This window comes from Camellia sinensis, chromosome 9 (assembly GCF_055761805.1).
Source record: "Camellia sinensis isolate YWXY chromosome 9, ASM5576180v1, whole genome shotgun sequence".
In the NCBI taxonomy this organism is placed as follows: Eukaryota; Viridiplantae; Streptophyta; class Magnoliopsida; order Ericales; family Theaceae; genus Camellia; species Camellia sinensis.
The window spans coordinates 70,179,957-70,252,045 of record NC_138969.1 but is presented as its reverse complement, the minus strand read 5'-3'; the positions used below and the strand labels follow the sequence as shown (position 1 = coordinate 70,252,045).

At 37.9% G+C, this 72,089-nt stretch overlaps 4 protein-coding genes and 1 pseudogene across 4 annotated transcripts; 2 read left to right on the top strand and 3 right to left on the bottom strand.

Annotated features, from left to right (window-relative positions):
• The first annotated feature begins 22,778 nt into the window (after positions 1-22,778).
• Positions 22,779-31,341, top strand: LOC114263988 (uncharacterized; annotated as a pseudogene).
• A 2,199-nt stretch (positions 31,342-33,540) lies between these two features.
• Positions 33,541-34,316, bottom strand: LOC114263989 (uncharacterized). Its single transcript, XM_028204576.2, has one exon. The coding sequence runs from the start codon at positions 34,282-34,284 to the stop codon at positions 33,724-33,726; it is 561 nt and encodes a 186-aa protein (XP_028060377.2). The 5' UTR covers positions 34,285-34,316; the 3' UTR covers positions 33,541-33,723.
• Positions 34,317-43,056: 8,740 nt separating this feature from the next.
• Positions 43,057-60,157, bottom strand: LOC114263979 (uncharacterized). The gene is made up of 4 exons (XM_028204566.2): positions 59,604-60,157; positions 57,195-57,340; positions 56,994-57,104; positions 43,057-43,850 (listed from the first exon to the last, which is right to left on the bottom strand). Exons 1-4 carry the CDS (start codon positions 60,085-60,087, stop codon positions 43,266-43,268), a joined length of 1,326 nt encoding a protein of 441 aa, XP_028060367.2. The 5' UTR covers positions 60,088-60,157; the 3' UTR covers positions 43,057-43,265.
• Positions 52,772-54,295, bottom strand: LOC145798649 (uncharacterized). The gene is made up of 2 exons (XM_082887052.1): positions 53,603-54,295; positions 52,772-53,508 (listed from the first exon to the last, which is right to left on the bottom strand). Exons 1-2 carry the CDS (start codon positions 54,038-54,040, stop codon positions 52,885-52,887), a joined length of 1,062 nt encoding a protein of 353 aa, XP_082743178.1. The 5' UTR covers positions 54,041-54,295; the 3' UTR covers positions 52,772-52,884.
• Positions 60,158-63,272: 3,115 nt separating the features above from the next.
• On the top strand, positions 63,273-66,578 carry LOC114256250 (protein FAR-RED IMPAIRED RESPONSE 1-like). Its single transcript, XM_082888664.1, has 2 exons — positions 63,273-66,312; positions 66,411-66,578. Exons 1-2 carry the CDS (start codon positions 64,069-64,071, stop codon positions 66,495-66,497), a joined length of 2,331 nt encoding a protein of 776 aa, XP_082744790.1. The 5' UTR covers positions 63,273-64,068; the 3' UTR covers positions 66,498-66,578.
• The last annotated feature ends 5,511 nt before the right edge of the window (positions 66,579-72,089 follow it).

Below are 72,089 nucleotides of genomic sequence, written 5' to 3'. Positions count from 1 at the left end.
TCATGGCCTGGATTGGGTTCTGTTACGATGCCGCAAACAAAGTCCCAAAGTTCTCTGTGAGTAATGATCATGTTCTGGCTCATCAAGTGTGACTAGTAGGCATAATTTGAACCATCTCGCTTGATCATGACTAGGTCATTGACATCCGTGATCAAGAACAAACACACTAGAAGAAAGATGGGATCAAAGTGTTGAATTGAACGAAAGATGACCAAATAAAATAAACATAGAGATGGAATGGAAGTATTAGTAGTAGTGGTGGTGTGGTGGGGTTAGAATTACAAAGTGAAACATCAAAGGATTGAATACCTATCCTTGCTTGCCAATTACAAGTCAAAATGTTATTATAAATTGTCAAATCACTTTTTTTTTATCAATCTTCTCGTAAAAAGTTAAAAAATTATTAAAATAATTTATTCCCAAATGAGATCGATAAAAAATGAATAAATTAAATAGGATGGAGAAGTTATTTGGTATTTATGGGATATGATCACGTGATGCTCAAGATGTGTTAAGATTGGTGACAGAGTAGTATCTATAATTTTGTATTCAATAATAAGATACAACATGAAATATGGTGATTGGTGATTAATGAACAACATCGTCAAGTGACATCTTTTTCTTTTCCTTTTTTCTTGTGTGAATAGAAAAAAAAAAATGAAATTTCGTGAGAGTATCACAGTTTTTGCTGGCCCTAGTTCTAAAATAACTAATTGGCAACCAGATTTAATCTAACCCAAAATAAGAGACCCCGTCGGGATAATAGTGGGTTCCAGACCCACTCCATAACAATGGTTGTAAAATTTTTGTGACAAAAGTACAATACGCATTGTCCAAAAATTTGTACATCCCTCAAATGTCATGTTGAAAAATAATGATTTTTTGGTGACTTTAATGCAATATTAAAATAGGCTTATATCCTCTATTGGGGTAGGTTAAAGTGGGTTTAGATTCTTTGTAATGAGATCTTCATACCACAAAAAGAATGACTAAAAACCATTAAGATTTAAATGAGAAATTGACCCATTAAATTGGCCTCATGAAAGAGGTGTTCGGTAAGGTGTGTAACCTTCTATCCCACATTGATTGTAGAAAAAAGTATTGATAGGTATTTAAACCTCAAGATTTTGATAAGGGCATGAGCCTTTAGAGCATCCAAATTTTTCGAAGGAAGGGAGTTATGGATACTTCAAGGATGGGCTTAGACCAAAACTATAGTCCAAGTTGATTATGCAAAAAATTGACAAACACCTGTGCGCGCGTACGCCACCCACTCAAGCCTGGTCCGGGTCCGTGATCCGTGGATCTTAGATCTTGAGGAATGGGTTAGGTTTGGGCTGAGTTGGTGGTCCACTAACCTAATCTTTTTGGGCCAAGTCTGTTGATGGTGATTTACACCATCAGTTTTCTTGCATTATTTCTTCAATTTTGCAGAAATTGAATTCTACATTTGTTGTAGAAGAGCTCTTCCTCTCTCACTCCATGTGCATAAAAGGAGACCCCTCTCTTTTAGTTTTCTACCCAGAAATTTTTGCTCTCTTTGTGTTCCAAAGTTTTCTCCAGTTCTTATATTCTTCCTAATGTGAGAGAGTGTTTCCTTAGTTCTGTTCATCGAAACTACTCAGTAGGTGCATTGTTGTAGCTAGTCTAACCATTGTATCCTAGGAGACAGACATCAAAGAACCTCCAGTATCCAATTGGTGAGGCGGCGAATATGTTTTGAGGAAACTGTCTAGTGCAAGTTTCGGTTTGCTTTCTTTTACTATTTTGTTTTATTATGTATCTTTGTTCAATCTAGTTGTAATTTCCAACATGTTTTCTTATTCTGAAATTTAAATCATTAAATATGAATCTATTTATTTTATTTAATTACACAATTTTTACAACAATCTTAAAACAGATTCTATGTTTATCATGGAATTAGATAATTAGATTCATATGTAATTTGTATGAATTTGATTTCTCTGTGCATGCGTTATCTGTAGGAAATAGTACACTGTGTATTTAAATTATTATATGCATGCTACTGTTTTTTTCCCCAACAACCAAACCACTTGTAGCCTAGACCACTACATAAAGCTATGACTTAGATTCATGATTGGAAATTCACTTTTTAAATAGATTTCGATGGTGTTTGGTTTTTTGTGTGTTAATATACATATTAGTTATTTTATAATTTCGCTACCATGATTTCCATGCAGTTTTTTATTAGAGATTCAATTTATTTATATGAATAGGCTACTGTTCCAAGTTATATATGCAGATTGCCATGTATTAGCTTCTAGTATAAGGTTATAATTTTATGGGCAAGTTACATGTTACATGTTTACTTCTAGTTTTTTACCATGATGTGCATGCTCATGAGTCTCTAGTTTTCATGTTAAATTATACATGCTCATTATATTAGAGATTCTAACTTAATTTGCATGGTTATTAATTCCTAGATTTTTAGGATAATTTGTATGTTCTTTATTTTCTAAATTTAGTTCATATCGCATGTTTTTTATTTTCTAGAATTCTAGGATTATTTACATGCTAATTGCTTCTAGTCTTGTAGAATTATTTGTATGTTAATTACCAGAGTTATTTACATGTTTATTGCTTTGTAGTGATTTCATATAACTCTTGTCTATTAAATTTTCATTTAATTTTTTAGAGTTATAAGGCTTTTGTAACTTGTCTAGCTTTATTTGGGAGTTATAAGTTTATTGTGTAGCTTGTAAAGGGTTTTAATTCTTACTTTATTTTGCTATTAAGTAGATTGCTAGGAGGTTTAAAATAAATTTATTACTTTTGCAGTTTCTTTCAATTATTTATTTTGTGTTTTCTCGTGTTTGTGCTAGCTTTCTTTACAGAAATTCCTATGTAGAAGGGAATAGAAAAAATACAAATCTAAATGAATAGAATTTGGGATTGTATTAAAATAAAAATGAAAAAAAAAAAAAAATTGAACTACTAATTTTTTTGTTGAACAGAAATACCTAGGTGTGGAAAGCAATTTTTGGACTAATTTTGAAGCAATTTCTGCTTGAGTTTTAGTTGTGGTTAATTTACCAATATGTTGAAACATTTTATTTGCTTATCATTGTTGTAGTAGTTTTAATTGCTTGTAATTTGGTTAGCAATTTTTAAATTGCTTGTAAGTTTTTGGAACTTGGTTTGTTTTAACCTAATTTATCATCTGGAAAACTTAATTTTAAAAATTATTTCTCATGGATTAGGAGTCAATATGCTCTTGAAATTGGTGTCTAAGGTTAACTGGGTTTTAAGTGGGACACACTAGAAAATCGGTGTGACACCAGTGTGACCTGTGACACCAGTTAACCTTAGACACCGGTTAACCTTAGACACCGGTGTGACCTCTCCAGTCTTTATAGAAACTTTCCTAATCATGTTCGATTCTAGAGTAACCGATGAGACTAGTTTTGAATTAAATTTCTGACTCCAGGATTTTCCAGTATTAAGTTTAATTTCTGGAAACACAGAATAGTGAAATTCTGTTGTAATTTTCAAAAATGGCAATTGTCACTGATGCTACTATTGCTGCTACTAATGTTGGTGGGAATCAAAACCCTAGGACAACTGGCTTACCAACCCCTACTGTCACCTCTGTGGTTAATCCAGTTGTTGTGACCTCTGTGGACAACCCTATTGTTACTCTGCTATTCCAGGAAGACCGCTCAATCATCATGAGCACCCAGAGAAGTTCACGGGAGTGAATTTCAAGAGGTGGCAACGAAAGATGTTGTTTTATCTGACTACTCTTAGCCTTACGAGGTTTTTGAGTGAGGATTTACTAGCTATGGAAGAGAATGAGCAAGACAAGTAGAAGCTCATGGCTCTAGATGCTTGGAAGTAGTTAAACTTCCTTTGTTGGAACTATGTTCTGAATGGCTTGGCAAATCGACTATTTAACGTGTTTTACGCCAAGAAGTCGGCAAAGGAGCTATAGGATGCTTTGGACAAAAAGTACAAGACCAAGGATGATGGGGCAAAGAAATTTGTCGTTGGCCGGTTTCTGGACTTCAAAATAGTGGACTCAAAAACCGTCATTAGTCAAGTCCAAGATTTCCAAGTAATTCTACATGAGATTCATGCAAAAGGATTGTTTCTGAGTGAATCATTCCAAGTAGCTGCTTTGATTGAGAAGTTGTCTAACGGCTAGAAAGACTTCAGGAACCATTTGAAGCATAAGTGAAAGGAGATGATAGTCAAAGAATTAGTTGTTAGGCTCTGAATTGAGGAAAACAACAGGAAGAAATGAGAGAGTACCTCCGCTGTGAAAGCAAATATGGTTAAGCACGGCCAGTCCTCGGGGGTGAAGAAGAAGTCACTGACAAGTAGGGATGGCCACAAGGCGGGTTTACCATTCCCTGCTCCTGCCCTACCCCCGCTACGGGTGGGATTTTCAACCCCACCCCTGCCCCCACGGATATTTGCGGATATCCAACCACATTTCAAATAGTCAAAAAAATTAAGAATCATTTAAATTCTTAGCACACTAAATAATTTTTTTTTATTTTCATATATATAAACAGTGAGACTTTTAAGATTATTATTTATTTATATTTAAACAAAATCATAGGCTTTTAATACTATTTTCTTATATCTAATTATATATTATATGTATACATATATTATTTATTTATATATTATTAATTATATCGGGTTGCGTTTGGATTGGGGGAAGCGATATCCTCCCCTGCCCCACACCCTTTGCGGGTGATTAAAACATAATCCACCACTACCCCACATAAGTGTTGGGACGGGTAAAATCTACCCCATTTGGGTTGGTATGGGCGGGCCCTCGCGGATCGGTTTAAAATGGCCACCCCTACCAACAGGCAAAAGCTCGAAGCTGGTGGCTAGAGGTGGAGTCTTCAAAAGGCTGGTCTACAAGCTGCAGGAACCTACTTTTAGGTTCAATGGAAAGTGCTTCAATTGTGGAAGTGATGGGCATCGAGCGATTGATTACCGCAAGAAGAAGAAGCCTTACAAAAAGAACCCTCCATAGAACAAAAGTCGGCTCACATGGCTGAAATGGAGGATTTGTCACAAGATGTGAACGACATGCATCTGTTAGTTGTCGTCTCTAAAGTGAACATAGTGGGGTCAAACTTGAAGGAATGGTAGGCGGACACAAGAGCTGAAAAGAAAATGTTCACAACTTTCGAACCGATTTCAAACGGTGAAAAGTTGTTCATAGAGAATTCTATGACCTCAACTGTTGAGGGTAAAGGCAAGGTGGTCCTAAAGATGACTTTAGAAAAAGTGTTAACTCTGAACGATGTCCTTTATGTGCTGGACATTCGTAAGAACCTTGTCTCGGGGTCTCTTTTAAGCAAGCATGGCTTCCGCATGGTATTTGAGTCTGATAAGATCATGTTGACCAAGAGCGGAGTCTATGTGGGGAAGCGGTATATATCAAGTGGTATGTTTAAGCTCAATGTAATGATAATTATACCTAAGATTAATGAGAAACCTTCTTCTTCTGCTTATATGCTTGAGTCCCCTAATTTATGACATGGTTTGTGAATTTTGACTCTTTGCATAGATTAATCAAGTTAGATCGCATACCATCTTTCAAGATTCATCCAAATCACAAGTATAAAACGTGTGTGGAAGCAAAATTGACAAGGACTTCTTTTTATTTTGTTGGAAGAAGTACCGAGCCTTTAAATTTAGTGCATAGTGATGTGTGTGACTTGAAAGTTGTATAATCGCGTGGTGGTAACAAATAGTTCATCACTTTTGTTGATGATTACACTAAATATTGTTATGTGTATTTTCTTAAAAGCAAAGATAAGGCGATTGATAAATTTATTTTTTTCAAGAATGAAGTTGAGAATTAACTAAGCCGAAAGATCAAAAGTTTTAAGAAGTGATCGTGGTGGTGAGTATGAATCCCCATTTGCTGAGATTTGTGTTTAATTTTGGATTATTCACCAAACCAAAATGCCTTAGTCCCCTCAGTCAAATGGTGTTGTTAAGCGGAAGAATAAAACATTAAAAGAAATGATGAATGCAATGTTAATAAATTCTGGGTTGCCACAGAACTTGTGGGGGGAAGCAATGCTCTCCGCGAATTACATTCTTAATAGAATACTTCAAAAGAAAATGGACAAGACTCCATATGAGTTATTAAAAGGATTTTTATATATACTTACGAATGTGGGGTTGTATTGCGAAAGTGGCGATACCTACACCCAATCGGGTTCTGATAGGCTCAAAGTTGGTGGATTGTATATTCATTGGCTATGCACATAATAGTAGTGCATATCGATTTCTTGTGTATAAGTCTGCTATTCCAGATATACACAAGAATATTATCATGGAATCAAGAAATGCATTTTTCTTTGAAGATTTATTTTCTTGTCGTCTCTAAGAAGGGGTTCTCAGTTCTATGAAAGAGTTGAAGATGTTGAAAGTGACAATGATCACTTAGATGATCATGCAGGTGATCACATAGATGATCAAGCTGAGGAAGTAAATGAGCCAAGACGAAGTAAAAGGGCTAGGACCTCAAAGTCCTTTGATCCGGACTTCTTGACTTATATGTTAGAGGGAGAATCTCGAATTTTCCATGAAGTTATGAATTCACCTGAAAGTCCTTTGTGGAAAGAAGTAATTAAGAGTGAGATTGACTCCATCTTATAAAACCATACCTAAGAGTTGGTTGATTTACCCTCAAGCAGTAAAGCCTTGGGGAGTAAGTGGATCTTTAAGAGAAAGATGAAGGCTGATGGGTCCATTGATAACTATAAAGTTAGGCTAGTTATCAAAGGATACATGCAATGAGAAGGCTTGGATTATTTTGATACGTCTTCACCTATGACAAGGATTACATCCATTCGTATGGTGATTGCGATAGTAGCTTTACGTGGTCTAGAGATACATCAGATGGATATGAGGACAACTTTCTTAAATGGAGATTTAGATTAAGAAATCTACATGGAGCAACCCAAGGGATTTTCAGCTCCATGACAAAAAAAAGAAAGTCTGCAAGCTTGTTAAATTATTGTATAGGTTGAAGCAAGCTCCTAAACAATGGCATGAAAAGTTTGACAACGCTATGTTGTCGAATGGGATCAGAATCAATGAGTGTGACAAATGCGTATATATCAAGGACACTGGCAAAGGTTATGTCATTTTGTGTCTATACATTGATGACATACTCATTGTTGGTAGTAATGATGAGATGATTAGAACTATCAAAAGATTGTTAAACTCTAAGTTTGACAGAAAAGATATGAGTCTTGCAAATGTAATTCTAGATGTTAAGATTACCAGAACATCTAGTGGTATTGTACTTTCTCAATCTCACTATGTTGAGAAAATACTTGAGAAATTTGGTAAATCAAATACAAGTGTGTCTAGGACACCGATAGACTTGAGTCTACACTTGACCAAGAATAATAGTGAGAGTGTCTTTCAGCTACAATATTCTCGGGTCATTGGTAGTTTGATGTATTTGATGAGTTGTACAAGGCCGAATATAGCCTACTATGTTAGTAGACTCAATAGATACACGAGCAATCCCGATGCCACTCACTGGAAGGGTATCGTTCGGGTGTTAAGGTATCTCCATTTCACCTACGTTATGGGCTGCATTACACCAAATATCTAGCAGCAATATAAGGCTATAGTGATGCAAATTGGATATTTGATGTTAGGGATTCGAAATCCACTAGTGGTTATGTGTTCACCCTTGGAGGGGCAACCATGTCTTGGAAATCTTCTAAGCAAACGTATATCTCACGATCAACGATGGAATCAGAGTTTATAGCGTTGGATAAAGCAACAGAAGAGGCAGAATGGCTTCGCCATTTCATTGAAGATATTTCATGTTGGTCGAAACCTGTGCCAGCCATCTGTATTCATTATGACAGTCAATCTGCTATTGGACGGGCACGGAGTAATATGTATAATGGAAAGTTTAGACATATTTGTTGTAGACATAATTTCATACCGACAACTACTCTCTAACGAAGTTGTCACTTTAGACTATGTGAAGTCTAAGGACAACATTGCAGATCTACTAACCAGAGGTTTAAATCGATTGCTAATAGAGAAATCGTTAGAGGGAATGGGTTTAAGGCCTTTAGTGTTAGGTGTTACCGAAATGGAAACCCAACCTAGTTGAGTGGAGATCCCAAGATCTAGGTTCAATGGGACAACCTAATTGCATGTAACGGTGGTATGTCACTGAGGAGATAAAACCTCCAGCTATCCTTTTATCAATGATACCTACAAGTATGAAGGTTAAGTTAAGCTTTCAATTACTTTGGTGTGTTGAGCTGTTGAGCTCAATATAGCAGGATACTCAAGTAAAGTCACATACGTGAGTGTGAAGTGGGGCCGCTTCTATAAAAATTGATAAGGCCGAATTTTTTAAACCACTCACTGAACTAGACTAGTGTTCCAGGGCTAAATCGGACACAACAGTGAAAACAGAACGATGGTTGGAGTAATACCGATGTGAGGTCTATAGTCTTGGTTTACATAAATGGCACAACAGTTCAAGACTTCATGTTCATTGCGCAGCTAATAAATTTGATAGACTTCACTAGGAGGGGTTCAAAGCCAAAGCTACCTTTTCCAATGCATGGATTATTCCGTTGCACTTTCTCTCCGAGTCTTTGTTATTAGGCGTTGTCCGTTTGTTGCTATTCAGTCAATTTTTATTCATGTGGGGGTTGTTGGAAAATAATGATTTTTTTGGTGACTTTAATGCGATATTAAAGTGGGTTTCAATCCTCTATTGAGGTGGATTAAAGTGGGTTTAGATTCTTTGTAATGAGATCTTCATACCACAAAAAGAATGACCAAAAACCATTAAGATTTGAATGAGAAATTGACTCATTAAGTTGGCTTCATGAAAGAGGTGTTCGGTAAGGTGTGTAACCTTCTATCCCACATTGATTATAGAAGAAAGCATTGATGCATATTTAAACCTCAAGATTTTGATAAGAGCATGAGCCTTTAGAGCATCCAAATTTTCCAAAGGAATGGAGTTATGGATGCTTCAAGGATGGGCTTAGACCAAAACTATGGTCCAAGTTGATTATGCAAAAATTGACAAACGCACGCGCACACGTGCGCCGCCCGCCCAAGCCGAGCTAGGTCCAAGTCCGTGATTTGTGGATCTTAGGCTTGAGTTTAGGCTGAGCTGAGTTGGTAGTCTACCAACCTAATCTTTTTTGGCCGACTCTGTTAAATGGATGCTGATATATATACACACGTCTATATTGTGTGTAACTTCTACACTTAAGATGGTGATTACACCATCAGTTTTCCTGCATTACTTCTTCAGTTTTGCAGAAATTGAATTCTTCATTTGTTGTAGAAGAGCTCTTCCTCTCTCTCTCCAAGTGTATAAAAGGAGACCCCTCTTCTTCAGTGTTCTATCCAGAAATTTTTGCTCTTTGTGTTTCAAAGTTTTCTTCAGTTCTTATATTTTTCCTAGTGTGAGAGAGTGTTGTCTTAGTTCTGTTCGCTGAAGCTACTCAGTAGATGCATTGTTATAGCTGGTCTAACCGTCATATCTTGGGAAACAGACATCAAAGAACCTCCTATACTCAATCGGTGAGGCGGCGAATCTGTTTTGAAGGAAGTTGTCTAGTGCAGGTTTCAGTTTGCTTTCTTTTGCCATTTTGTTTATTATGAATCGCTGTTCAATCTCGCTATAATTTCCAGCATGTTTTTTATTTTGAAATTTAAATTATTAAATATGAATCTATTTATTTTATTTAATTATACAATTTTTACAACATGTCAAACCCAAACAACTTGCGTGGGGAGGGACCGAAATACCACTGGACCAGCATCCCGGTGGTGCCAAGTGACACGTTGAACCACCAAATAGTTTTCAAATAGGTTGGTCCTTTGTTACCGGAGACTTGACTTGTAAACAGAGACTTGACATTGAAAATCAGAAAATGGGGTCATTTGGTGGAAAAGATGATGTTTTGTTATTTGGACAGCTCTAAATAAGAACGATACGAAGGCATCTTTTGCAAACATATTTTTTTAATAATTTTTTAATTTTTAATTAAAATATAAAGAAAAAAATTTAATAATATATTTGAAAATAATTTTTTGATATTTTATAAAAAAAAATTATGGAAAAAGTATAGTGAAAAAAAAATGACTTTTTTGTATGAGTTAAGTTTGTTAATTTTTTAATATTTTTAAATTTTTTAACTATTTTGTATTGCCAAATGAGGCTTAAAAACTCAAAAACTAATTAGAATAGTCAATCAATACATTACATTTATTTATTGTTGATGTGATGTACATTTATCTAAATTTAAATTCGGACAGTTACACTCACACTGTGCCAGTGAAAATTAATTATTAATATTTATAATATTTTTTATATTTTTGTAATTAATTGTTCCTGACATCACCATCATGTTATTTCCCCATTTAAATTTGAGTCATACAATCACTTTTTAAAATAAAATTCAGAATACATTTTCATGATCAATAGTATTTTCGTTTAGCTAAAGGTAGAAATAGGACTATCAACAGCTGAGTTGAGTAGTATGTTTTTTAAATTTAATTTGAACACTTCATGAGTTTTTAAATTTGAAGATGAATCAAGCTCGAGTAACTTATTAATTTTTTTTTTTTTTGTAGAGCATGTAAATTTATCGAGTCGAGTAATAGGTTGTTCATTCTTATTAATTTAAAAACTTGACAAGATTAAAATTGTGTTCAAACTTGTATTTCAGTTGAATCAGTTCAATGGAATCGTTGTTGAAAATATATATATATATATATATATATACTGGGAAATTTTATGGTACACATCCCCTATGCACCTTTATTTATGACTTATGTGTCTTTGGTGATGACTTATTATGTTGTTAGTTATGACACACTGTAATATTAATTTTTTTTATTATTTTTATCAGCACATTATAATATTAGTTACGATATTATTTTGATTGTAATTCAAAAATTGTTTGATTATACATTTGGTTATAACTCTTTCTTTTTTTCTTTTTTCTTTTTTAATTATGACTCTCATAATATTAAATTATATCATTTCTGATTTTGTGATAATCAAACTTACAAATAAAATAACTTACCTATGGTATATCATTACCCACATATACTTCTAAAATTAGTAACAATTACATTTCGCATAAAGAAATTAATTAGATGAGAAGTCAAGTATAAAATATTTATTAGGAAACTGTTAGATTGCATTAGAATGTCCACCACGACCTCTAAGGTAAGACAATAGTTAGTGACATTTAATTGGATTATATCCTGCTATGGACAGACTACTACTTTCAATGGCCGAGTAAAATTGTTTGCAGCGAAAATGATCGGCCAATGAGGGCATGTCACATGTGTATGTGGTGATGAAAGATGAGTGATTTTAACAAAATTGTTTGGTCACTACAAGAAAAGTGGACTTAAAAGAAGGAAGCATTTGCAACGGCACACTCGCCGTATCAAAAAGTGATTTTTTGTGACGGCACAACTTGCTATGGCAAAAAATGTGAGTTTTTGCGATGGTACAATTTGCTGTCACGGAAAATAGAGTATTTGCAACAACAGAAAATGCTGTCGCGACAAAGGAGAGTATGTTGCAAAAAAATAGAGTTTTTCCGACGGCATCAACTGTTGTCACAAAAAAAAAAAAAAAAGTAAAAAAAAATATTGTGGCTTTGAGATGGCTTCATATATATACAGTCACAAAATGGTTTGAATCAATGCAACGGTATTTTTCTATTGCAAAAAAATTAAAAAAAACAACGTCGTCTTACTCTTTTGATATAACATGTCTCTTTTGACCAATTTTTTCATCTTCGTGTCTCTTTCTCTCTCTTATTCATCCCTCTTTCTCTCTCTCTCGCACATCTCTTTTCTCTCTATCTCTCTCATCCATCTTCTCACTCATCTCTTTTCTCTCTATCTCTCTCATTTATCTCTCTTCTCTCGCTCATCTCTTTTCTCTCTATTTTTCTCTCATCTTGTTTCTCCCGATCTCTTTCGCTTATTTATCCTCTTTGTATCCCTCTCTGTCTCTCTTGCTCATCTCTTTTCTCTTTTAGTCTCTTTCTTTTTCTATGTCCCTCTCTCGTTCACCTCTTTTCGCTCTTTTTGTCTATATCTCGCTCATCTCTTCTCTCTCTCTCTCTGTCTCTCTCTCTCTCCCAGTGTTTGCCTTGCTCACTCTCACTCTCTCCATCCCCTCTTCTCTACTTGCCGAGCTCCCTTTCGATTTATCGATCTACTACAAGAAAATGCACTTTTAGAGACTACTTTGTCTCTCTCTCGCTCATCACTATCTCTGTCTCTCTCTCTCACCACCCATCTCCTTTACCACCTTCACCACTACTGCAAATGCCATTCCACTACCACCACTACTACCATTGTTGCAACTCCACCTCTACGACTACCATTATAACCACCATCGCCACCACTCTACTACTACTACCACCACTACTGCCACTACTACTACCATTACTGTGATATCCCAGTTCCATAATATGTTAATTGGCCCTTAATATGAGTATGATTACGTGTTTAAAATGTCTTTGTGTGCCATTACGTGAAAATATGTGGTTTTGAATTTCTATCTGTTCACCGTAGGAATATCTGTTTGATTATCTTCTTTGGGAATCAAATTGAAGGCCTTATCGGCCACTGAAACCAAAATTGATTGCGCCATTGTAATTGGCATAATTTTTAGAGCCTATGGTGAAATTTAATTGAAAAATTGATTCAGACCAGATTAAGTTGATTAAATTGGCGAATTAGTGCCCAATTATTTCTTATTATTATTATTATGACTAGTGGGACTTTAAGAGAGGCACTACACCCTCAACTCTTCTCCCTTGTTACATGTTGGGCTAATTTCAACTCTAAGAAAGAGAGAGGGGTCGGCTTGAGAGAGAGAGAGAGAGAGAGAAGCAATTGGAGATTTGAGTGAGGAACTTGAGAAACTTGGAGATTCAACTAGAAATTGTGAAGAATTGAACCCCTAGGTAAGCACTTGACCCTGAATTCATAAGTTTGAAATTGTGATCTTGTAAGTTCAAGGGTTGTTTGTGATCAAGAGCATGTATTGAGTTGGTTTTGTTGAATTGGAAGACTATATATGCGTGCATGTATATAATTGTCTTGAATTTGCATATTTGAGCTTGAATTGCATGATTCATGTTGAATTTTGGTTGGAATCCATGTATTTGACCATCTTTTCATCATATGGGATGAGAATGAGGGTTATATGTCACATGCATATACAATTCATGGGAGTAGAAGCTTTGAATGCATGAAGTTGTTATGTTAGTAATGAATTTGGTAGAAAATGAGCCATGCATGGGTTTGATTTATGAAATTGAGCTTTGAAATGTTGTTATTTAGTGTTTGTACCATGTTAGTACACATATATATGAAGTTTGAGTCAAAATCATGCATTTGGAGCCTTTGAATTTGAAGTTGAAGCTCAAGAACACGTTCTGGATTTTCCATAAATTTGATGTCTGCTCGAGCGGGGAAACCGCCGCTCGAGCGTGAATTTCGTGCTCCCAGTATTTTTGTGCAGGCATGATGTCCACTCGAGCGGGAAAGTCCATGCTCGAGCGGGGAGCTATGTAGGATGGACTTCCACTCGAGTGCCAGAATGCACGCTTGAGCATAAAAATGACATAAGCAATACTTTTGCAGGCCTCATGGGTCCGCTCGAGCGGGGAAGTCCACGCTCGAGCGGGGATCCTGTTTTCTGAAATTTTGCTTATGCATTCTGAGTTTCGTTCTCCGTCCTCTTTCACTTCTAAATACTCTTAGGCATGCATTAAGCATTGTAATTGAGTTAAAGAGATAAGAATAAAGCCTAAAGAGGAAAATGTGAATTTAAGAACGAATTGAATTGTTGGTGACCCTTTTGTGTTCATGGACTGTGTAGGGTCGAGCTCCAGGGCAAACCAACCAACCGATCACTGTGAGTAATATCAATATTTGGAAGCTTGTCATTTGTCCAATTGCTTATTTTCTTATAAGCCTTATGTCTCATGATTTGCTAGTTTGAATTGTGGACAAATGTCTGACATGAATGAATGGGCCAGAGGCCGTTTTGACAAGAAAGAATGAATGGGCCAGAGGTCGTTTTGACATGAATGGATGGGTAGAGGCCGTTTTGACATGAATGGATGGGTCGAAGGCCGTTTTGACATGAATGGATGGGCCAAAGGCTGTTTTGACACGAATGGATGGTCCAGAGACCGTTTTGACATAAATGAGTGGGCTAGAGGCCGTTTTGACAGGAATGAAAGATAAATGGGCCAAAGGCCAGTATGTTTGAAACCACAGTCACTTGACTTAAATTGTGTATATAAATGCTAAATAAAAATGTGAAATTGGGCCCAAGGCCGTTCGGAGTATGTTGTTCTACATATCGTTTGCATCTTCTTATTTGATATTATTCACTGGGCTATCGCTCACGCTCATTCATGTGTTTTGTAGATGAGCCCAGAGAAGTCCAAACCCAGCCCCAGTGAAGTCTACGTGGAACAACAAAAGTTTTTGAAAGAGTCAGCCCTTGTGTCTCACGCACGAGACCCGTCTTCGCCCTTTTGTTATGTAATTATATTTTGTCCTGTTGGCGAAGACTTTGTATATGTTGTACATAGTTTTGATGGGTTGACTTAGACTTATGTGATCCTGTTTGTACTGAACCTTATGACGTACATATTTCGATGTGAGTTATTAATGTTCATAGGTATGGTTTGTTATGATGTGCCATGTAAGCACAACTCTATGGACAAAGTTTTAAATTGCTTCCGTTTGGCCCCCATTAACTCTGTTAAAATACGTTTGGTTTGGTTTGAGGTCGTAGGTAATCTCATGATTACTGGCCGGTTATGTCCTTAACCCACGGGGGCGGGTTCGGGTCATGACAGAGTGGTATCAGAGCACGAGTTAATAACTCACACACTTGTCCAAAAGAGCGATGAGCGTCTAGAAAAGATCTAGAATGCATTCATATGATAAGTATGAATCTGAAAGCATCAAGAATGCGCTTAACTATTAAATGTGAACAACTATGTGCTATAAGTTTGTGAACTGCTTGCATTTCAAATTATTCGATTATGTATGCTCATTAGTATATTCAGACCTATGTACCTTTTGTATAAAGTATAATGCAAGTTTAATCAGATGGTGAGAACAAGAGGTGATGAGATAGAGGAATCTTCTACTGCCAGACTGGATAGAATGAAAAGACAAATTCAGGAAATGGCAGAGACATTGAGGCAACAACAGGAATGGCAACAACAGTGGCAGCAGCCACATCCTCCACCTCTGCCTCTGGCACCTCCTGTGCCAGATAATCAAAATGATGACCAAATCATAGCTCTCACCAAAGAATTCAAGAAAATGAAACCACCACAGTTCCACGGGGGATTGGATCCTTTGAAAGCTAAAGCATGGGTACTTGGTATCGAAAAATTGTTCGAAGTATTCCCTTGCTTGGAGACCCAAAAAGTGCTTCTAGCCACTTTTATGCTAGAAGACGAGGCAAGAAGATGGTGGATGTTAATGCGAAAAAACCACAGGGATGTTGATTGGGCGAAATTTTTAGAATTTTCTATGACAAGTACTTTCCACAGTGTGTTCGGGATAGGAAAGTGGCAGAGTTCATGGAACTAAGGCAAGACAGTATGACTGTAGCCGAGTATGAGGCCAAATTCACTAAATTGGCCAGGTTTGCACCTCATGTGATTGATACCGATTACAAGAAAGCGAGGCATTTTGAAGGTGGGCTTCGAAGTGACATTTTAGAGAAGATAAATGCCTTGAAGCTGGAGACCTACATTGGGGTGCTAGATAGGGCTATCATATCAGAGGCTAACATAGCTAGACAGACCAAGTCAACAAATGACTGGAAAAGTCACAAAAGGCAAGGCTTCTTTTCGAAGAAGAAATTTTCGAAAAAACAAAATACGGGCTCCTCAAATACTTCAAATTCTTCCCGAGACACAGCTCCCATGTGCAATATTTGTAGCAGAAAGCACCGTGGAGTTTGTTACCGTGTGTCAGGAGCCTGTTTCAAATGTGGGAAACAAGGGCATATGGCCCGAGATTGTAATCAGAATGGAGGAAAAATAGCTGCTAGTTCCACTACATCGATCCCGAAACCGAGAAATACTTTGAGATCCGCTACCACCGGGGATACCGTGAGACAGGGGAGAGTTTTTGCGCTTATTCCGGGCGATACACGAAATGCCAACGCAGTCGTCCCAGGTACTATTTCTATATGTAATCAGAATGCTTTTGTATTAATTGATTCCGGATCCATACACTCTTTTGTGACATATGCATTTGCATCTAGACTGAATAGACCTTTAAAATTACTGCCATATCTGCTATGTGTGTCGGCTCCATCTGGGGAATCTGTATTGTGTGAATCTATATATTGGTTTTGTGATATGTGTGTTGAGGATGCTATCCTATATGTAGATTTGCTGCCCTTGAACTTTAAGTATTTTGATGTAATTTTGGGCATGGACTGGTTAACCAAGTATTGTGCCACCATTGATTGTGTGACAAAACGAGTTGTATTTAAACCACCAGAACATAAAGAGATTATGTTGTGGGTAATGAGGTAGTGCCTCCACCTTATTTGATATCTGTAATGAAAGCATGTAAATTGATCAGGAAAGGGTGCCAGGGTTATTTGTGCTATGCGTTGTCTGAACAATCTGTGAATGTTGAATTGAATGATATCCCTATTCTTAGAGAATTTCTGGATGTGTTTCCAAATGAATTACTAGGGGAAATAGTAGACAGGGAGATAGAGTTCACTATTGAGACTGTGCCAGGCACCCAGCCTATTTCTAAAACTCCCTACAGAATGGCTACTGCTGAAATGACGGAACTGAAAGAACAGTTGCAAGACCTACCTGACAAAGGGTTTATCCGACCTAGCACTTCACCTTGGGGTGCACCGGTACTGTTTGTGAAAAAGAAAGATGGAACCCTACGCATGTGCTTCGATTATCGGGAATTGAACAAGGTAACAATAAAGAACAAATATCCCCTACCCCGTATTGATGACTTATTTGACCAGTTGCAGGGATCACAAGTGTTTTCTAAGATCGATTTGAGATCCGGGTATCATCAGCTGAAAGTTAAGGCAGAGGATGTTGAGAAAACTGCATTCAGAACGAGGTATGGACATTTTGAGTTTCTTGTTATGCCATTTGGAGTGACTAATGCTCCGGCAGCATTTATGGACCTGATGAACCGAATTTTTAAAACCTACCTTGACGAATTTGTTGTGGTTTTTATTGATGATATTTTGATATATTCTAAAGATAGACTTGAACATGAACATCATTTGAGAACAGTCTTACAAATACTGCGGGAAAGGAAATTATTTGCTAAATTAAAGAAATGTGAGTTTTGGTTGGATGAAGTTGTTTTCTTAGGGCATGTGATCAACAAGGAGGGAATTTCAGTAGACCCGCAGAAAATAGAGGCGATTGTGAATTGGCCTACACTGACAAATGTAACAGAGGTCCGCAGTTTCATGGGCTTAGCCGGGTACTACAGGAGGTTTGTGAAAACTTTTCCAAGATAGCTGTACCTCTTACCCAGCTGACTCGCAAGGGGCAATTATTTGAATGGAATAACGAAAGAGAAGCTGCCTTTCATGAATCAAAAACGAGATTGACCACTGCACCAGTGTTGACACTACCATCAGGTACGAAAAATTTTGTAATTTTCAGTGATGCATCTTATAAAGGTTTAGGTTGTGTGCTAATGCAGAACGAAAAGGTTATTGCTTATGCCTTCTGACAGTTGAGACTACATGAGAAAAACTACCTAACACATGACTTAGAATTGGCCGCAGTCATTTTTGCTTTGAAAATCTGGCGGCATTATCTGTATGGGGCAAAGTGTGAAGTCTACACGGATCACAAAAGTCTGAAATACTTCTTTACGCAGAAGGAGTTAAATATGCGACAGAGGGGATGGCTCGAATTGATAAAGGATTATGATTTAGAGATTCAGTATCACCCCGGGAAAGCTAACACAGTTGCTAATGCCTTGAACAGAAAATCAACGGGGAGTATGGCTTGTTTGCTCACTGAACAGAGAGAGATCTTGCAAGATTTTGAGAAATCTAAAATTGAAGTGGTAATGTGTGAACGGGATGGATTGATAGCCGCTATTACAGCCGAGCCGACAATCATTGATGAAATTAAGTAAAAACAGAAAGAGGATAAATTCCTCAAGAAAGTGATTGACGAATTCGAGACAAGTCCGAAAGCAGAGTTCAGTATTGTAAATGAAGTGTTGAGATTTCGGAACAGAATGTGTGTCCCAGATATTCCGGAGCTAAAGAAGAGGGTTTTAGATGAAGCCCACAGATCCGTATTTGCTATGCATCCAGGTAACAATAAAATGTATCGAGATTTGAAACAAACCTATTGGTGGCCTAAAATGAAGAAGAGATTGCAGAATATGTGTCCAAGTGTCTTCAGTGTCAGTAAGTTAAGGTTGAACATCAGAAACCAGGCGGTCTACTTCAACCTCTCCCTATTCCTGAATGGAAGTGGGAACATGTGACTATGGATTTCGTTATTGGCCTACCTCGGACTTCTCGAGGTATGGATTCTATTTGGGTTGTAGTTGATAGACTGACTAAATCTGCACATTTTCTACCAGTTAGAACTACGTTTAATGCTTATAGATTGGCTGCTATTTATGTTGATGAGATTGTCCGTTTACACGGAGTTCCGGTATCTATTGTGTCGGATAGATATCCGAAATTTGTATCTAGATTGTGGAAGAGCTTGCAGGAAGCTATGGGGACAGAACTAAGGTTCAGTACAGCATTCCACCCACAGACAGATGGGCAATCAAAACGAACAATACAGACTCTGGAAGATATGCTTCAGATGTGTGCTTTGGATTTCCAGGGGAGTTGGGAAGACTACTTGCCACTTACAGAAATTGCTTATAATAACAGCTTCCACTCCAGCATCGGTATGGCACCATACGAGGCTCTGTATGGTAGGCAGTGTAGATCACCAATTTGTTGGACAGAGGTCGGGGATAGAGTTTTTCTTGGGCCTGAAATTGTGCAAGACACTTCTGAGAAAATCAAGATCATTCGGCAAAAGCTCAAAATAGCTCAGGACCGACAAAAGAATTATGCAAATGTTCAAAAAAGACCTTTTGAGTATGAGGTTGGTGACCATGTGTTCATTCGTGTATCTTCGATGAAAGGCCAAGTCAGGTTGGGAAAGAAGGGCAAGTTGTCGCCCCGTTATATTGGGCCGTTTCAGATTCTAGAAAGGCTTGGCCCGATAGCCTATAGAGTTGCTTTGCCACCGGGATTTGAACAAATCCACAATGTGTTTCATGTGTCGATGTTGAGGGGTTATCTCCGAGACCCGTATCATGTGATTGATTATCACCGGGTAGCTTTGGATGAAAATATGGAGTACGTTAAATGGCCGGAACGAGTTGTTGACCGGCAAATGAAGCAACTGAGAAACAAGTCCATCCCAATGGTGAAAGTGGAATGGAAAGAACACTATGGGATGGATGCCACGTGGGAAAAAGAGGAGGAAATGTGACTACACTATCCACATTTGCTTCCCAACGAAGGTAAATTAAGTTTGGAGGACCAAACTTCCTAAAAGGGGGAAGACTGTGACATGCCTGTTCCGTAATATGTTAATTGGCCCTTAATATGAGTATGATTACATGTTTAATATGTCTTTGTGTGCCATTACGTGAAAATATGTGGTTTTGAATTTCTATTTGTTCACCGTAGGAATATCTGTTTGATTATCTGCTTTGGGAATCAAATTGAAGGCCTTATCGGCCACCGAAACCAAAATTGATTGCGCCATTGTGATTGGCATAATTTTTAGAGCCTACGGTGAAGTTTAATTGAAAAATTGATTCAGACCAGATTAAGTTGATTAAATTGGCGAATTAGTGCCCAATTATTTCTTATTATTATTATTATGACTAGTGGGACTTTAAGAGAGGCACTACACCCTCAACTCTTCTCCCTTGTTACATTTTGGGCTGATTTCAACTCTAAGAAAGAGAGAGGGGTCGGCTTGAGAGAGAGAGAGAAAGCAATTGGAGATTTGAGTGAGGAACTTGAGAAACTTGGAGATTCAACTAGAAATTATGAAGAATTGAACCCCTAGGTAAGCACTTGACCCTGAATTCATAAGTTTGAAATTGTGATCTTGTGAGTTCAAGGGTTGTTTGTGATCAAGAGCATGTATTGAGTTGGTTTTGTTGAATTGGAAGACTATATATGCATGCATGTATATAATTGTCTTGAATTTGCATATTTGAGCTTGAATTGCATGATTCATGTTGAATTTTGGTTGGAATCCATGTATTTGACCATCTTTTCATCATATGGGATGAGAATGAGGGTTATATGTCACATGCATGTACAATCCATGGGAGTAGAAGCTTTGAATGCATGAAGTTGTTATGTTAGTAATGAATTTGGTGGAAAATGAGCCATGCATGGGTTTGATTTATGAAATTGAGCTTCGAAATGTTGTAATTTAGTGTTTGTACCATGTTAGTACACATATATATGAAGTTTGAGTCAAAATCATGCATTTGAAGCCTTTGAATTTGAAGTTGAAGCTCAAGAACACGTTCTGGATTTTCCATAAATTTGATGTCCGCTCGAGCGGGGAAACCGCCGCTCGAGCATGAATTTCGTGCTCCTAGTATTTTTGTGCAGGCATGATGTCCACTCGAGCGGGGAAGTCCACGCTCGAGCAGGGAGCTATGTAGGATGGACTTCCGCTCGAGCACCAGAATGCATGCTCAAGCGTAAAAATGACATAGCCAGTACTTTTGCAGGCCTCATGGGTCCGCTCGAGCGGGGACCCTGTTTTCTGAAATTTTGTTTATGCATTCTGAGTTTCGTTCTCCATCCTCTTTCTCTTCTAAGTACTCTTAGGCATGCATTGAGCATTGTAATTGAGATAAAGAGATGAGAATAAAGCCTAAAGAGGAAAATGTGAATTTAAGAACGGATTGAATTGTTAGTGACCCTTTTGTGTTCATGGACTGTGTAGGGTCGAGCTCCAGGGCAAACCAACCAACCAATCACGGTGAGTAATATCGATATTTGGAAGCTTGTCATTTGTCCAATTGCTTATTTTCTTATTAGCCTTATGTCTCATGATTTGCTAGTTTGAATTGTGGACAAATGTCTGACATGAATGAATGGGCCAGAGGCTGTTTTGACAAGAAAGAATGAATGGGCCAGAGGCCGTTTTGACATGAATGGATGGGCCAAATGCCGTTTTAACATGAATGGATGGGGCAGAGGCTGTTTTGACATGAATGGATGGGCCAAAGGCCGTTTTGACATTAATGAATGGACCGAAGGCCGTTTTGACATGAATGGATAGGTCGAAGGCCGTTTTGACATGAATGGATGGGCCAAAGGCCGTTTTGACACGAATGGATGGGCCAGAGGTCGTTTTGACATAAATGAGTGGGGCAAAGGCCGTTTTGACAGGAATGAAAGATAGATAGGCCAAAGGCCAGTATGTTTGAAACCACAGTCACTTGACTTAAATTGTGTATATAAATGCTAAATAAAAATGTGAAATTGGGCTCAAGGCCGTTCGGAGTATGTTGTTCTACATATTGTTTGCATCTTCTTATTTGATATTATTCACTGGGCTATCGCTCACGCTCATTCATGTGTTTTGTAGGTGAGCCCAGAGAAGTCCAAACCCAGCCCCAGTGAAGTCTACGTGGAACAACAAAAGTTTTTGAAAGAGTCAACCCTTGTGTCTCACGCACGAGACCCGTCTTCGCCCTTTTGTTATGTAATTATATTTTGTCCTGTTGGCGAAGACTTTGTATATGTTGTACATAGTTTTGATGGGTTGACTTAGACTTATGTGATCCTGTTTGTACTGAACCTTATGACGTACATATTTCGATGTGAGTTATTAATGTTCATAGGTATGGTTTGTTATGATGTGCCATGTAAGCACAACTCTATGGACAAAGTTTTAAATTGCTTCCGTTTGGCCCCCATTAACTCTGTTAAAATACGTTTGGTTTGGTTTGAGGTCGTAGGTAATCTCATGATTACTGGCCGGTTATGTCCTTAACCCACGGGGGCGGGTTCGGGTCATGACAATTACCTCTCCTCCACCACCGCCACTCCATCTCCTCTACCACTACCACAACTTCACCTCTAATCTTTTTCGCCATCACCACCACCACTACCACCACCATCACCATCACCTCTTATCCACCACTTTCACCACTACTGTTCGTTCCCTCTCTTCTACCACAAAAAATTAGTTCCTGATTTTTAGTAACCAAAAAAAATGGACCGCAGAAAAATATTTTTCATTGACCACAAAAAATTAACTTTATTTTAACAGAAAATATTTTTCATTAAAATATTACCCCTATTTCTACCAAATAAAAAATAATTTTTTTTTCATTGAAATGAAAATGAAACAAATAAATTTTCAACCTTAGTAACTAAAAAAAAGGAAAAATCAAAAAAATAAATTCATTAACTACAAAAAATAAATAAAACGACCGCCTATCCTAACTCTCCTCTTCTTTTCTTCTTTTTGTTTTCCTTTTCCCGCTCTTTCTAATTACCCCTCTTTCTTTCCCCCCTTTGTTTCTCACGATCTCAAATCCCCAATCCCTAACAAAAAATCCCCAAAATACAATACTATAGAGAGAGAGAGAGAGAGTTGATCGGAGATTCAAAAATGGCAAACTATCACTTTGTGTACAAGGACGTGGAAGGAACTTCGACTCAATGGGACAATATTCAGAGAAAATTGGGAAACCTCCCTCCGAGGCCCCCTGCATTCAAGCCCCCATCCTTCAGGCCCGCCGAGGACGAAGACTCTAAACACAAAGACAAAGCTTGGATCGATGACAGGACCGAAGAACAACCCCAAGATCTCAAGGACGATCCCGATCTCGACGACGATCGCTTCCTTCAAGAGTGCAGGTATCATTTTTCGTCTTCTGATTCTCCTAATTATGTGTTTGGTTTCCCAAGAATCCGAAGGAAACCCAAAAATATACCCAACTATTTTCACTCATACAGTTTATTGGCTCAGTTAAATTGAGTTTCTTTTTGCTGTTTATTTTGGTTTTTTACTTGAAAAAGGTGAAGTTTTTTTTTTTTCCCCTAGTAGCTTAATCAAAACCCTTGAAGGATTGTCCTAAACTTCATGGTAACAGTTCATTGAAGATAATTGGAGCCCTAATCTCCTGACAAGTGTTCCATGAACTATATGGCATCAATATAAATTGGACCTATCTTTTCATGGGTTTTTTTTTTTTTTTTGGTATATTTATTATCAGATTAGAGCATCTCCAATCCTTACTCTTCCTCTTCAGCAATTTGAGTGAAATTTTCATTAGATGCTTGATTTGGTATGGAACACAACAATCCTTACTTTTTTTTGACTAATAATATGACTGTTGAAAATTTGATGAAGAATTTAGTTCATCCTTGATTTGGTGAAAATTTTGCCTCTCCTTGATTTGATACAAGTTTGATGAAATGATTGGAGCTCATTGCTCTTTAGTTATCAAATTGATGAAACAATTGGTGAAAGATTGCAGATGCTCTTATTTCCTCAAAATTTATGTTTTAATTGAATATTTCTTAATTTGATTGCATGGTGTGTATTAATAGGAAGAAGAGGTTCGGAAAGTTGAGACAAGCAGCTAAGGTTCAGAGGTATGGATCAGTGGTTCCAATTTTTGGATCTGATTTTGTACGCGAGGTTTCCCCGGCTCCACCAATTGTTTGGGTCATCGTCATTTTGTACAAGGACAGGTAAGAATTATTCCTGAAAATTTGATAGTTCCATTGTTGCACTACTTATCTAATTGATTGTTGTTACTTCTTAAACAGCTCCATTCTTTTTATTATACCTCTTTGGATTCTTATACATTTGTAAATGCGTATCCATGTGTGTGTTGATATATTTGTTTTAAATTTTTTATGGATACCCAGAATGTGGGCTTCTTCTGCCATGCTTGGAATAGTTGGCAACAAAATACCCGACAACAAAATTTGTTAAAATAATTTCTACTAACTGCATTCCTAACTATCCATATTGTAATCTTCCAACTCTTTTGCTGTACAATAATGGTGCTGTCAAGGAAAATTATGTGGGCTTGCATAATTTTGGCCATAGATGTACTCCTGAAGGTATCTTATTATAGCTATATCAATTTTAATAGTTTTTATTATCCTTTCTATGCCCTTTGGAATGTGCCATTAAGTTGCCGTTTCTCTAAGAATCTAAATTTCGTAAATTTTTAGATCTTTGTGTTAGTGTATGTAGTTATCATGAGCTTGTATGTAGATATTGTGTCATCAAAAGTGAGATTCTGAATTCCAAAATTGTTATATGGCAAAAGAAATTTTGAAAGCAAAATGATTGTGAGCTCTAAATTTTCATTTCTAGATTCTTTTTTTTTTTTTTGTGTGTGTGTCTCCCCTTCTTTTGATAAGCATTTTCATTTTTGGATTCTAATTTGAGAAATGCTAAGCGTAGCCCTACTCCGATTCTTCTCTTTTATCCTTTCCCTGCTTCATTGCCTTGACTAGTTGGCCTTGCTCTCAGAATAGTGAAAATGTTATTGTGGAAATTTCCTATAACGAATTTCTGCTTATGAAAATTTGTCTTTACTTGTGCTAGATACCTAAGGATGTTGAGGATGTCAAAAGTGCTCCAATTATGGAGTCGTTGAGGCCTTGTAAGGATGTGGAGTTAAGCCCATCAAAGGATGTCGAGCCAAGACTGTTTATAGATGTGGAGGATCCAAAATTGAAGTTAGGTAAAGATATTAAGGAGCTGAAGTCAAAGCTAAATGTGTTGGAATCAAAACTTAGTGAGGTTAGTCTTTTCATACGAAGTTTATACTATGTAGGATAGCTAAGTAGCCATAGGTACGAACATTCGACAGACATGGACATGCTAATCAAGTGATTTTTTTTATAAAAAAAAAAAGCAAGACAATATATTTGGGACACGCTAAAATTTTATGTCTTTTACAAATTTGTCATATATCAAATATATGAATTGTTTACTCAAAAAGGTAATTAAAAAAAATAACGCTAATTAAAATTAAAAAGTTATACATTTCAAAATTTAAACTTAAAAAAATCATTCATGTAATAATTGCATTCTAAAAAATGCAAAACAAATGTACATTATTAAAATTCATACAAAAATGTTATGAATCCACCTTTATCAACCCATAATTTATTCCAAATGCGTTTGTGTGGTAGAGATTAAATTGATGAAGTATAAGATCCATAAGTAAAATAAACCATTGTTATTTACATTGATGTTGTTATTCCATCATTCTCATTTCCAGTCCATAAATGTGGTTTTCAAGTACACCCACTCAGAAAGAAGTACCCATCACTTGATATAGAGGTAAGCCTATTTCTAACTGTGATGCTTTAGTTATCTTCTATGTGCTTGTATTCACTATCTATGTTGCTGTTTCTCTGGTCTGCACCAAAGTTACCCAAAACTCTCTTTCCAAACAACAAATGCAATTTAGGACTTTTTATCCTAAATGCTATTAGCAAACATCTAGGGATGGATTTGTTTTCTTTCTTCCATCGTCTCTCTCTCTCTCTCTCTCTCTCTCTCTCAAACTATAGATGCATATTTGCATATTCATATTCGGCATATTCGACATCTTTGTTCAAGCTGTAGAAGAATTGAAGTCTAAGACATTTAATTAATTGGCAATAACCTCATTATCTTTCACCATTGTTCTTGAGTTTTTGATTAAAATATTTTTCTACATTTATTTATTTATTTTGTTGTATGTGCGTTTTCATCAAAATGTTTAACAGGCACCCAAGAGACACTTCCAAAGTGACTGCCTTTCTGCTGATCTCAACTACAAAAGCTTGTAGATTGACTCACAAAAGAAGGTTATATTTCTTTAGTGCCTTGTCGTGCCTTTTTGTTCTTCACAAATCCTGTAATCTTATTTCCTTGTTTCTGAGTTATTGAAGATTGTAGCCTTAAAAAATGAAAATTCTGAGCTCTCTAAGAAGCTGGATGTTGCTCTTGGGAAAATCGAAGCGGTATTGTTTTATTTACCCCCATTACTTAACTATTTTGTTTTCCAGTGCAGGACAAGCAACATAAGATTGACCAAAAACATGTTGTCAGTGTAATAATGAATATATGTTTTGAAGAATTGATAACTATAAGTTTATAAACTTCCCCAAGAATGATATTCTTTCAATTGTGGAAGATGCAATGGAATGCTTATTTATCTTTATCAAATTGTTAGCATTTTATGAATGGGCTAAAACTCTGATATAGCTATGTCTAATTCCTTTGTGAAAATAGTGCAAAAGCTTTACTCTGATTATTTCATAATATTGAGGGTTGGAATCTTTTGTTAAAAGTTTGGCTTTGTTAGAGAGTAACTAGATTGCACAAGTACTAAGGCATTGTGAATATTGTATTTCTTTATGCCTAGTGTTAATGTACACAAATACACAGTGGGATCCACTTTGCAGCTAAAACTTCATATGTTTTTGCTATCATTAATGCCCTCACATTGTTAACATGTTTCCTTAAATATTGAGGGCATTAATGGCAGTAAAAGCATATGAAGTTTAAGCTGCAAAGTTGATCCCACTGTGTATTTGTGTACATTAACACTAGGCATAAGGAAATACAATATTCACAATGCCTTAGTACTTGTGCAATCTAGTTACTCTCTAACAAAGCCAAACTTTTAACAAAAGATTCCAACCCTCAATATTATAAAATAATCAGAGTAAAGCTTTTGCACTATTTTCACAAAGGAATTAGACATAGCTATATCAGAGTTTTAGCCCATTCATAAATTGCTAACAATTTGATAAAGATAAATAAGCATTCCATTGCATCTTCCACAATTGAAAGAATATCATTCTTGGGGAAGTTTATATACTTATAGTTATCAATTCTTCAAAACATATATTCATTATTACACAGACAACATGTTTTTGGTCAATCTTATGTTGCTTGTCCTGCACTGGAAAACAAAATAGCTGAGTAATGGGGGTAAATAAAACGATACCGCTTCGATTTTCCCAAGAGCAACATCCAGCTTCTTAGAGAGCTCAGAATTTTCATTTTTTAAGGCTACAATCTTCAATAACTCAAAAACAAGGAAATAAGATTACAGGATTTGTGAAGAACAAAAAGGCACGACAAGGCACTAAAGAAATATAACCTTCTTTTGTGAGTCAATCTACAAGCTTTTGTAGTTGAGATCAGCAGAAAGGCAGTCACTTTGGAAGTGTCTCTTGGGTGCCTGTTAAACATTTTGATGAAAACACACATACAACAAAATAAATAAATAAATGTAGAAAAATATTTTAATCAAAAACTCAAGAACAATGGCAAAAGATAATGAGGTTAGCGCCAATTAATTAAATGCCTTAGACTTCAATTCTTCTACAGCTTGAACAACGATGCCGAATATGCCGAATATGGATATGCAAATATGCATCTATAGTTTGGATATGAAAATTAGCACGAAACTTGGTACACACAACCGCCTAGGCACGAGAGACTTGTGGGAGAAGACGGGACTCGAGTCGGGTTCCTGATTTGGGAGTTAGAGCCAGATTTCACACTAGGCAAACTAGTTCCTTAAGAAACTTAGAATTTGAGGTGTTGATGCCCCAAAATCACCAAACGGTGTCGGATTAGCATGAAACTTGGCACACACGACCGCCTAGGCACGAGAGACTTGTGAGAGAAGATGGGACTCGAATCAGATTCACGGTTTGGGAGTTAGAGTCGGATTTCACTCTAGACAAACTAGTTTCTTAAGAAACTTAGAATTCGAGGTGTTGACGCCCCAAAATTACCAAACGGCGTCGGATTAGCACAAAATTTGGCACACACGACCGCCTTGGCACGAGAGACTTGTGGGAGAAGACAAGACTCGAATCAGGTTCCCGGTTTGGGAGTTATAACCGGATTTCGGTCTAGGCAAATTAGTTCCTTAAGAAACTTAGAATTTCGAGGTGTTGACGTCCCAAAATTACCAAACGGCGTCAGATTAGCACGAAACTTGGCACACGCGACGACTTTGTCACGAGAGACTTGTGGGAGAAGACAGGACTCGAATCAGGTTCCTGGTTTATGAGTTATAGCCGAATTTCGATCTAAGCAAACTAGTTCCTTAAGAAACTTAGAATTCGAGGTGTTGACACCCCAAAATCACCAAACGACGTTGAATTAGTACAAAACTTGGCACACACGACCGCCTAGGCACGAGAGACTTGTGGGAGAAAACGAGACTCGAATTGGGTTCCCGGTTTGGGAGTTAGAGTCGGATTTTGGTCTAGGCAAAATTATTTACTTAATTATCTTTGTAATTGTATAGTAGTTAAGTTTTTATATTTTTTGTAATTAACATATTAACACATAATTATATTGTCATTAATTATTTTTATTTTTTGTTTTCAGATATTTCCCGAGTAGGAGTTTGCTTCTTGCGGAATGCATGCCTGTGAAAAATGCGACTAACTTTTGTTTTTGTTACCCACGGAGAATGATGTGGAAAACTTTTAATTTTGGTTTATGTTATTTTGAATTATGAACAACATTATATATGTATTATGAAACATTATGTAGTGGGGTAATTTTATTGATGTGTAGTTATAGATGCAAGAATATTTTTATTATGAAGAAATTATTATTGCTATACAGGAATTTTTATATTATTATGCAATTATTGGTTTCCTTTTCAATTGTTCTTCATTTAATACATGTAATTTTAATATTTTTAATAATTTTATTGCTTTTTTTTTTTGCGACAGCATCACACCGTCCCAAAAAAAGTAGGTAATTTTGTTATTTTTATTAATTTTATTGCACGATTTTTTTTTTTTTGACGGCACCACACTGTTGCAAAAAAAAAAGGTAATTTTAATATTTATTTTTTTTGGTGACGATACCACACCGTCACAAAAAACATTAGAACCATTGGCGACAGTGGTCATGCCGTTGCAAAAAAAAAAAAAAAACAATTTGCGATAGCATTTCTTGTCGTCTCAAATAAAACTTTTAGCGACGATAAAATAATGTCGTTGTCAAAGGTCTTAATTTTTTACATATTATAGGCGACAATAAAATGCTGTCACAAAAGGTAACAATTGCTGTCGCTAAAACTTTTTTGCAACGACCTCTGTCGTGACCCCCCATTTGCCGCTGCTAAAATTTTTTTGAGATGACATTAGGAGTATTAGCGACGACATTTTGCTATCACAAAAACCTAAAATTTTTGTAGTGGGTGGTAAATTTGGAAAGGGATGCTGCAACCATGGTTTTGATGGTGAAGAGATCAAATTCTTAAAAAGGGGAAATGATCACATGAGGCCCTTTCTCTCTCTTAATGGATACATATATATATATATATATATATGGATATTGATAAATTCAACAAGTGGAACACTTGGTCAAAATCTAATGACCACCATATCCATTATCGAAAGTATCCAACGGTTACAATTTGAATTTCCAGCAGCTATATTAATGCAACCACTTTGACCAGTGATACACAGGTGGTAACCATCCAAGACCCTCCAGAGGATTTGCTCAGCCCTATTCTTGGGAAATAAACAACCACTTGCTGAGAAGAAAGAGAAAGATGAGACATGTGTCACTAGAGGAGGCAATTCAACAAACAACTTTCAAGATTTTATGGAGATTCCCAAGAGGCAACCACGATTTTCAGGAGAATCTAGCCTCTATAAATATCACAATTAAAGATGGAGCAAACCCCAACCAATTAACCATTCAACACAACATGGTACAAAGCACCCGTGCTTTTTATCTTTAGTTTAGCCTTAGGGTTGGTTTGGCATAATTTTAAAAAGTCAAAAAGTTAAAGGGGGATTTGGTGATAGCCCTCTCACTATCTAATTTGTCTTTCAAAAGGACAAGAATTATATAAGTACTTCCAAAACCCCCTAATATTTTAAAACTTGTTTCTTTTACTATATTATCCTCATATCTATTAGCTCTCCTATTAAGCCATCTTTACTGTGTATTTCAGAGTAAAATTTTACTCTGTATAACAGTAAAATTTTACACTCTGAAACTAAAAGTAAAATTTTACTCTGTATTAAAGTAAAATTTTACTTTGAAAAACTAGTAAAATGTTAGACTCTATACAAAAGTAAAATTTTACTCTGTATAAAAGTAAAATTTTACTCTGAAGAACGAGTAAACTGTGAGACTCTGAAGTTAAAAGTAAAATTTTACTCTGTATAAGAGTAAAATTTTACTCTGAAAAACTAGTAAAATGTTTCTACACAAAAGTAAAATTTTACTCTGTATAAAAGTAAAATTTTACTCTAAAAAACGAGTAAACTGTGAGACTCTGAAGCTAAAAGTAAAATGTTACTCTGCACAAAAGTAAAAAAGCGGAGGCAGTGTTTGTGGTGGCTGAAATGTTTGGCAATAACCACCTCTTGACAGTAAAATTTTACTGTCATTCTAACACCAGAGTAAAATTTTACTCTAATTCTCTCAAACAAAAAACAGAGCAATAGAACCAGAGTAAAATTCTACTCTCATTATCTGAAACAAAAAACAGAGCAATAGAACCAGAATAAAATTTTACTCTAGTTCTGTCAAATGAAATCAAATCAAAAACAACAAAAATAAATCCAAAATAAAAAAACAAACAAACAAACAAAAACAAAATAAATTAATCAACAAATCAACATATCTAATTGAAAAGAAAAACTTCTAAAACTCGATCAACAATCACAAATCTCAATGAAAAGAATACATGTGTTCAACAACACTTATACACACAAATATATATATATATATACATATATTTTCTTGTTCTTCTTACAGCCGTAGAGAAATCCAGAGACTACGCGGACTTTGTGTTGCGGATTGTGATAAAACTTTCATCATAAGTTCAATTGTCGTTTTCTTCACTGTTTCACCACATCAAACTCCGAACCTTTCACCACATTAGCATCGTAACCGTATTCAAACTCCGGCCTCACCTCCACCAAAGCATTCTTCACGTCGACACCGCCGTATGCAACAGCATAACCTCGAGAAGCCGACGGCGATTGAAGCTGCTGTCAACGAGGTTGTCGTCTTCAACATTAACTTTGCTATTGAATCGAAAATCCAGATCTGTCGTTGCTTCTGCTCAACTGTGAAATCTAAATCTGTTGGTTCCAAATCTAGATCCACCACCACTACCGGGCGTGAAATCTGTGATGTCCGTCGCTGATCTTGGTAGAGCAGATGAGGAGAGAGACGGAGAAGGTGGGAAGATCTAGTTAAGGGGTATAATAGTCTGATAAAATATTTAAATAATAAATTTTGTCCTTTATGCAAGACTTTATAATTATGAGGGAGTTTAGAAAGTATAATTTTTTTCTTAGTCCTTTTAACAATGAAAGGAAGGTAAAGGGGGTTTATAGCTAAATTTTTCAATAAAAAATCATTATCTTATTTAAGTCATATCATCATATTTAAATCACATCACCTCTCTACAACATCACTTCAAACCCAACCCATATTTCACGTTTTTTCATAAAAAGTCAAAAAGTGTACTTATTTAAATCATCCCAAACTAAGTTCAACTTAGAAGTAGACTTAAGAGTAAAATACTAATAGGTCTTAATAATTTGACTTAATTCTCATTTAGTCCTATTGAAAGTTAGTTATAGTAAAATCATCGCTAAAAATAATTTTTATAACAATTTTTTGCATGTCGCTAAAAATTGACAATTAGCGACTTTTTTTGTCACGATTTTTATAAATTGTCACTAAAACTTACAATTAGTGACGTTTTTCTGTGATAAATTTTTTAAATTGTCGCTAAAAGTTGAAAATTAGTGACATTTTTTAAACTATCGCTAAAACTTGTAATTAGTAACATTATTTGTGACAAAATTTTCCAACGGTCACTAAAAATTAACAATTAGTGACTTTTTTTAATAGTGTTTGATGAAAAATATCATTAATTATTACATACTTATTGGACAATAAGACCACCTATTAGGACCTATGTGTAAGTAACCCCAGACTTAAATAGGCATTTTTGCCATTTTTTTGACCTTAGATCAGGACATCCATATCAAATTAGTTGTTTTTGGCCTTCATATATATTATTTTGAAACTCAATCTCATTTTATAACTCAATTTTATGTTTTCAAACTTGTTCTTATGGTTTTGTATTTTCAATCCATTAGATTTATAAAATTAAGCATTTTGGTGTTCATTTCCTTCTATTTACCCCTCTTCTTGATTTTATAAACTCCATGAAAATTTCAAGTCCTCTTAATTGAGGCAAAACAAGAATCAGGAAGTTTTTATCCTCTGAACTTCAACACAATCTCCCTTGTTTTAAAAGTCAGATTTTTCCAAAAACATTTCCACAACTTAAGCACTGTTGCCTAGGCACACCCACATATCACTAAAGACCTCTTGATTTTTAGCCAAAACTTGTGTTTTAGTCAAAAAATATAAATTTTGTATTTTTTGCACGAACAAAAAATACAACAGAACCAACTTATTACATCCTTCAATATGTGACATGGTGCTCCATTCAATTGTAGAAAGAAACAGAACAATATAGTTAGAACTGAAATCCTATAACATGTATGCATTGTTGAAGCAACTTGAAGTCTGCTTTTCCTACATGTTGACAACAATCACACAGCTCAAGATTCAGAGGTTTGTTTGTCAATGAAACTTAAGCTATGTATCCGATAACATAGTAGTATTGGGACTGTCAAGTGAATACATCAGAACAGAGATATACACAATGCACCCAAATGGCAATGCATTATTATGGCGAACCCACCTTTGACAGCTGCTTGCAAGAATGATCCGATGTGAACTCAAATTTGAAAAAACAAAAAAAAAAATGCTTATATACTTTGGCAACTTTGTTGGCACAGAACTCCAATATATATATATATAGTGATTCAAACAAGGATTACAAAAGCATGTTGAAACTAATAAAGAGTATTTGTAAGACAAGATAAAGAATGTAGAATTTGTTTGCCAATGCTTCTTGTAATTACTCATGGTAACCAACTAATCATTTTCTCTGAAAGAACATAAGAGAAAATCCATTTTTGGTATGGCAAGTAAGAATGTGACTTCAATCACCAAGGATATTAATAAATCAAGTAACTGACATTTTTGGTATGGCAAATAAGGATATTAATAAGAATGTGACTTCATTTTTGGTATGGCAAATAAGAATGGGACTTCAATTCCCCTCTATATAATAAATCAAGTAGCTGACATTCTCAGGCAATGGAAAAGAAGAAAATCTTGAAAGAATATGAGCAAAAACTAGATAATATATTCAGTTTGATGCTAGGGATGACAGGGCAAAAACTCACAAAACAATCCAATATTCTAGTTCTCGATGGCATGTCTTAATAAAGTAACATCTAATAAGTATATCATTTCCATAGAAGTAGTTTCTTACAAAATATGGAAAACAATGTTCCACAAAAGGTTATAAGCCCTTTACATCATTCTATCTTTCTCTACAAAAAAACTGCATAAACCTTAAATCCTAAACCCTAAAAAGAGCACAAAAGGCAATCAACACTGTGCATCCTGCTTGGATACGATCACTTAACTGACATTACTTGATACAGATTGTTAACAGCAACCCATAATGATCACTAGGCAACACAGGGACCATCAATTTCTTGTTTTTCCCTTTCTTCTTGCAATATGATAGACCTGGTAATGCCTCCATGTCAATTAATTTCTTCTTGCAATATGATAGACCTGGTATTGCCTCCATGCCAACCATGTCTATTCTTCTTATCTTGAAATCACGCAAATTGCATACAAATCGATCCAGTCGCTTTTGCAGAGGCCAATTACCAGAAAGCATCTGGTTGGATTTAGTATCAAATGTCCATCCATTCTCTCCAGGCCTATACTGCACCCAGGCATCAACCCATCCTTCGGGCAAAGGAAATTGACCATCCAACTCCTCATCCCAGTTCATGTCACCACAAAAAATCACGTTTACATCTTTCTTAAGAAAATTCAGTGCTTCCTTTGCCTGATCAACACGTTCCTTGCTGAACATCTTATCCCATTTGGGACAAGGACTTTCAAGATGGCTACTGGCAACAACCAATGGCATGTCTGCCTGAACTTCAACCTCAGCAACACAAAGTACTCTTCCCATTATGGAATTATTGAATGGTTTACGTATGTACGATTTTACTGCCAGTTTACTTAACTGCAAGTTATTTGATAAGGACATCAGGTCTTAAATAACCACTTACTGCAAAAACTCGTCAGGCAAATTTAAGAAGGAAAAAAAAAAAGTAAATTACACTTTGCCCCTTTACGTTTAGTCATTTTCTCACATTTTTTTTCCATTTTAGCCCTTCATATTTCAACTTTTTCCCTATTTACTCATTTGGCATGTGACTGTTTTAGTCTATAAGTCAAAAGTTACTAAAAAAATCAAAAAGTCTATAACTTATACCAAAAAGTCAAAGATTCATTTTTTTCTCTACTTTTTGCACATCTTTTCGTAAAAAATCAAAAAGTCATTCCAAACATACTAGTTTTTTTTATCTCATATTTTAACTAAAAAACCAAAAAGTTACTAATAGCATGTTCTCAAACGAGGCATTAATCCAAAAGGTAACTTATATCCAAAACCAAAATTAGATAGAAAGTGACAAATTGACAGCCACGTGGCATAAAAATATTTTATTGTATATAATTCACACCTTTAACACAAATCCAAACCCCAATATAAATAATATGTTTTTTATGTCATGTGGCAGTTAACATGACATTTTCTGTCTAATTTTTTTTTTAAAGAAAAAAACCTTCAACTTGAGAAAATTTCCAAACATAAAAGAGGCAAAGTCTAATTCACCCAAGAAACAAGGCAAACGATGTATAACCATGAGGGAGGGGGGAATAATTTGATCATTCAACAATGAAAGAAGCTATATCAAGATTAAAAATGTACCATATATAAGAAAGATTTCTTAAAAAACACAGAGAGAGAGAGAGAGAGAGAGAGATTGCCTTGCAAATTTGTTGTACCACAAGTTATTGGTCAGAATACAAAGTAAATAATATTCAAAACAAAGCAAGATTCTAAAAATTTTGGATGCAAGTTTTCTATTCTAACATTTTTATAATTGATCAGCCAGATGCATACAGTTAGGTGGATGGGTCAATTTCCTTAGTAGCTATGTAAACAAATAGACCTAAACCAGTGATTGTGTACAACACAAACCAAGCATTCAAAAACAGAAAGTTCAATATGTAATCAATTGGAAGTAAATTTCAGTGTCTTAAACAGCACAAGTATACAGGTAATCATGTTCAACAAATGCATTCTAAGATGTCTTTGATACAACGTCATACATCATACTGTCAAATCATGTGTGCCCAGTTTGTATGAAATGGCCCTAGACATCCCTCCCTTGCGAAAACCAGAAATACAAAATGAACCCTGCTATGGAAAAATCATAAGAATCTCACCTGCAAGCAGAAGTATTGTCTATATGTCGGCTTTTCTGTAACTGAGCAACGATACAATTTCCACCAGCGGGATTGTTGAAAAATGCAATAGCTTCTGGAAGTAACCTCCTGCAGAGAAAAACGACCTTAAAAACAACTAAAAGTCATAAAAGCCAGAATGTATGTTACATGGTCGAAAAATGGAAATGAGAAAAACCTGGAAGCATATCAAATCAGGGGAATGCAGCTGAATAAGGTCACCAATAGCTTCCATCCTCTTATCCATTTCCAAGTCTTCTCGGAACGAAACATTATAACTCAAAATCTTCAATGTTCTCGAAGCAATTCCCATTCCTGTGAAAAGATTCAACTGCAACTGTCAAAAAAAAAAAAAACTATTGTTTCCTTTGCCTCATATTAACTAATCTTCAATTACATGCAACTTGTAAGTCCTAGGATTCAATAACCACAGATATACAAAAGAGGAAAAGGAAACAACTGTGAATACAAAATCCTGCCATAAAACTTCAAACACCATAATATTAAACATAATGAGTATCTAATATATACATAATTTCCTACTAGCCTATCACTACTAAATATAATCAGAACTCATGAATCACATTTTGAACCAACTTTTACCTATAACCTGATCTGTTAAAAAGTCTATTTTGTTATACCCTTTAAAATAGAAGCTCCAAATATACCTTAAGAATGAGTCGAAAATTTCTGTCAGCCCACCCCACAAACAAAAGCCTTATATTAAAAGTGAATCGATTCGTACCCTTTCATTGACCCTAGAAAACCTCAGACTTCACTTTTCCATCAACATATGCTCTTGCATCCCCCTAGAAAGAGCAAAGCTCGAAGGCACACATTTTGTCAGCCCCAGATTACTTCCGTTTTAATTTTGCATACTAAAGTTCTCCATCCTCAAATCAAATCCTGTCAACATTCTTAAGACAATAAAATACATATGCCTTCACCCTTAAATAGTTCAATTCATGTTTGTAAAACTTATTGCCATGAACTAAATCTATATCATTAAATATCTTTGGTTTCAACTTTAGTTTCTCACATTGTTGAATATAAGTTTATTATCCAAAACTAAACTTCTTGAAAAGAATCACACGACTGGATCGTAAACAAACAACAAAAGGAAATGCAGATTTAAGGTGGCTTGGTACCATTCAAGAATATAAGTAAACAAGCTCATCAAACACCACAATGCAAAGAACACAAACTGAAATCAAATACAATATTTAAATTGGGCCTAAAACAACCAAGAAGAATACGATCTCTACAGAAAAATGTGAACTCATTCCAATAAAATAGCTAAGGAAAGAAACCCATCAAGCCCACAAGCCAAAATAACAAATTCAAGGATCAAGATGAGCTAAAACAAGCCAATTCAATTTGTCAACATTAATTACAAAGGACTTGTCATGAAGTAATTAAAAGTACACCATCTGAGGCTTGGGTAGCCTTGCTCACTTATGTAATAGGAGGAGGAAATAATGTGAACAATGTTGATCAAGAACTTCATGATCAATGTCATACAATTCAGATAATTAGGAAGAATGTGCACTGATCACAAGAAAGAATGAAGTTCCAAGCTAATGAAAATAAGACTGAAAGAGAGTTTCACATTGGTGATTTGGTTTATCTCCCATTTTAGCCTTACCGCCCAACTGCATTGACCATGAGAATTAAATTATCTCCGTGGTTTGATGGGACTCATCAAATTTTCAAGTGCATGGAATTAGTTGCTTATAAATTTAATATGCGTCCAGATTAAAAAATCCACCCTATTTTTCATGTTTCGTGGTATGGCAATAGGTAGGAAATGGGTCGGTCCCCCTACCCCACCCCCACCTCCATTTCCTTCGCTTGCCCCCACTCGACTCAACCCTCATGAAACCCTCCACACTCCCAATCCAAACCCGCAAATGTAAACCACACTCTCGAACACAACCCGACCCCACCCGATCCACAACCTGCTCCACAGCACAATGGCGATTTAACAATAATAATAAAACTCAATAATTAAAATTAAAAAATAATATTTATAATTAAAAAAATATATTATATATTATAAATATATTAAAATTAAATTATTATTATATATATATATAATATTATAGAAACTCAATAATACAGATATTATATATATCCTATAAAAATTCAATAATATATTATGCACCGTGTTTGATTAGGGGATAAAGAGGGGACTATTTACTGTGCGGATTGTAATCCGGAAGAACCATCCAATCCGCACTTTTTTTTTTTTTAGTCCACCAGACATGGAGTTCGGCCGGACTCCTTATCCACATATTGGGGACTATTGTATCCTCACTATTGTATCCTCGGGGGTGTGGGACAATTTTTAGAGGACTGTCCCGGGAGGTGTGGGACAATTTTTAGAGGACTATTCATTGTTGGGATTAGGAGGTAAAATGATCATTTTGACCATTTACTATTTAATTATGTATTATATTTAATAAAATTCAACAAAATTTAAATGTCTCAATTTAAAAATAAAATAACTTTATTTAACTTTTTATTGATGTTTTATTTATTTAATTTTTTTTAAATAATTTTTTATAGATATTTTATTGATGTTTTATTTTAAAATTTTGTTTATATTTTATTTAATTTCATTATTTAAATTTAATAGTTGTTTTATTTAATTTCATTGTTTAATTATTATTATTTTTAAAAACAAATTTATTTAAAATTTTAATTAAAAAAATAACATATATTTTTATTGATATTTTATTTATTTAATTTTTAAAAAATAAATTTATTTAATTGTGTAAAAAATAAAATAAAATAAATTTTTGTTTAATCTAACTAAAAATAATTAAAATATTAAAGATATGTTTAATATTACTATTACTTAGTAAACAATTAAAAAATGATAAAATAATCTTATCTTTTGTTCATTTAGATTCACTAAAAATAGATTTACTAAAAATAGTTCTTTCCAGACATCTAATCCCATAAAAAAACAAACACAGGATAGATATCCAATCCAACCAAATAGTTCGGGAGATTAACTGTTCCAGAATTCAAGTCCGATGGATTCTAATCTCCTGTCCAATCTGTCCAATCAAACACACCCATATTACATATAATGTTATTATTTATTTATTAGAATATTTACGGGTCAGGTAGGGATCAGGTAAAAAACATTACTATCCCCGAAAAATGCTTCATACCACTAATTTAACATCACTAATGCATCATGTGGCATTATGTGGACCCCACCACTGATGTGATAGGTTAGCCTTTGTTTTGTTTTATTTTTTTTTTCTTTACATTGCCACCTCATTAGTGGTATTTTTAGAACTTCAAATTTAATGCTCTAAATCACCACTCTTACTCTCCCCATTCCCGGCCCGAACCCCATCAGGTTGTAAAAGGTTCTCCAAATACAATCTTCCCTATTCAACCACCTTTGAACCCATCATGGGTCAGGGGTGTCGTGTAGGCTGACGAAAGAGTTACTAATGAATGGATCCCTCGAGTTTAATACTGGAACCCACAGCCCGTCAACTGATCCGAAAGCATAGGATCCAAATTGTGTTAAACCGATTCCGACCCACTTCAGATGGAAACCGGGACCTGGGGCTGCTGCTAGGATTAAGTCACAGCAGCAACCTGCTGTGAGTCCGTGGATGTTTTTTCTGAGTCTTTTTCGATAATTCGAACCGTTCATATTGTAGAGTTCGTCAAGTATATCAAAAATCAAATTAATTAGAAATTTGTAACCTTATGATTAGATTCAAATTGTTTTACAAAAATTATTGAGATAATGTTAACCATTTATTTTTTAAAAAGCAAATGTACTCTTGTTATAAAGTCATAGATTTTCAATCAATTTGATTTTTTGTATGGATGATTTATTTAACAAACAACAATGATTCATCCACTAATTTGGGAGCACTAATTGACCACTAACGAGGTGAAAAAAAAAAAAAAAAACAAACAAACAAACGAGCAAAACATCTGATCATGTGAGACCTACACCAATTTAGAACTATTAATACTTATCTTTTTAGTGATCTCACTCATTTTCCTTAACAAATCCTACAATATGAACGGTTCAGATCATTCAAAAAGACTCGAAAAAAATCCACCACGGGAGCACAGCAGATTGCTGCACCCCCGGGTTCTCGAAACCGTGTGTCTCTGAAACCGAAATCAGAAGTCGGTTACGATAGTATATACGTACAGCACATATACAACAACAGCACACACCAAAACAAAACAAAACAAAAAATGGCAAAAATATAAAACATCTCGGAGTATGAAGACAATGTATTGATAGAAGATCAAAGATGGAATTTCAAAGGAGAAGATCAGAGGAAAAGGTGTTGAGGAGAATGAGACCGTATACGAAATCAATACCACATCTCCGCATCGCTGCCGGTCGTCCACCAAGGCTCAACGGCATCGCCAGTCCGGCAGTACGGCAAGAGAGTTTGAGAAGAGAGGACATCTTGGGGGTGAAAAAATCTCAAGGGGGTAAGAGCGAAGATGTGATAAGTTCATATTGTTTTATATTTATGTTGGTTATTATTAATTAGTTAGATAGTAATTAGAGTCCTAGTTATTAATTAGTTAGATAGTAATTAAAGTCTTAGAGATGTAATCGGTATAGCACGATCGGTATTTTGGTAAAAATTATTAACAAATTAATAATGTTGATTTTATTATTTTGAGTACTGATACAGTTCACCTCTCCTTTCAAATTGCACTAAACCAAATCGACTCAATTTTGAAACTTGAACTACTTTTTAATATGTAGTCACTTTCCAATATAAAACATTGAATTAATTATTTGTTCACTACTTCAAACATGTTCAATCCATCCATTTAATAAATACTTTTCAATTCATAGATTAATAAAAATACAAACCAAAAAAAAAAAAGAAGTTAAAAACACCAAAGCTTTAAGAATAATAAGTTAAAGTTAAAATTATATATAATAAAATATTACAAACCTAAAGATGATAAGGTTAATAATTTAATATATTTATTAATATTATTATATTATTAAATTATATATATTATAAATATAATATATGTTGAAGCGGTCGGTTTCGGTTTAGTTCAGTACACAAGGTGCTTGAACCGATATCGAACTGAAAATCAAAAAAAAATAAATTAAAAAATCGCACAAACCGATTCTTATTTAAAAAAAGACCAAATATAGTCAATTTAGACTGGTTCAATTAATTTAATTGGTTTTTCCTATTTTTTTATATCTCCATTAGTGATTTGATTGGACTGACTAGATAAGGGAGATTAGAATCTATCGGACTTGAATCCTGGGACTGTGAATTCCCTGGACTATTTGGTTGGATTAGATATGTATCTCATGTTTGTTTTCTCACAGATGTCTAAAAAAGATTATTTTTAGTAAATCTAATATTTGGTTGGACGGACTAGATAAAGATAAATGTTCAAAAGACTATTTTACCCTTGTAATTTATAGTTTATATTTTTTTACTTAATATATAATTTTAAATTTGTAATCTATAATTTATAATTTAACAGCACTAAAAATTTATAATTTATAAGGCCATAATTTTTAATTAAATTAAATTTATAATTTATATTTAATATATAATTTTAAATTAACAACACCAAAAAAGTAATTTTATTTAATATATAAATTTAATTTTTTAACAACACTAAAAAAAATTAATTTATAAGGCATAATTTTTAATTTATTATTTTTAAATAAATTTAATTTATAATTTATAATTTTTATTTAATATATAATTTTAAATTAACAACACAGAGAATAATTTATAAATGTTCAAAAGACTATTTTACATTTTTTTAATTGTTTACTAAGTAATAACATGAGGGTAAAATAAATATTTCACACCCCCTGCGATTGTTTAGTCCTTCATATGAAGGATATGGAGTCCGGCCGAACTTAATGTCTGGCAGACTAAAATTACACCAAATCATGGACATCTCCCTCAATTAGATAAGCAATCCAAATAGTAAATAATCCCCCTCTAATCCCTTGAATCAAACACACAGTTGGATTATATGTGATGTGTGGTTAGTGAGTTTATGGATAGTTATTTAGTTGTGTATTTTTTAAAAAAATTTGTATTCGATAAAAAAAAATGGTGGGAGTTTTTTTAATTAACTTCTTATGAATTCTATTAATATCTTGTCAACGTAATTTTTTGCAAGTATATAATACTTGACGAGTTCTACACATTGAATGGTTCAGATTATCAAAACGAGATCCGTGATAGGCCCCCACGGGCCCAATCCGATCACGGATTGGAGGGAAGTCAAACCCAAAAAATTATGTAACAAATATTTATTAGGAAACTGTTGGATTGCATTAGAATGTAACATTTTAATTTACATTTCTCGTATGTAACAAATACGTGAATATGCACGAATTTGAAGAAAAAAAACAAAAACACACAAAACACAAAACACAAAACAAAACAAAACTAGCTGACAGCCATCTCAAGAAAACTAACTTGATTTCATGGTGAGGCCTCTGCTTATTTGGTTATCCCGTTATAGACTGACTTCTTCGTTCAATTGCCTAGTAAAATACAACAGAACCAACTTATTATATCCTTCAAATGTGAATTGGTGCTCCATTTAATTGTATAAAGAAACAGAAGAATACAATTAGAACTCAAATCCTATAACATCTTCGCTTTGTTGTAGCAGTGGTGTATGACTTGAAGTTGGCTTTTCCCACATGTTGATAGCAATCACGCAGACCTCTCAAGATTCAGAGGATTGTTTGTCAATGAAAATCGAGCTCAAGATTCAGAGGATTGTTTGTCGATGAAAATCGAGCTATGTGACCAAATGAAAATCGAGCATAGAGGAGCATCAGCCTTTGTCAAATTAGAGATGGACAACAGAAAAAGGAACTCCACCAGTTCTCTCAATGAAGTCATTTGCAAAATTTTCTTTAGCAGAGAAATGCTTAGTCAAAATATATACTTCGGCAACTTTGGCACAGAGCTCAAAAACATAGGTGATTCAAACAAGAATTACAAAAGCAAGTTCAAACTAATAAAGAGTAACTACAAGACAAGATGAAGAATATAGAATTTGGTTGCCAATGCTTCCTCTGATTGCTCATGGTAACCAACCAACTAGTTTTTTGATCAAAGAGCTTCAATACCTCACTCAGCCCTCCAAATAATCATTCTCTCTGAAAGAACATCAGAGGAAATCCATTTCTGGTATGGCAAATGAGAATGTGAATTCAATCACCAAGGATCTTAATGGGATTTCAATCCCTCCCTATCTAATCAAGTACCTGACATTTTAAGGCAACGGAAAACAAGAAATTCTTGAAAGAATATGAGCAAAAACTAGATAATACATTCAGTTTGATGCTAAGGATGACAGGTCAAAAACTCAAAAAACAATCCAATATTCCAGTTCTCACTGAGACGCATTGATAAAGTAATATCCGATAAGTAAATCATTCCCATAGAAGTAGTTTCTTACAAAATATGGAAAACAATGCTCCACAAAAGGTTATAAGCCCTTTACATCATTCCACCTTTTTCTATACAAAACTGCATATCAAGCATGATTGCATTAAAGAGCACAAAAAAGCAATCAACATTGCTTGTCTGCTTGGATATGATCACTTAACTGACATTACTCTGCACAGATTGTTAATAGCAACCCATAATGATCGCTAGGCAACACAGGGAGCATCAATTTTTGCAATTCCTTTTTCACTTTCTTCTCCTTGCAATATGACAGACCTGGTATGGGCTCCATGCCAATCATGTCTATTCTTCTTATCTTGAAATCACGCAAATTGCATACAAATCGATCCAGTCGCTTTTGCAGAGTCCGATTACCAGAAAGCATCTGGTTCGATTTGGTATCATATGTCCATCCATTTTCTCCGGGCTTTAACTGCACCCAGGCATCAACCCATCCATCGAGCAAAGGAAATTGACCATCCAACTTGTCATCCCAGTTCATGTCACCACAGAAAATCACATTTTCATTTTTCTTAAGAAGGTTCAGCACTTCCTGTGCCTGAGCTACACGTTCCTTGCTGAACATCTGATCCCATTTCGGAGGGGCTGGACAAGGACTTTCAAGATGGCTAGTGGCAACAACCAATGGCATGTCTGCATGAACTTCAACCTCAGCGACACAAAGTTCTCTTCCCATTATGGAATTACTGAATGGTTTACAGCTGTATGATTTTACTGGCAGTTTGCTTAACTGCAAGTTATTTGGGAGGGACATCAGGTCTTAAATCACCATTACTACAACTCATCCAACAATGGAAGCAACTATGCCAAGGTAAAAAAATATAAATATCTAAGAAATATTGCCAAAAAAAATTTAAAATTGACTGGCCTTGCAAAATTTTGAAGAGCAAGCTACTGGTCAGACTCAAAATGTCAAAAATTATATTCCAATAACGCAACTGGCTGATCTATTCTAACATTTTTATAATTGATCAACTAGATGCATACAATTACGTGGATGGGTCAATTTCCCTACCATGTAAAATACACCTAAACTGTTGATTGTGTATAACCCACGCATTCAGAAACAGCAAATTCAAATATATCTACAGCTTATGAGCTGGCTTATTTTTGTCTTTTATTGAATTTTTTTCTGCTTTTAAGTCAATTCTTCACTTTTTAGGTCCATCTCTAGACTAGACTAGATAATTCTAAAAATTAAAAATGATTTTTTTTTTTTTTTAAATGTTCACCAAAAACAAAAATAAGCCAACTTCTTTTAAGTCTTTTTGGCTTATTTTCATCTTGGGTAAATTACACTTTACTCCTTTTATGTTTGACCATTTTTCCACTTTGGCCTTTAAAGTTTTTTTTTTTTTTTTTACTTTGACCTTTCATGTTTCAAGCTTTTCCCACTTTGCTCCTAAAGTTAATTTCTGTTAAAAATTAGACAGAAAATAACACATTGACAGTCACATAGCATGAAAATATTTTATTATATATATCTCACATCTCTAACATAAACTAAAACTCCAATATAATAATACATTTTTTATGTTATGTGAGAATTATTGTGGCATTTTCTGTCTAATTTTTAATCAAAAATTAGCTTGAGGAGTAAAGTCAGAAAAAATTTGAAATATCAAGGGTCAAAAAGGGAAAAAACAAACTTTAAGGGCCAAAAAGTCGGAAAGTGGCCAAACATAAAAGGGACAAAGTGTAATTTACCCTTTCATCTTTAGTAGGCTTTATCCAAAAAATAATAATTTTTATTATTGAGAGGGTGATTTATGATCTGGAATTGGGCCGAGACATCGACCGAGCAGGTTGAAAGCCCAGCAGTGCATTGGGCCGAGATGATCGACTGTTCGCCCAGAGAAGGGCTGCCAGAACTAGGGCCGGGCAGAGTTCGGGCTGTGTGCCACCCCGGACCAGACAGAAACTGCTCGGCAAGGCAATGCTCGGTCGGACCAGGATGCTCGGTCCGAGGATGGCCAAAGCCAGATAGGCCGAGTGACCGGCGCCCGGGAAGGCGCGGACATCCGAGGAAGTTGTCTGACCGGCAGAAAGGCCGACCCCAGGAGGCACCTCGGGCTAGGCTTTGCCGAGATGCCGCCTAGCCCGGTCCTCAGTCTTGGCCAGTGGAGGCACCTCGGGCTAGGCTTTGCCGAGATGCCGCCTAGCCCGGTCCTCCTCAGTCTTGGCCAGTGAAGTGCTAGGGTATGGAGCACGGCATGGCACAACAACGGATAGGGCAGCTCGGCTGCCGAGCTCCAGCTGTGATGACAGGCAGTTGAGGTTAGGTGATGAATGGCATGGTTTGTGCTGATAGATGGGATAGCAGAGCCACGCGTCAAGAGATAACTGGGAGTGGATATGGGGCTCAGAAGGTATGTAAGCATGTCTGCGCCCCCCATACGCGACACACGAACGTCTCTGTAAGGGATTCTTACACTCAAACACTCTCTCCCTTCTCTCTCGATCCATCCTAAAGTGTGTGCTAACTTGATCGTCGGAGGGTTTTTCCGGCCACACACCGCCGGGTAGCTCACCGTTACTTGCTCGCAGGTGATCGGACATCGACGGAGCTCGGAAGAAAGGAGTACGGGCTTGCCGGAATATTTGCTCCCCGTACAATTGGCACCGTCTGTGGGAGTAGAGTTTTCAGACAAAACCTTGTCTTCCAGGCTCGTCTGATCGCAGTCCATGGCGAACAACGACGAGTTTCCGTTGTCCGCCATCGACGGAGCCACCCCGGAGTATACCCGAAGGAGAGAGGGACCCCCTGCCGTCCATCCAATGGCTGACTTGGGGACGCCCACTGGAGGACAGTCAGGAGACGCGCGGGATAAGCGCGGAAGGAGTCATGGTCATTCATGGAGTCCAGACGGTCACCGGCGGAGGAGAGACTCGAACGACAGGCGACTGGAAAACAAGTTGAGGGACCAACACGCTGTCATCAGGCGGATGGCGGCGGAGATGGAAGATCTTAAGCGGCATGTCAAAGGGAAAGGTGTAGCTGGAGTGGGAGACCACAGTGAGCGCACCCCATCCCGCCGGTCAGGCGATCAGAGTCAGCGACGCACTCAGTCCATTTCCATCACCAGAAGTTACCAGGTTGGTGATTCCGACGTGCATGCAGAAAAGTCTAGCGCGCAAGACAGCACCTACAAACCCTCACGTCCGGCGACGACGTCGAGGTACTCATACTCCGCTCAGTCAGAGGATTTACGGGCGGTCTTAAAGGAACGGGCCCGCCGCCGCGAAGCTCAGAGGATACCTACTTTCCAGCGGTTATCCTATGGGGTTCACGCCAGTGAGGAGGTCGGAATGCCTCCACCCCGCATAGTAGTTCCACTCTTCGAAGACATGGACTTGGCCAGGCTGAGTGCCACTCCTTTTTCCCTGGAAATTGAGACAACACCACTTCCGGCAGGCTTCCACCAACCTAAGTTCACACTCTATGACGGAAAAACCGACCCTTACATGCATGTGAGTCACTTCCGACAGGTTATGGCCGGACATAGGCGGAATGACGGACTTATGTGCCTAATCTTCCCGTCAAGTTTGGGCGAGCTGGGCTTAAAGTAGTTCGAAAGGTTGCCGGAAGGGAGCATACAAAGGTGGCATCAGTTGGCCGAGGCGTTTGTTACGCGCTTCAAAACCAACACAAAAACACCAAAGGAAGTCGATCACTTGCTAAGTGTCAAGATGGAACCGTGCAACACACTGAAGGCGTACAATTCAAGGTACTGGGAAACCTTCAACGAGATCTTAGACTGCCCGGTCAACCTTGCAATCACGTAGTATAAGCGCGGTCTCCCGGTCGGACATAGACTGCGGGACTCGCTTACCATGCACCAGCCGACCTCCATGGGCCAGCTCATGCAGCGCATCAATGAGCACATCCGTGTAGAGGATGACGCATCGGCTTCTACCGTGAAAGCTAGTCCGATCGTAACAGACAAGAAGACAGCAGGCAAAGTGCACGCAGTTGGGCAAGAGTCCAGCCGCTCAAGTAACCCAGCAGAGGAACCAGACCAGGGTTCAAATCGTAAAAACCGGGGTAGAGGACATCGGAATGACCGGGATGACTACCCCCGAGATGACGTTGAGGACGCAAACAGAAGAATGAAGGCGAGGACTGGCATAACCACGGTCTTCAAGATTCCAATCTATCGCATACTTAGTGAAATCCGAGACGAGGAGTATGTCCGATTTCCTGCTAAGTTGGGCGATGGACAAAAGGGCTACAATCCGCGGTATCGTTGCACGTTCCACCGGGGGAGAGGCCACCGGACTGAGGATTGTTTGCCTTTGCGACAACACTTGGAAGAACTGGTTGCGGCCGGGCATCTGGACCTTTACATTGATGGCGGCGTGAAACCGAATCAGGCTGCAATCGATCCCAGGGGACAGGATGACCGAGATGCACCACCACAAGGAGTTATTAATGTCATCCACGGCATCGTGGAACCGGAGCGTGTTTGCGAACTCCGAGGCATGATCAAGAAGGCAGAGCACATGAGGGAAGTTTTGTCGGTACAACCTGCCATCAAAAGGGGGAAGACAGAAGAGAAAGACGTGATTAGTTTCACCTCAAGGGATTTAGAGCGTATCCAGACGCCGCACAACGATGCTCTTGTAGTAACACTACGCGTCAAAGAATTTGATGTTAGACGGATCTTGATCGATCAGGGAAGCTCGGTCGAGATCATGTATTATGATGCGTTCAAACAGCTTAAACTCCGTGAGACGGACTTGACTCCGGCTACTTCGCCATTGGTTGGATTCAACTCGCAACCGGAGTGGCCTTTGGGAAAGATAATCCTACCGGTCAAAGCGGGATCCGTGGTCAAGCAAGTTGAGTTTTGGGTGCTGCAAGTGCCTTCGACGTACAACCTTATCCTTGGAAGGGGATGGCTACACGCCATGCAAGCTGTGGCATCAACTTCTCACCAAGTAATGAGATTCCCCTCGGCTATGGGGGCAATCGAGGAGATTTAGGGCGATCAGGTCATGTCCAAACAGTGCTTCGTGGCGGTCAACGGAAGCCGGGCTACCAAAGGATTCGTTCAAATGATTGAGGGACCGGAGGACCAGGGTGTCTTGGATGATGTAGGCACCAAGGCCGAAGATAAGGCTGTTGAGGAATTGGTTGAAGTGCGGATTGATACCGAGCAGCCGGACAAGTTCTTCTTGCTGGGCTCAAGTCTCACGGCCATAGAGAGGACCGAGATGATTGAGTTTTTGATGGCAAATATCGAAGTCTTTGCATGGTCGCCTTACGACATGCCTGGCCTCGACCCGAATTTTATCTGCCATCACCTCAATGTCTTCCCTGGAGCAAAGCCAGTCATCCAGCGAACAAGGAGATCGGCGTTGCATCACGCCGAGGTAGTTGCCGAGGAGGTCAAGAACCTGCTCGAGGCACGAGCAATCCAAGAAGTGCATTATCCCCGGTGGATCTCCAACACAGTAGTGGTGCCTAAGAAGAATGGGAAGTGGCGAGTTTGTGTCGACTACAAGACAGTCAACCGAGCTTGTCCCAAAGACAGCTTCCCTTTGCCGCGCATTGACCAACTGGTGGACTTGACGGCTGGACACAATAGGCTCAGTTTCTTGGATGCGTACAGCGGCTATCACCAGATCGCCATGCATGGGCCTGACCGAGAGATCACCTCTTTCACGACTCCAAGGGGACTCTTCTGTTATCGAGTTATGCCCTTTGGTTTGAAAAACGCCGGGGCAACCTTTCAGAGGATGGTGACCAAAATGTTTGCTCCTTTGCTCGGCCGGACAATGGAGGCTTACATCGATGATATGGTGGTAAAGAGCCGACATGAGGCAAACCATTTGTCCGACTTAGCCAAGATGTTTGCCATTCTGAAGAAGCACAAGCTGCGCTTGAACGCCTCAAAGTGTGCCTTTGGCGTGGGATCCGGAAAATTTTTGGGATTCTTAGTCACGAACCGAGGCATCGAAGCAGAGCCTACTCAGATCAGAGCCGTGCAAGAGTTGAAGCAGCCCAGCTCGGCTAAGGACGTGCAGCATCTGGCCGGGATGGCCGCCGCGCTTAATCGATTTATAAGCCGGTCGTCAGATCGCTGCCGCCCTTTCTTTCAAGCATTGAAGTCAAAGTTCTCACGGGATGACGAGTGTGACCGAGCTTTGGCCGAGCTCAAGGATTATTTGTCTTCTCCGCCGCTGTTGGTTACACCAGAGCCGGGTGAGGAACTCTACCTTTACCTTGCCGTCTCCCAGCACGCAGTAAGTGCGGTGTTAGTCCGGGCTGAAGGAATCAAGCACCTCCCAATTTTTTATGTCAGCAAAACTTTGTTACCGGCAGAATCAAGGTACTTGCCACTGGAGAAGCTTGCCCTGGCCTTGATGATGGCTTCAAGAAAATTGGCGCACTATTTTCACGCCCATACTATCATCGTATTGATCGAGTTTCCCCTCAAGGCATTGTTTGAACGCGCGGACTTTTCAGGCCGAATTCTAAAGTGGGCGGTCGAGTTGGGACAGTTTGATGTGAAGTTCCAGCCTCGCACCGCCATCAAAGCCCAAACCTTGGCAGATTTTGTCGCCGAGTTCTCACCTGGCACTCATCCGGTATGCCCGGTCGACATTGCTGAGGCAGATGATGAGATGCACGCAATGCCAACCGAGGAACAACCAGTTGAATTAGGTAGCGCCGCGGAGTCAGCGCGCACCATCAAAGTTCCCTCAGTTTGCACGGTCATACCACCCGGTGATGCGATGACGGAGTTGTGTATCACCAACCCATCCACTCTGTCCGGTACCGCATCACCAAGGGGGGAAGAAATTGGACCACACCGCTCAGAACTTGATGATTCGCCTACGGACTTGGGCATTCCGAACCAACTTGCTGAGTCCGGTGCCGAATCATCAAGGGGGGAAGGCATGGTTCCACATAGCTCAGAACCTGCGGCCGGCTTCACACCGCAACCTGATGATTCGCCTACGGACTTGAGCATTACAAAACAACTTGCTGAGTCCGGTGTCGAATCACCAAGGGGCACTGAATTTGAACCGGTCAACACCGAACTTGACACCGCACAGCCGAGCAGTTGTGATCCCATTGCCCTTCGCAACTCTCAGGACCCATCTGACTGCTGGAAGCTTTTTGTGGGGGACATGTGGAAGCTTTTCGTTGATGGAGCGTCCAACCGCCATGGTGCCGGCCTAGGTATTGTTCTTATATCCCCGGATGGCCTAACCATTGAACATTCTATAACGCTTGGCTTCCCGGCGTCTAACAACGAGGCTGAGTACGAGGCACTTCTCGCCGGGCTCAAGAGCGCAATTCAAATGAAGGCTGCCGAGCTCCTTGTGTACAGTGATTCCCAGCTTGTGGTTAACCAAGTTTCTGGGATTTATGAAGCAAAGGATGACAGGATGGCGAAGTACCAAGCTCTGGTCAGGGAACACATCAAGCAGTTTGAGGCAATCAGAGTCCAACAGATTGGCCGGGAAGAAAACAGCCGAGCTGATGAACTAGCCGGCCTCGCTTCCATGGTAGATAGTACGTCTCCAAACCCCCTGTTGATAGACTTTCTTCCGCGGCCGAGCATTGAAGACGCCGGGCAGACGGATGTACTGTGCGCCGGGCTAGGTCCTTCCTGGATGGACCCCTTGATCTTATTCCTCAGAGACCGGACTCTTCCAACGGACAAGAAAGCAGCACACAAAATCCGGGTGAAATCAGAACGGTTTTGGCTCTCTCCATCGGGCGCGTTGTATAAGAAGTCCTTCACTGGGCCTTATTTAAAGTGCGTGCACCCGAACAGTGTGGAGGCCTTCTTGTACGAAATTCACGAGGGCATTTGTGGCAGCCACATAGAGGGCAGGTCCTTGGCCTACCGAGCTATTTCGCAGGGATACTGGTGGCCGTGCATGCAGGCCGACGCACAAAAGTATGTCCGCAAGTGCGAAAAATGCCAGAAATTCGCCCATCAGATCCACCAGCCTGCCAGGGAACTTCTTCCCCTCACCAGTCCTTGACCTTTCGCCATGTGGGGGCTAGATATAGTGGGACCACTGCCAACAGCACCGGGCAACCGGAAATTCTTCATCGCGGCCACAGATTACTTCACAAAGTGGGTTGAAGCTGAGCCCTTGGCAACCATCAAAGAGAAAGACGTGAAGCGATTTGTCTGGCAGAACGTGGTCACGCGGTTTGGCGTCCCCAAGATTTTGATCTCTGACAACGGCACCCAGTTTGACGGTCGCCTATTCAGAGGATTTTGTGAAGATTTGAAGATAGAATTCTACAACTCCACCCCGGCTTACCCGCAATCCAATGGTCAAGCCAAAGCATCGAATAAGACTATACTAGATGGGTTGAAGAAACGGCTGGAAAAGGCCAAGGGCAAATGGGCTGAGGAATTACCTAACGTCCTTTGGGCATACCGTACAACCCCGCGACGTTCTACCGGGGAAACTCCATTTGCTTTGGCTTACGGCATGGAGGCGGTCATACCTTTGGAAGTTAGAATGCCCACCCTTAGAAGCGAGAGTTTTGAGCCCGAGCTGAACGCTGAAGCTATTGCCTTGGAGCTGGACCTAGTGGAAGAGCGTCGGAAGAAGGCCCTCATCCATGTGGCCGCCTACCAACAAGAACTCTCAAAGAAATACAATAAGACGGTGCACCCCAGACCATTCAAGGTGGGGGATTGGGTTTTGAGGAAGGTTATGGGCAACACCCTGGTGCCAGGAGAAGGCAAGCTAGGGGCAAATTGGGAAGGACCCTACAAGATCACCGGTCTGGCGGGCAAGGGGGCTTACCATTTGGAGGATCTAGAGGGAAGAGTAATACCCCGGCCATGGAATGCGGCCAACTTGAAACTGTATTATTTTTAAGCTTTTGCTCTCTTTTCTTGTGTAAAGAAATTTTTTGGCTTGCAAAGCAGAATGTAATCCTTTTTGTCAATTTATAGAAGTAATATTGCTTTAGCACTTGGACTTTCATTTAATGTTAAGAACCGAGATGAAGTACTCCGGTTGGAAGAGTTGGTGTTTTGTCCAACTTCGGATTCCCAACCGAGACGAAGTACTCCGGTTGGAAGAGTTGGTGTTTTGTCCAACTTCGGATTCCCAACCGAGACGAAGTACTCCGGTTGGAAGAGTTGGTGTTTTGTCCAACTTCGGATTCCCAACCGAGATGAAGTACTCCGGTTGGAAGAGTTGGTGTTTTGTCCAACTTCGGATTCCCAACCGAGATGAAGTACTCCGGTTGGAAGAGTTGGTGTTTTGTCCAACTTCAGATTCCCAACCGAGATGATGTATTCCGGTTGGAAGAGTTGGTGTTTTGTCCAACTTTGGATTCCCAACCAAGATGATGTACTCCGGTTGGAAGAGTTGGTGTTTTGTCCAATTTAGAATTCCCAACCGAGATGATGTACTCCGGTTGGAAGAGTTGGGGTCTTGTCCAACTTAGGATTCCCAACCGAGATGGTGTACTCCGGTTGGAAGTGTTGATTTGTTCAACTTTGTTACAACCGAGATGGTTATTTCGGTTCATGGATTTGTTTTGTTATGCTGAAATGCTTCGACCGTGTTATGGATTCCGGTCGACAAAGTGTTCAAACGATGTGTTATACCGAGATGTTTTGATGAAGACAGAACTGATTACAACCGTGCAAACACTTGCAAAAATTTGAATTTTTCATTGATAAGAAATTCATTACAAAAGGAGGGGACAGAGCCCGGTTACATCAAAAGAGTTGGAAGCAAAAATACAAAAGCAAGGAAAAAGAAAACTAAACTAGGGGGGAGAGATTGGTGAACTCGTCCTCGCCGGCATCAAGGTTGATGGTAGGGCTGACTTCTTGGGCACCGGGCTCAGCACTGCCGGGCTGCTCTGGCACCTCGGCCTCCTCTGCCTCTGAATCAGTGTCATCCTCTCCATCTTCAAGTCCCTCCTCGGCCTCCGCTTGCAGAGCGCTGAATACGTCGTTCGCGTAAGGCACAAGGTAGACCGGTAGCGAAGCTGGAGGAGGGTTGGCAAATACGTCGGTGCCGGAGCCTTGGCCGAGGTGTTCGCAGGCAGACTTCCAGCCTGCTTTGAAGTAGATGTCTTGCGTTGCAAAGACCTGCTTCTTATAGCTCTCATCGGCCTCGTTGAAGCCAGCGGTGTTTGCAGCCCGACAAGCTTTCTTCTTCGACTTCTTCAGAGCATCCACCTCGGCTTGGAGCTCATCTCGTTTTTTCTCGGCCGCATCAAGCTGGCCGAGCAGTCTGTTATTGTCGGAGTTGGCCATTTCAAGCGAAGACTTAGCTCGGCCGAGCTCGGCTTGAAGGCTTTCAACCTGGCTGGCCGTGTCGTTGGCTTTTTGCCTAAGCCGGTGGATGCGCTCCAAAACCAAGTGTTGTTTTTGAATGGCCTGCACAAAGAAGCAAAGTTGATCAGAAAGGGGACCGAGCAGAAAGGGAACCGAGCAAACACTTGTGAAATTTTTAAAAGGAACATCAACTTACCCTGGCCATAGACTTCACTGACGACTTGACCAACCGAGTGTCGGGGACGTGGTCGCTGCCGACCACGTCGCTCGGTAGTAGCAGAGCTTTTGACAGATCAAAGGCGAGCAGATGCTCTTTGTCACCCTTGATCGAAGCCGTCGCCGGGATATCTTGGCCCCGGTGCTTCAAATGTGGGCGCCAGGCCGGCACTGGGGCGGGGGCGTCTGTTGGATGCTCGGTGGTAAGCTCGGTGACAAGCTCGGCGGACGGGTCTGCCCGAGCTCTTTTCCCGGCGCGCTGTGCAGAGGGTTCTCGGCTGGATTGCCCGGCGGATTGGGAGGCAAGGGCGACCACAGCGCTGCTGGATTGACCAGCAGCTGGCGACCGGGTTACAACGCTCGGCAGCTCGGCGGATGTGGCGGTGAGAAGATTCTTGATTCTGCTGCGTTTGGCCATCTCTTGTTCCTCGGTCAGGCGGATGAGAGGAACGTCTGGAAAGGTAGGATCTGAAGGTGGCGAAGGAGCTCGGAGGAAGTCAGTTACTCTACTCCGGCGCGGAGCAGAATACCTGTATGTCGGTGTGTAGCCAAGTAATTCGTTGCAATCTCGGCGGGGATACCGAAGCACGGCCCGAATTGCTTCAACGTTGGGAAATCGATAGTTGGCTTGCAAGGCTTGGATTGCTGCAAAGGAAACAAGAAAACCAGTTAGTTACAAGGTAAAACGTTAAGCTAAACCGAGCAAGTTTGAATGACTTACAGGAAGAACCGAAGTCCTTGTTAATGAACCAGCCCGGCACCTCGGCTGTTTCGTAATTGCCCGACACCCAGAAAAAATCATCGTCGTGAAGATCTTTATCCAGGGTGCCGGTCACAATTTTTTCCTTGCCCGGTCTAATCTTCAAGTAATATGCTAGGCCGTCACCGGTGTGGCCCACTGTGTATTGCCTTAATATCTCGGCTAGACCTAAGTGGGTGCCTAGCCGATTGTTCAGTTCATGTACGCCGTTGATTATTCTATAGGTATTGGTTGACACTTGTGTGGGTGCCAACCCGGTGCGACGAAGGAACTCGGTTATAAGAGGATTGAGCGGGAAACGGAGACCCCCTTCGACAATTGAGAGCACAGTGAAGGGGCATTGATCAAGTCTGCCCCAGGGTGTGGTCTCTTCTTCTGCCAGTTCGAGATGAACATCGGCCGGGATGCCGTAGTCCTCTCTGAAAGCAGCTAGTGCGGCCGGAGTATCCACTAGGAAGCGGAATTTCCCCATTGGCGGCCGGCCTAGTGTATCCCGGCTGAGAGGTTTGGCACTGGTTATTGGAAGCTTCTCGATCCTGAGAGCCTCAGGAATGACAGTGGTCCCCTTGGACTCTGCAGGAAAAGGATGGTAAGTGTTAGGTTTGGGCACGGTCGCGCAAAAGGAGCTGGATTTTAGCTCGGTCATTAAGAGTGCCAAACCACCTCGGTTGTCTATTCTATCTAAGGAGCACGGTCGCCCAAGCAGACCAAATGTTAGCCCGGTTGAGCGACAAAGTCCTTTTGGTATCTCGGTTTGTGCCAGGGTTGCGACAAACATGTTGTTTGCCCAGTTTGATTGGTTTTTTGGATCAAAATAAGACCGAGAGCCCGGTTCGCCCCAGATCTTCAGTGTTCTTCAGGAAGACGAAGAACACCAAGAACAGTAGGAGGTTGGAAACATTTTCTATGGCCTATGCCCTAAGGACTACGTTTTTGTGTCCTAATGTGTGCAATATGAAGGAAAATAGCAACAAAATGAGGGTGGAATGACTTACCAGTGAAGGACAGGGTCGTGTCCCTCGAACACGAAGAATGGCAGTCGAGTTTGAGGAGAAGGCTTGAGCTTCAGAATCGTCAGAAATGGAAGCAGCAGTAGGAAGAAATGAAATGGTGGGGGTCGTGTATATGTAAGCATGAGACCGCCCAAATTCAAATTCTGATACAGACGGCGGGTGGGCTGCTCGATGACCAATGGCAGCCCGCCACATGTCCCTATTTATGGCGACGTCAGGACTGAAGCGACGGGTTGAAGAGGCGAAAAGCCAGCCGAGCTACTTTTGGAGAAAAGATGTCAGCCGGGGAATATAACCGGGCAAGTTTGCTGACAATTATGTTAACTAGCCCGGGCGAGGTTCGGCGTCTTGAAGACCGGAGAAATGTTATCTCGGTCGAAGTGAGTAATCCCAGTCACGCTCTCGCGGACGGAATTAAGGGGCAATTGAGAGGGTGATTTATGATCTGGAGTTGGGCCGAGACATCGACCGAGCAGGTTGAAAGCCCAGCAGTGCATTGGGCCGAGATGATCGACTGTTCGCCCAGAGAAGGGCTGCCAGAACTAGGGCCGGGCAGAGTTCGGGCTGTGTGCCACCCCGGACCGGACAGAAACTGCTCGGCAAGGCAGTGCTCGGTCGGACCAGGATGCTCGGTCCGAGAATGGCCAAAGCCAGATAGGCCGAGTGACCGGCGCCCGGGAAGGCGCGGACATCCGAGGAAGTTGTCTGACCGGCAGAAAGGCCGACCCCAGGAGGCACCTCGGGCTAGGCTTTGCCGAGATGCCGCCTAGCCCGGTCCTCCTCAGTCTTAGCCAGTGAAGTGCTAGGGTATGGAGCACGGCATGGCACAACAACGGATAGGGCAGCTCGGCTGCCGAGCTCCAGCTGTGATGACAGGCAGTTGAGGTTAGGTGATGAATGGCCTGGTTTGTGCTGACAGGTGGGATAGCAGAGCCACGCGTCAAGAGATAACTGGGAGTGGATATGGGGCTCAGAAGGTATGTAAGCATGCCTGCGCCCCCCATACGCGACACACGAACGTCTCTGTAAGGGATTCTTACACTCAAACACTCTCTCCCTTCTCTCTCGATCCATCCTAAGGTGTGTGCTAACTTGATCGTCGGAGGGTTTTTCCGGCCACACACCGCCGGGTAGCTCACCGTTACTTGCTCGCAGGTGATCGGACATCGACGGAGCTCGGAAGAAAGGAGTACGGGCTTGTCGGAATATTTGCTCCCCGTACAATTATAATTTTGAAGATTGTCCAGTCTAAGGATGGACCTAAGAAAAGAAAGAAAAAGAAAAGTAAATTATAGACAAAAATAAGCCAGAAAAATAAGCCAACCTACCAGTTGAGCCGAAGAAAGCCTCAACTGGAAGTAAATTGCAGTGCCAACAGTGCTAGCATGTTCAACAAGCACATTCTAAGATGCCCTCAATAAGTAAATGCACATCATACTGTCAAATCTTAAGCCATCATGGGTGTCAGTTTGTATGGAATGGTAGATGTTGGACAAAGTGCCTGCAACATCCATCCAGCTGACCGTAGACATTCCTCCCTCATAAAAACCAAATATACAAAATGAAGCCTACTATGGGGAAAATCATAAAAATCTCACCTGCATGCAAAAGTATGGTCTAGTAAAAGCCATCTCATTTGAAACTGAGCAGTGGTACACTTTCCACCAGCTGGATAGTTGAAAAATGTCATAGATATTGGGAGTAACCTCCTGCAGAGCAAGGTGACATAAAAACAATGAAAAGTCATAAAAACCTTAGAATTTATGTTAGATTGTATGAAAAAATGGAATAAGAAAAACCTGGAAGCATATCAAATCAGGGGAATGCAGTTGAATAAGGTCACCCAAAGCTTTCATCCTCTTATGCATCTCCAAGTCTTCTCGAAACCAAACATTATAACTCAAAATCTTCAATGTTCTTGAATCAGGTCCTTTGAAAGTTTCAACTGCACTTGTCAAAAAACTATTGTCTGATTTGCCTCATATTAATTAATCTTCAATTACATGGAACTTGTGAATCCTAGGATTCGACAACCACAGATGCACAAATGGGGAAAAATAAGTAACTGCTATAACAGTGAACACAAATACTGCCAAAAAAAACTTCAAATGACCTAATATTATTAACATAATGAGTATCTAATATATACAAAAATATACTACGATTTAATAAAATAGGAACTCATAAAGTGTATTTTGAACCAACTTTTATCTACAATCTGATCTTTTGAAAAGTCTTTTATACCCTTTAAAATAAAAGATCGAAGTATACCTTAAGAATCAGTCCAAAATTAGGTCAGACCACCACATTAACAGAAGCCTTAGATTAAGAAGTGAATCATTTCCTGCCCTTCAGTTGACCCTAAAAAATCTCAAACAGACTTGAGAATCTTAAGAAGCTTGATCAAGGAGGACTTTTCCACCAACATATGATCACCTTACAAAGAGCAAGCTTGAAAGCACACATGTTGTCAGCTCTAGACTGCTTCCGTGTTAATTTTACATATTAAAATTCTCAAACCTTGAATCAAATCCCATTAAAATTCTTAAGACATTGAAGTCCACATATCTTCATTCTTAAATAGTTCAATTCTTTGTAAAACAACTTCTTTCCATGAACTATATTATTAAATATCTTTGGCTTCAAGTTTAGTCACTCACATTGTTGAACATAAGTTTATTATCCATAACTAAACCTTCGCTTGCAAAGAATCGCACAATTGGATTATAAACAAACAGCAAGGAATTGCACATTCAATGTGACTTGGTACCATTCAAGAATACAAGTAAACAAGCCCGTCCAATGCCACTAAACAAAGAACGCAAACTGAAATAAAATACAACACTAAAATTGGACCTTAAAGAAAAAACAAGATTAGAATACAATATCTAGAGAAAAATGTTAACTCTTGACAATAAAATAGCTAACAAAACAAACTCAATAAAATACCTAACTTCATTGGCCATGAGAAGCTCTCTTAAATTATTGACGTTTTATGGGCCTCATCAAATTTCAGAGTGCATGGGATCAGTTGCTTATAGTTGAATATACCTCCAAATTCAAAAATCCGCCCCATTCTTCATGTCCACTGGCTGAAGAAAGACTTTAGTTCCAGGGTGACTATAGCACACCCATTACCTGAAATGGCTAACTGATTGATCTCTCAAGTGTGTCCAGAAATAATACTGAAATGGATGAGGCATGGAACGAGGCTGTGGCTTAAGTTTCAGTACAGTGGGCTTGTAGTCAACCTGAAGATGCTACTTGGGATGTGATTATCCGCTGAAGCACTTTCTAGACTTCAACCCTTAATCAAAAAGGTTATTCAAAGGCGGTGGAATGTTGTGACCCTTTGATTAGTGCACCTAATTAGCACATACAATAATTGTAATTTCGGCACCAGCAAAATTCTGCCAGTGAGCATATTTGAGGGATTCAGGCTCATCTGTTGATTTGGGAGGGAATACATTATGACAGATTTAACTCTTGTTTGGATTGGTTGATTTGGTGATAAATGACTCATAATTTTGGCACTAGCGAAATTCTTCCAGTAAGCATATTTGGAGGACTGAGATTCATCTGTTGATTTGGGAAAGATTTAACTCTGTTTGGATTGCGTCTCTCTCTCTGGGAAATGATAAGAACCGATAAGAAAGAGAACTCTCTGATTTTTGCCGATTTTCATTTCGCACAAAAAATAATGAGATTTGGTGAGAAAAAAAAAACTGATTGATTATATAATTTCCATAATATTGAAATTAGAAAAAATCTTACTCGTATCCTCTCTCACATGCTCTTCCTACTTACCCATTCAAACATTAAAAAAAAAAAAAAAATCATTTCTTTTTCTTTTCTCACCCAAATGTAAAAACCACAATCTTTTCTTTTCTCATCTATTATACCAAACAAAGAGTTAGGCTACTTAGGTGAAATATCATTCACATTTCACCAACCTTTTCCCTTTCTATTTTCAAATCCCTCTCCAAATCCATCAACCAAACACAGCCTTAAAGAATCATAATATGGGAAAGAAGTGCAGGCATGTAAAATTGAGGTTTCAGGTGGAAGGTCACTCACCCAAATATCACATTTTTTTTCCTTTTTCTCCTGCTCTCATTACAACAGTTTAGAAAAAAGAAAACAAAGCGATCAAAACCTAGTAAAAAAATGCATAAAATCAAATCGACCATACAAAAGTGTGAACTCACCCAATGAAATCACCTCCTTATTTGCCGCCTTAACGCCACGAAAACCACCTGGTTCAACAGAATCATCAGCAATCTCAATTGGGGCTTCTCGATTCTTCCTCTTGCAAGACTGCAAGGGCAAGAAAACAGACCCAACCGATGAATCCAATTCAACGTCTTCGGGGGTCGACAGCGACATGGCCGAGGCTCTGGTGCCGCAGACATCGCAGTTGGTGTTGTGATATGGGTTCAGGAAAGTGCAGGCTTTGCAAGACCATTTGGGTGTGGTTGGAAATGAAGAAGAAGAAGAACAGGGTGGTGAAGAAGATGATGAAGATGTTGATGACAAGCAGATCTGGCAGGTTGATTTCTGTGAGGAAGGGTTGATGAAAGTGCATTTTGAGCATGTCCAAGCCATTGATTTGAGAGGGGAAATAAGGGTTTTTCTAGGGTTTCCGTGGTAGAAGAGAGATGAAAGGATTATTGTGCGCAACAACAATTTCATTTTTGAACCATTTTGCCACCTGCAGCGCGTTTACGGTGGGGGATTCGGAGGGAAAATAAATAATTAAATCATTCCACTAAAAAAAACCACTAATACCAATGCGTTAGAAATGTCAAAAAAAAAAAAAAAACAAAAAAACAAAAAAACAAAAAAAAAACAAAACATAGGCAGTGGGTGGGGCTCATTACTACATCATTAGTGATATTATTACAGCATCATTTTTAGTATTTTCAACCATTTTTCATAATTAAATTACATTGACATTCCTAAAGTTTTTGAAATAAGATATGAGGTACTTATATGTAGATCCTAATAAGTGGATTTATTATCTAATAAGTCCTATAGAAAAAATTTATCATAAAAAAAGTTACTAATTGTAAATTTTAACGATAATTTATAAAAATCATGACAAAAAAAGTCACTAAGTGTCAATTTTTAGCGACATACATAAAAAATTGTCATAAAAAATTATTTTTAATTACAATTTTACCAAGACTTATTTTCAATAAGATTTGATGAAAATAAAATCTAACTATTAGGACCACCAAAGATATACCTCCCTTGAAGTTTAATTTTGAGGGCTGCTAAAACTACTTTTTTACTTCACATCCCCACTTTTTTGGCCCTTCACTACCAAAATTGCTTCTCTCTTTATTTTTCTTTGAACCCCTACCATAATCCCAAATCTACCTTTTGAATCTCACCCTTACACATTCTACTTGCAACTCCTCATTTCCTTTTTCAACAGTCCCTTTCCCACTCCGGTGATCATTCTCTTCCGGCTACTCTTCCCCAACGCCCCTCCATCACCGATAACCCCCTACTCATCTTTTCGATCTCCATCCTCGCTCTTTTGGGACCTCTCTCACATTCTAACAAGCATTTCAACCTCTCTTTTTGCCTTTGCGACCACACTGGCAACCGCTCAAAAAACTAATTCCGAACAAAAGCCTAATGCTCGGTAATATGTAGCCGAACAAAAGACATATGTTCGGTTGTAGAGCACCAAATATATTCAACAAGTTCGGCTCTATGTAACCAATCGAAGGGAAATTGACCAAACTGTAAGGCAGAGAGAGAGATCGACAAAGAGAGATAGAAAAAGAAAGAAATAGAGTTGCGCATGAAAGAGAGAAAAGAGAATAGGTTCAACTCGTCGCTCTAGTTTCGAATCTGAAATGCTGGTGAAGATGAAGATCACGTGGTCGGGGTCATGAAGGATGGGCGTCGTGAAAGTGGGAAGTGGAAGTGGAAATGGTAGTTCCGGAGGCTATTGGCGGGAATGGAAGTGGTGGTGGGTTGGTCTTCGGAGGGTGTCGGTGGGAGTGGAAGTGGTGGTGAGATTAAGGTTAGGGTTAGACTTGGGAGAATAGAGATGGGAACAAAATTGAAATTTGATGTTTAGACAAAATTGTAATAAAATAAAATAAAAATGAAGGATCCAAAGTAAGAATGTAAGGCATTTAGCAGCCTTCTTAATTTTTTATTGCAATTTCTCTCTTTTTGTTATTTTATTGTAAAAATAGTAATAAAAAATATTGACACCATCAAATAATTTAATTATATTTCTAATTTTACTCTTTAAAATTGTATTCAATTACAAAGAAATTTTTTTAAAAAAAATATACAATTTATGTTTTCTCTCTTTGTTATGCTGTAGTTACGGTTGATTATATGCAGCTTTTTTATCCAAAACCTCCATGTTTCTATGTTGCAAGTTGATTTTAGGAGATCCTGCACAATCCAACACCACAAGAGGTTTTTGGATAAAGAAGACACACGCAATTTCCTTAAACCTCAAGGAGGTCAATATAATTGAAAACTGGGCCTGCTCGGTAACTATTTTATTTTTAATTTTTAGTTTATATTTATAAAAATTTAAAAAAATTGTCGAAAAACTTGTTTGATAATTTTTTTTCGTTTATAAATGATTGTCTCAGTTTATAAATTTGAGAAAAAAACATAAACTCAAAAAATGAGTTTACGTTGGTTTTTAAACAGAAATTTAAAATTTTGACTAACAAAAAAAAATTTTCAAAAAATTTTTTAATTATTTTTTTTTCAATTATAATGTGTATGATCCCATTGTCATAAATAATAAAAAATAAATATAAATATAGGCCTGAACAAATATATTTTTTAGTTTATGTTTTTAAAATTTTTCAAACATTTGGTTCAAACCAAACGCTTTTGCAATTTATATTTTTTTTAAAATAAATAAAAATCAGTTTATAAAATTTTTGTAAATAGAAACAAAAAACGTAAACATTACCAAACACTTCCTAAACCTTTAAATGTTTTTGTCATTTCAAAAATCTTATGAGAGGATTTACAATTTCATTAAACCTTAATGGATATTAGTGTAATTGGAAACTAAATATCAATGAAGGTTTTTTGTCATTTCAAAAACCTCAATAAAGGTTTTCTGCAATTTTATTGAACTTTGGGGGATGTTAGAGTAATTGAAACCTCAAAAAAGATTTTGTCATTTCAAAAACCTCACAATTTCAGCAAGAAAAAAGATACCAAGCAATCTCGCAAGCTTCAGTTTTCCAGTTTAGAATCCAATGTGACGAAAAGATTTGCCTATTTTGGGAAGTAGGTTAAAAGTCACTTTCTAATTTTTAACTTATTTTTTTCTCTCGTAAAAAAATTAAAAAAAGTCAAAAAATAATTTTTAATTATTTTTTCAAAACAACCCTAAATCTCAGGGAAGTCAACATAATTTATCCAAATTTTAACAAAAAAAACTTAGGAACAATGCAAAATTGTTAAGAATTTTACTTTGAAAAATGATGTGTGGTCTATTAAATTATTGTACAGTGGAACCCACCCTTAAAACAAATCACAACCATACACTAATTTTTCTTAGTATTTTTTATTTATTTATTTAATTTTGTAATTGGACACAATTATAAAAGATAAAATTGGAAATATAATTAAATTATTTGAAGATGTCAAAATTTATTTATTTATTTATTTAATGATAATTCAACAGGAAAAGGACGTTGTAATAAAAGAAAATCTCAAGTGTATGTCATTTTAGAAACTTTAGAAAAGGTTTATATAATTTCATGAAACCTCATAGGAGGTTAGTGTAATTAAACATAAAGATTTTTATCATTTCAAAAATTTTAAGAGAGGCTTTAGCAATTTCATTACGACCCCGCTACGTTACTCGAAAGGCACGGCTCGAGAGTGGCTCGAATTGAGGAATTTGCTGGTCTACTATACGGGATACACCCTGTTCTGTTTTGATTTGAAAAGCAAAACAAAAACGAAGTGGGAGAGGACGAAGTAGGAGAAAGTTTTTGAGCACCGAGTCATCGTAACCTAGCGGAGCCGTGTGGTTGCTGCTGCTGCTGTGTTGATCGGAGTGGGAGAGAAGAAGGTTTGTGTGTAAATCGGACTCTTCACAGTTGTAGATAAGGTATTTCCTCTTGGCGTTTTATTTTCCCGTGTGCCATTCCTCTTCCATTGCTCTGTCATTGTTGCTGCCATGGCTGCCATGGCTGGTAGCTAAACTAAACTGAACTGCCATGGCTGATCAGACTAATTAAGTAACAAGCCTTCAATTCTCTCTCTCTCTCTCTCTCTCTCTCTGATTTTCCAATCTTTATTGATTTCTTTCTTTCTATTTGGGTGCACCATGACATTCTCCTGTATATTAGTAATATTTTTTTTTTTTGACATCAAATTTTTTTTGGTCTTTTGACATCAAATTTCATCATATGTATTAGTAATCATATTTTTTTGACATCAAAATCTGCACTTTGAGCTGATATTAGTATTAGTAATCATATTTCCTCACTGAGCTGATATTAATAGTGTTATAAGATTATAGGTAAGATGAATGTAAAAAAATTAGCAGATTGAGATGTGGTTGGTAATCCATGGCATGGCTGTCCTTAGTTGACCCTTTGTTTCAAATGCAAATTAAAATTAAAATTCATTCTACTTGCTTTGAAATTGTAGCTAACAATGTCTATTGTATTTAACTTTGAAGCTACAATGGATATTGATTCAAACATTAATTCATTGAATGGAAGTGAGGAAGTTGAAGAACAGGATAACAATCTTGATATTAACGAAATTGGCGAAGTTGAAGGACCCAAGAAGGGGATGTATTTTAACTCAAAACAAGAAGTGTACGCATTTTATGCACAATATGCGAAACACTGTGGATTTGCTATAGCTTTTAGATCACAAAATCTAACAACTGATGGGGAAGTGAAGTACTTTGGAATTGAATGTACCCAGGCGAGGTTCAGAACAAAAAGATCAGAAATCAATCCCTTGGAACCATCTTTGTCATCCAAAATTGATTGTAAAGCAAGGGTCAGAGCTAGTCTACAAAACGATGGCAGATATAAGTTAACCATAGTTGTGCTTGAGCACACTCATGATTTAATTCCTACAGACTCACGGCATTTTGCAATGAATAAGAGGATTCGTACTCCGGTCAAGAGAAGACTAGAAGTGAACGATGCAGCAGGGATTGGGGTGGCGAGGAATTTTCATTCCATAGTTGTTGAAGCAGGGGGATATGAAGCATTAACGTTTGATGAACGAGATGCAAGGAATTATATTGAGAATGCTAGAAGATTGAGACTTGGGCTAGGAGACGCCGAATCAGTTACACTTTATTTCCATAAAATGCAACAACAAAATTCGAACTTCTATTCAGCAATTGACCTTGATGAAGATGGTCGCATGCGAAACTTGTTTGGGGCAGATGCAAGGAGTAGGGCGGCTTATAAAGCATTTGGGGATGTTGTCTCATTTAACACAACCTATTTGACAAACAAGTATGATATGCCATTTGCTCTGTTTGTAGGAGTTAATCACCATGGACAGTCAATCTTGTTTGGATGTGGGTTGTTATCTAATGAGAACACTGAGACATTTGTGTGGCTATTTAAAGAATGGTTAAGCTGCATGTCCGATGCTCCTCCAAAAGCAATAATAACTGACCAGTGTAGAGCTATGCAAAATGCCATAGAAATAATTTTCCCACAGGCTCGACATCGTTGGTGCTTATGGCATGTGATGAAGAAAATTCCGGAGAAACTAAGAGGATATTCACAATATGAAGGCATAAAGGTTGCTTTGCAAAATTCTATTTATGATTCATTAATGAAAGATGAATTTGAGGGAAATTGGCTTACAATGGTTACAAAATTCAATTTGAATGATAACGAGTGGTTAGGGGTATTATACCGTGAGCGACATAGGTGGATTCCTGCCTATGTTAAAGGCATATTTTGGGCTGGCATGTCAACTACCGGTACAAGTGAGAGCATGAATGCATTTTTTGATGGATATGTGAACTCGAAGACCACCTTAAAGCAATTTGTTGAGCAATATGACAATGCCTTGAGAAATAAGGTGGAAAATGAGACAAAAGCAGATTTCAAATCCCGTAACCAATTGTATGATTGCCTAACGATGTATCATTTTAAGAAGCAATTTCGTGCAATGTACACAAATGCAAAATTTAAAGAAGTTCAAGCAGAAATGAAGTGTTTAGTGTACTGTCGTCCGAATCTTACAAAAGAGGAGGGATCAATTTGTACGTATCATGTGAGGGAGGCTATTCTTTTGGGTGAGGGTATGAAGAAAGTAGAATTTATTGTGTACAGCAATTCAACTGAATGTGAGCTCCAATGTATGTGTCGGTTGTTTGATTTTAGAGGTATTATGTATGCTCATTCACTTAGTATGCTCATTGAGAGGTCCATATATGAGGTGCCACATAAATACATTGTCTCGAGATGGAGAAAAGATTTGGAACGAGGGTATACATGCATTCCAACCACATATACTAACTTCGGGGCTGCTATAAATCCAAAGTTGCATGATTCATATCACAAGACGTTAGATGAGATCCTAGAACTTGCCACCAATGACGATGTTAAACACAAAGTGATTCAACTTGGGTTGAGGGAAATCAAGGATCGAGTGAAAACTATTGAATCGGGTACTGCGAGTAATGTGCCATGTACTAGTACTGTACCACCTTCTACTAGTATTGTACCACCTTCTCATACTTCGCCGAAAAGTCTGCCACGTCTGAATACTACAAAAGCAAGCAACACTCGCAAGGTACTCAGTCCTTTGGTTGCTCGCCGAAGAGGGCGTCCATGTACGAGGCGAAAGGTTAGCAAGGTTGATCAAATAGTTAATCGGTTGAAGAGAAAGAACAAGAAGACTACTCCCGCACAGGTAAAAATTCAGGGCATAGGTTGTTTCGGAACCTTTTTGTGGATTCATAGTTGAATGGTTACAATTAGTAATTAAATTGTGTTACTATTTCATGATAGGTGCCGGAAGATCAAGCTTACTATTTTCCTTTTATGGTTGGCACACAAGATAGTATGTATGTTCCGGTATGTGTTAAATGGACTTAAAATATTGCACTTTGCTTCTTGTTGGGTTTTATGTTAATGCTTCAAATTATTAATAACATTGTCTTACTAGACAATCATAAGGTGCCGCACGATGAAGCTTGCTATTTTTCTTCTATGGTAGGCACAGAAGACAACATGAGTTCACATTTGTAATGATGAATGTATTGGTCAATATTTTTTTAAATCATTTTGTAATATGTACTTTGTTTTTATAGGCACGGGTTTGCACAATAGGAACTCCCGACAATATTGGAAGCACATTAGGAATGGTCAACAATCTAAGCAGTCAAAGTTCTACAGTACCATCACTATTGGATCCAAATGCCCCATTTTATTTTTAATGTAATACACTGTTCAATGTTTGTGTTCTCCTATTTTTGGTTTGTTTGGTTCAATTAGACAGATAAACAGGTTCAATGTCTTTGAAAACAGGTTCAATGTCTTTGTAAACAGGTTCTCTTCAATGTAATACACTGTTCAATGTATCCTTTGATCAATGTCTGTCTGTTTGTCTCCTTTGATCAATGTCTGTGTTCAATTACTGGTCTGTGTTGTTGCAACAAAAAAATTTTTTGCTGGTCTATTTTGTTCACTACACAGGTTCAATTGGACAAGTTCAGTTACACAGGTTCAGGTTCAACTGGACAGGTTCATTACATAGGTTGAAACAGACCCAGATACATCTCAATTAGACTCTGTGAATTTGTGAAAACCTGTGTGAATTTCTGTGAATTAGTTCAAACCTGTCTGACTGTAACCTATTGCAACAGACCTGTCTAAATTTGTTCAAACAGACCTAGAAACATGGAGACAGATGCATCTCAATTAGACTATGTGAATTAGTTGAAACCTGTGTGAATTTGTGTAAAATTGTTGAAACCTATGTGAATTTGTGAAACCTGTGTGACTAAACCTGTTCAAACAGACCCAAAATCATGGAGACAGATGCATCTCAGTTAGGCTCTGAATTTGTGAAACCTGTGTAACTAAACCTGTTCACACAGACCCAAAAGTATGGAGATAGATTCATCTCAGTTAGGCTCTGAATTTGTGAAACCTGTGTGACTAAACCTGTTCAAACAGACCCAAAAGCATGGAGACAGATTCATCTCACTTAGACTCCGTGAATTTGTGAAACCTGTGTGACTAAACCTGTTCAAACAGACCTCCTACAATTTGTTAAAGCCAACAGACCTGTATGTCATGAGTCAAACCTGTGTTCAAACAGACCCAAAACAATAGGCCTGTGTTCAATCCAACAGACCTGTGTTGCAGCCAACATACCTGTGTTCAAACAGACCCAAAACAATAGACTTGTATGTCATGATCGAAACCTCTGTTCAAACAGACCCAAAACAATAGACCTGTGTTTAATCCAACAGACTTGTGTTCAAGGCAACAAACCTGTGTTCAAGGCAATAAATACTGTGTTCAAACAGACCCAAAACAATACAGGCAGTTACACTTCATCTCATCTCAATATGTGTACACTATGTGTATGCTTCTCATCTCAAGACCAAAACAGACTCTGTGTACCTGTGTTCAAACTGTGTGTATGTATCCCATCTCAAGACCAAAACAGACTGTGTGTACATGCGTTCAAACTGTGTGTATGCATCTCATCTTAAGACCAAAACAGACCCAACAAATAGAAACCCGTTGAACAAATGTGTACACTTCTCATGACTTTCAACCTGTTGAACCTGTATATCATGACTTTCAACAAATAGAAACCTGACTTTCAACTTGTTGAACAAATAGAAACCTACTTTTTTAAACCTGTATATCATGACTTTCAACCTGTGTGTACACTTCTCATTCAAAGCATCATCAATGATGCTATATTAGTCTATCAATGGCTCTCATTCAAGCCAACAAATTTCAGAATCTATAAACATTGATATCCAAATCACTATTCAGCCTTATGTCATGGCTAACATATCCAATGCTTCGAAAATACAAAATACAAAACAAAATAAAATAGGAAATAAAGATAATAGGCAGTATTGATTACAAAATAGAACATACAAAATAAAATACAAAAGAAGTACTGATTACATTCATAACATTGTCGAAAACGTAACAACTGATTCATTTACATGATAAAGTAAAAAAATACACAAAATACAATGACATAAGTCATTGCCTTCAAAATCTTCTCCACCCTTTGAAGCCTTCTATCATGCTCACCAAGCCTTCTCCTTAGATCATTAATTTCTTCTGTTCTTGAATCTTTCTGAGGTCCAGCATTGACACGGCTTGTGGAGGTAATGTCGTCTTCATTATCATCATCTGCGAACCACCTGAAGTAATTGCAGTAGTTGTTCATAGTCTACAATGGACAAGAATCAATTAATCAATAAAGGACAAATGAATTTTGTAAAAAGTAACAGATTCAAACACATATAACAGGTACTTACATATTTTCTTGGGCAAACAAAATAGACACGTCCTGCATTTCCATTGTCATTAGTTTGTACAATACGCATGGAAGCTGTTCTTCCACAATTACAAAACCTTGGCTTTAATCTCATGTTCGTATTATTAGTAGAAGATAAAGCCATTTTTTATCTGCATAAAAAATACCAACATATTCAACTACCGATTAGTAGAAGATGACGTTCTTCCTATTTTTTTATCTCTCAAGCTGTTTTACCTATTAGTAGAAGATGATGATTCAACTATACTCTACTGTAAATAAAAAAGAAGGCAAACAAACACTAGGAATCCTGTAAATAAGAATCAGATTATGATGCCAAACTCTTCTTTGTGTTACTCAATGGTGATTCTTGGTCTTTCATGTTTCGCCTTTCCTGCAGTCTTAGGGCTTTGGAAATTCAAAATGATTCGCTACGCTGTGCAGCACAGCTGCAACTCAGCAACACCTATCACAAATTAAAGCCAAATTCGACATGATGCTTGCTTGAGGACAATGTCTACTGAGAGAAGAATTTTCTGTCATTGTCAATATCCAGAATGGAATAGAAATACTCGAAATGGTTTTGGAAACCTCTTTCTGCATTAAGTCAAGTGGCTGATTTTAAAATGTTGAACATTATTATAGGCTAATTGGGGAATTTATTGATTTAGTTTAATATTATTCAAAGGAATACAAATGTCAATATTTTCTAAGTTACAGAGTTAATAGATATAGATGGATTTAATAATTATGGAGATGAATATGAGATCATAGCGTATTTTAGATACACTTTTACTTTTTTTTGGCAACATTTGATATGATATGTAAGGACTGTGGAGACTTATAGCTGTTTTTTCTCTGAGAAATTTCTTTTTGTAATTTTTCATTTGTTTATGTCTTAGTAACGCATTTATGTCCTCAAGTTGAAGCATATGGGTTGTGATTAAGCAGTAAGAATAGAGCATAAACAATATCTGCATGGTATTATTTTCCCCAGATTCAGGTTTACCTCAGATTTAAGCCTAACGTAAACCCTAACTTTCTACAAAAATTGAACCCAAATGTAAACCTTAGATTCGTCCCAAATTGAACCCAATCATAAACAATATCTGCATGGTATTATTTTCCCCAACCAGATTCAGGTTTACCTCAGATTTAAGCCTAACGTAAACCCTAACTTTCTACAAAAATTGAACCCAAATGTAAACCTCAGATTCGTCCCAAATTGAACCCAATCATAAACAATATCTGCATGGTATTATTTTCCCCAACCAGATTCAGGTTTACCTCAGATTTAAGCCTAACGTAAACCCTAACTTTCTACAAAAATTGAACCCAAATGTAAACCTCAGATTCGTCCCAAATTGAACCCTAACTTTGCGATTTCAGGTTTACCTCAGATTCGTCCTCCGTCGTGGTTCGTCGTTCTCCGTTCTCCGTCGTGGTTCGTCTGCCTCCGCCGTCGTTCGTCCACCATCTCGTGAGAGAGGCGAGAGTGAAAAGATAGAGAGGGAAGTAAAATGAGGTTTGTTGAGAGTGAGAGAGGTGAGAGAGGCGAGAGTGAACTGCTAAGGCGGAGAGGGAAAGAGATCGAGAGGGAAGAGGGATGAGGTTTGTTGAGAGTGAGAGAGGTGAGAGAGGCGAGAGTGAACTGCTAAGGCGGAGAGGGGAAGAGATCGAGAGGAGATCGAAATTTAAACTTTCGAGCCATTCGAGCCCGAAACATTCGAGCTACTGATCATTTTCGATTTCCTTATGCTCAGGGGGAGATAAGTGTAATTTAAAACTAAATCTCAATAAAGGTTTTTGTCATTTCATAAACCTTAAAGCGAGAGATTTTTTATAATTTATTGAATTTATCTTCTTTTTTCTTTCTAATTTAACAAATGAATTTTTCGAGTCATAATTCAGTCCACTGCACTCCGTGGTGTTTTTGGAAGTTGCTAAAAAATTGATTTTTTTGGCTTTTTTTTTTTATTTTTTTGACTTTTTTATGCTAAAAAAGTTAGTATTTTTTTGTGACTTTTTAACTAAAAAAAAAAGCTCAAAAGTTAAAAAATTAATTTTTTATTATGTACCCAAAATGCCCCACCACGGAATGCTTAAAATGAGGCATGGAATGGAATACCATGGCCCAAAAATTTGTTTCCATTTCCTAAGCCCCAATCATTAGTGCACACGATTTGTCCTTTTTAAAGTAGGATTTGAATTCTTTTAAGTTGGTTATTTAATCTATGAGAGTGTTTGATGCAGAGTTTTTGGTCATAAAATTTGTGAAATTCAGGGACAAATATGGTAAAGGAAAAAAATATTACTATATGCAAGTTGGTACGTGTCCAAAATGATGTAAAATTCAATCAAGACATAAAAAAATGATGTCGCGATCAATACCCATTATTTTGTTATGGTGTATGATACATGTTGATCAAATTCCAATGCTTAGGCCTCAAATTTAGCGATTTTGCCGTTTTAAGAAATTTTTGTTTCTTTAGTTACTTGGTCTAAACAAATCCATTTGAGGTTAGGTTTTTTTTACAGAATATGTAATTTTTATTTAAATTTTCAAATTTGAGCTTAATTCAAATCTTTCTATTTTTTGTAACTTTTGTATTGTCTTTGATTTTAGACTTGATTAGTGAGCATTATATTTCTTACTTTCCTATTGTAATTTAAGATTAGTTCTTCTATAAATAACGGTCGTAAGCCTTAAGGAAGAACAATTTATGTTTTAGAGAATTAATATATTTCAAGAGAAAGTATCTCTTTATTAAATTCGTGGTTAATATTTCTACTTCATTTTCGTTTCATTAATCTACCCTCCATCAGCGTTTGATCTTGGTGGGTTCATTTTGAGGTCGACCCTGATGATTTAAATCATCCACTTTTTAAAATTTATTGAGAAAAATATTTGTGTAAAAAATCAAAATAATAATCAATAACTATATGTTTTAATTACATATGTTTTAAAAAAATAATGACATAATTTTAAAAATAATTATCTATTTTTATTTTATTTTAAAAGAGATAGCCAATTTGTTCCCATGCCCTAAGGCCCCCTTCCCTCACTAGTGCACACTACACGATTCGTAATTTTTTTAATTAAATAAAAAATAAATTAACTTCTTGTGTAGGATTTGGAAATACCAAACTACAATATCATTTTACACAAGGGG

Bases quoted from the DNA above. Each gene is read 5' to 3' on its own strand.
- LOC114263989 (XM_028204576.2), bottom strand. From the start codon at position 34,284: ATGGGAAGAGTACTTTGTGTTGCTGAGGTTGAAGTTCAGGCAGACATG.
- LOC145798649 (XM_082887052.1), bottom strand. From the start codon at position 54,040: ATGGCCAAACGCAGCAGAATCAAGAATCTTCTCACCGCCACATCCGCC. The intron at 53,509-53,602 runs GTAAGTTGATGT...TTCTTTGTGCAG, and splicing joins CAGTGAAGTCTATGGCCAGG to GCCATTCAAAAACAACACTT.
- LOC114263979 (XM_028204566.2), bottom strand. From the start codon at position 60,087: ATGAAATTGTTGTTGCGCACAATAATCCTTTCATCTCTCTTCTACCAC. The intron at 57,341-59,603 runs GTGAGTTCACAC...TGACAAGTGCAG, and splicing joins TAAGGAGGTGATTTCATTGG to TTGAAACTTTCAAAGGACCT. The intron at 43,851-56,993 runs GTGAGATTTTTA...AATAACTTGCAG, and splicing joins GACCATACTTTTGCATGCAG to TTAAGCAAACTGCCAGTAAA.
- LOC114256250 (XM_082888664.1), top strand. From the start codon at position 64,069: ATGTCTATTGTATTTAACTTTGAAGCTACAATGGATATTGATTCAAAC. The intron at 66,313-66,410 runs GTAAAAATTCAG...ATTTCATGATAG, and splicing joins AGAAGACTACTCCCGCACAG to GTGCCGGAAGATCAAGCTTA.